At 33.4% G+C, this 72,089-nt stretch overlaps 1 protein-coding gene and 2 long non-coding RNA genes across 3 annotated transcripts; all 3 read left to right on the top strand.

Annotated features, from left to right (window-relative positions):
* The first annotated feature begins 45,283 nt into the window (after positions 1-45,283).
* On the top strand, positions 45,284-60,860 carry LOC134245914 (titin-like). Its single transcript, XM_062728150.1, has 6 exons — positions 45,284-45,476; positions 51,061-51,294; positions 54,176-54,445; positions 57,297-57,566; positions 60,414-60,661; positions 60,852-60,860. Exons 1-6 carry the CDS (start codon positions 45,284-45,286, stop codon positions 60,858-60,860), a joined length of 1,224 nt encoding a protein of 407 aa, XP_062584134.1.
* Positions 60,861-63,730: 2,870 nt separating this feature from the next.
* Positions 63,731-66,774, top strand: LOC134245913 (uncharacterized). Its single transcript, XR_009987544.1, has 2 exons — positions 63,731-63,801; positions 66,645-66,774. It is a non-coding gene; the product is annotated as an uncharacterized LOC134245913 (long non-coding RNA).
* A 69-nt stretch (positions 66,775-66,843) lies between these two features.
* On the top strand, positions 66,844-69,890 carry LOC134245912 (uncharacterized). The gene is made up of 2 exons (XR_009987543.1): positions 66,844-66,914; positions 69,761-69,890. It is a non-coding gene; the product is annotated as an uncharacterized LOC134245912 (long non-coding RNA).
* The last annotated feature ends 2,199 nt before the right edge of the window (positions 69,891-72,089 follow it).

Raw genomic sequence — 72,089 nt, 5'->3', positions numbered from 1 at the left:
TGACCACATAGGTAAAATAGCCATAGGCATTAATTGAATAAGTCAACTAATGATCAATGTATAGCACAATAAAAGAACCAAGGGAGAATAGGGCAATACAGGAATATGTATCCAATTGTGTTTCAACTCATATATATACAAAATGATGATGATGCTGCAAATGATGTAGATGATGATCAAGTGAAATAATAATAAAATCAAGAAACACAATATTCCTATGATATCATTTATTAATAACAAATATATAGAAAATATCACCCTATTACATATCTATTGATATTCAAGAAATCTTCAGGCACCATGCTTTCGATATTTATTTAGTTTACCTCGAAAAGAGTGTTTTAAATTTACATCCGTACCATGAATACACGGTTAAGATATCGGAAGTTTATATGATGGGAAAAAATAAACATTTTATGAAACTTTAATTTACGGCATTTTTTCTGGCCAGTTAAGTCCACCCATTCTTTATATATTTATCCTGCAAATACCCCTTGCATTGACCTAATAAAGGTAACCTAATAAACAAAAGCTTTATCCGGTCACTGCCCTATTGGCCTAATGAGGCCTCGTGCATGTATTCCGCCGTTTTTTGTTTTTTTTTGATAATAACAAAGTTGACGTTTAAATACCTTTAAATGCACATCTTTTAGAATAAAAAGATGTATCCGAGACTATAAAATTCAAGATGGCGGCGCCCATGAAAAGTCGGCCAGGTAATTTCATGGGCGCCGCCATCTTGAAAGTAAAAGTCACAGTAAAGTTGTAAATTGGAAGTGTAGGGAGTTCAAGCACTAAACATGAGCCAAACTTCCACAGCAACATCGATAAGTATACCATCGGAAATTGTTCTTTATCAAGATGATGAATGTTTAGAAGATATAGAGCGTGTGGATGAAATATATTTCTCTAATCTTGTTGCTCAGAAATCTAACGTGCGCGACAGACAGTTTTGTGATCTGTCAAGTGACAGCGAGACAGATATGAGTGATTTAGGTGATGTAAATTATGATTCTGACTCTGAAAGTGACAATGACAACTATGATGGGGATGTATATATACCGAATGAAGTTAATGACACCGACACGAAGGAATACATAATCCGTTGCAAATTTCAGAATGGCACTTGCGGGTGTAAGGAGTTTTATGGAATGCCATGTAGCACGAAAATTGACTTTGATGCAGCATGTGATTTCCGTGATCATTGTCTACAGTGTACTCGGGAGGAACTTGACGCTATACTTAAAGTTGAAATGTTTGCACAAAGGCGATCTGGTTCTGTCACACAGTCCAAGAAACACAGAGAAAACGAGAAAGACCATTTCAGGAGTACTACTTCAATGGATGCAGAGTGTGTCGTACAACATTTTGTTTTGTACATGCAGTTGAAAGAACTAAATAAAGTTGCCAGATCTCTTGAAACAGAAGGGTTTTTACGCAGAACACATGGAAACAGTGGTAAAGCTCCACATAATAGCTTATCAGTGACAGACAGGGACCGAATCAAAACATTTATTACGAAGTATGCTAGTGACCATGCCCTGCCTCTACCAGACCGACTGCCAAATTACAAATCTGAGAAAGTGCTTCTACTTCCGTCAAATACGACACAACTGCTGACATTCATGCTAAGTATGAGATTCTAGCTGAAGAAATGAACTTCAGAAGAATACACTTAAGGACATTTCAAAGAACTTGACATGAGTTGTGTCTATTCATTACAATCATGAAGCCATGCACTGACCTGTGTCAGCTTTGTCAGAATTTCTCTCATCAACTGTCGACAGTTTCTAATATGAATGATGAGGAAAAGGAAGAAATCTTTTCTACTTACACGCAGCATGTTTCCTAAGCTAAACAGCAAAGAGACTACTACAGACACCAGTGTACCACCAGCAAGGAAGTGTTCATTTCCTTACCAGATGAATGTAAACAAACTGGTAAGTTAAAATTTTATTGCAAAATTAAATTTTTCCTTAAGTGTATAGTTACAAATATGGTATACTTTCCTTCATTAGCATTAAATGAACATTCTTGTACTATTATATGTGCTTGGATTTGGACTATATTACCAGCCTGGGTAGCTCTATGGGTAGAACACCTGACCAGGGGTCAAGGGTTCAATTCCAGCCATGCATTTTCTCCTCTTTTCCTTGGTACTGATAATAGGAAAACAGACATACCAAAGTGTTTGCAAAAATTTCTGTAAAATTGAATTTCTTTGTTCATGAACTAGTTAATACAATGAATAACTTTCAATGTATACAAATGATCAAGAATGATTAATTTTATTTAAGGAAATGCTCCATGCTCAGTTGATATGGAAATGCATTATTCCTGGGACTATGCACAACAAGTGCATTTTCCTCATCATGCCCAATAAGTGGGACCAATATTTTTTAAGACGCCCCAGAAATCCAATGTGTTTGGTGTATGTTGCGAAGGTTCAGGTATGTCAATTCAAAAGTCATAATATGTTGCTCAGTTCTTCAATTCATTCAGAAATAACTGTACATGTAATTCTTATAAGAATTTTATGAATAACCTTTTATGTGGAAATCTAATATTTGATGAAACAGTAAAATCTAAAATACATGTAAAGTAGGATACTATTTCAAATATAGAATAATACATGTATGGGACTGAGTCTGAACAAAGCAATTTTGGATCTTATGAATTCTATTAAATATAGTTGCAGCAAAATATAAACACATTCTGTTTTTGTCATAATGCATACATATAAGGTAAATAAACAAGTCAATGGTTGAGTTAACGTATTAAGTTCTGATCAAAATTTTTGTTTTTACTTAAATGGCAGGAAAACAAGTGTTCTACTTGATTGATGAGGCTGAGAACACAGGAAAGGGTGCTAATTCTGTCATTATTATGGTTCACCACTTTTTTCAATACCATGGATATGGAGAAAAAACAGCAGCCATTCATTTCGACAACTGCAGTGGGCAAAACAAAAACAACTTTGTCTTATGGTATGCTCTATGGAGAGTTCTCGAAGGTAAGTGTACATCAAAAGAAAATTGAAAAATATTTGATTTAATTTGTAAAAGCATTGTTTGATATTCAGTATGTTCATGATGTTCAATGCCCAAAGTGTTACATACATGTATGATGTCAGTTTTGATAGTCAAGAAATGTGAACTCTTTCTAAATTTAGCATTTATATTTAAATTAAGGAGTGTATTTCTTTTCAATCAGGACTCCATGTTATTGTGGAATATTCTATGATGGTCGCAGGACACACTTAATTTGATCCTGACTGGCATTTTGGAGTCTGGAAAGTAAAATGGCGTTCATCTACAGCAGAAACCATGAATGAAATAGCAGACACAGTCCGTCATTCATCCCGCAGAGGCCATAACATTTCTCAGCTCGTGTCAGATCCACAAACACCTGTGCAGTTTATGGACTGGAAGTCATACCTTGAACAGTTCTTCAAACCGTTGAAAAACATTCGAGGCTATCATCATTTCCGAGTAAGTGCTAAGACTCCTGGTGTTGTTGAATGTAAGGAGCTCTGTGATTCTGTTCCTCTGTGTGTTAATCTCCTGAAGATCAGAATATCCATCCTTCCCTCTGTAAGGATATGGAAATAACGAACAGTATTCAATCTCAACGTCCATTAAACAAATATACAAAACAAGAGCAGAGCAAACACGGACCTCCGAAACATCAGAGGTGGGATCAGGTGCCATGGAGGAGTGAGCATCCCCTGCTGACCGGTCACACCCGCCGTGTGTTCATTGTCATGATCGTGAAATAACTGAAAAATCCGTCGTAAATTCAGAGTATAAATAATGGACTAACAATTGGTATGAAAAAAGTCAGTCAGCATTTGACTCACTGATAAACTGTATTTACTGACAAGGTCATTGTATCGACCATAGAATTTGCAAAATATTGACTTTAAACGAGACTGTTGATATTCTTGTTTCATCAACTTGCTTGTCAATGATTAACCTCGTTTAAGAAATTGTTCATACGTAGAGCATGCTCTTGCGTATCGAATCAACTGAGATATAAATACTCCGTATGCAGGTGATGAAGGTATATTGCTGCCATTTGTGTCTTTTTCAAGTAAAATATCCAAATATGAAGCAGATGTGTTGGATTCTGTGGTATCTTTTATCTCAAGCTCACCAGGATATATCGTGTCGACGTAAGAATGGAAATTATCATTATTAATTGACAATACGTCGTCGATATATCTAAATGTCGAGTTGAAGGCCACAGCAAGTGTTTTTTTCTTTTCACGCAAAAGATTTTGCATAAATTCTGCTTCATATGAATATAAAAATAAGTCTGCTAATAACGGAGCGCAATTTGTACCCATGGGAATTCCAATAGATTGTTGGAATACTTGGTCTCCAAAAACCACATAGATATTGTCAATCAGAAACTCAAGCATCTTCTTGATGTCAACTTCAGAGTACTTATGTGTACAATCAGAATCTGTTTTAACAAAATAATTTTTCAAATGACCAATGACGAGGTAGGTAAACTTACGAGTTCCATTTTTGTTGAAGAAGCAGCTGTCAATGATATCAAAAAGCCTGGATTTTAATTTGTCGTGCGGAATTGTTGTGTATAAAGTTGAAAAGTCGTACGTTTTTATGCTGTTGATTTTTGTAAAGACTTGTGATTTCAAATTGTCCAAAAGTTCTTTAGAATTTTTAAGTATCCACATCTGATTTACACCACTTCTTGAATATATAGTTGTACAGTACTCTTGAAGTTTTTCCTTCACTACTGTCAATATTTTAGTGAGAAGTAACGAAAGAGGCTTGGTTGAACATTTACTGGAACCTGCAATGTATCTTTGTTTGTAAGGATTCTTATGAAGTTTCGGAATCCAATATATATAAGGTAGTTCAAATTCATTTTGGCTCTGTGGAATATTAAAAGTATTCAAAACTGACAGGTGATTTTAAAGAATTTCTTCCTTTGAAAGAGTAGTATATGTATAAGTAGGATTACCACTCGTAGAACAGTACATTTTATCTATAATATGCATGTTTGCAATATTCAGAGTGCTTGTTTTAAAAATAGTTACCTGCTATTCATATTTTTGTTATTTTTCTTACAGCTGTCAAAGAACCTCTGTCATTCTGTAATCTATGTGATTCCTGGTGTATTTTGTCAAAACTACAAGTAATACCTTTTTTGTTATTTTGGAATGTAATTTCAATCTGCATAATTATCTTGATACATGCAATAATTATTGTGCATTTCTCATGTTTGTTGAGTTTATTTCATTGAAAATAAATGGTTGGATAATTTTGTTCGTTATGCACTTTTTCTTCCCTTTCTCTCTTTGTTCATCGATGCTGGTAGGATAATAAGTCAGACTTCTGAATCAAATTCAGTTGTTCCAATACTGGCAATAGCCATATGTAATAAGTAACAGTGATATGTAATAAGTGAGAATGACAGTATATTTGATGATTCAGTTTATTTTCATCATGTCTAAGCAAAATTTTAAGAAGAGTTTCAAGAAAAAGAAGAGAATGTTCTTAATATACCAATAGACTGAAATTGTTGAGATATGTTTTCTAACTACGACGTTATGGTAACGTCACTGACGTTATGATATGACTTGAAGATGCCTGCATTCCTGGACCTGTATCTTTTTTATTTTCAATGATATTTGCATGAAATTTTGAATTTGTGTTATTCAAAGTATCCTAATTTTAAAAAGACAATAAAATTAATTTCGATTTTTTACTCATCTGGACCCTTTTTCCCAGTCGCGGTCACATATATGCACAAGAAAATATGTTTGTGCCATAGAATCAATGTTTAGTTTGTTTCTAAAAGTATATGTAAAAGAGAGAAAATCGGATCTTCCAATGAATATGTTAAATGTGATATGCAGAATTAAAAGCGCGATTTGCCAATTTAATGGTATATTTTAATTCGAATAGCGCGAATTATTCTATGGGCAAGTTACCTAAGGTGCGAAGCATTCTCGCGCAAGCGTAGCCTGTCGTTTGCCCAGGGCATCCGGTTTAACTTCGCTAATATATTTACTGCGTGGACCTCAGGGTCCACGCAATAATGCATGCGTTCTATACATGAGTTATTCTTAGCAGCAAGTGTGCGGACATCCCTGCTTGTTGCTGCGCAAGATCAGGTGTGTGGAAATCCCTGCTGACATCTTGTGGTAGAGCATTGGTGTGCGGACACTACTAGTGTCTCTAGTCTTAGTCTAGAACCGTGTCTTAGTGTTAATTAAGTGTGCAGTCATCCCTGCTTGTGACGACGCAAGGGCAAGTGTGCGGTCATCCCTGCTTGTCTCTTGTGGAAGTGCGCTGGTGTGTGGACTTCCCTGCCAGTCTCACAGTACCAATAATATATTATTAATTATATACGCAGTGCCAAATGATTAAGACCGCGCATTTTACATATATGCAGCATCTCAAGGCTATCCGTTTTTATCACGGGTACGAGCCCGCTGGGGTTCACAGGCAGTGACCTGCCTTGCATGTTACAATACGTAGGATTGTTGTGACCTGGTTCAATTTGTTGTTATTTAGATAATAAGATGTCTTTCTTTTTTTGTTAATACGGAAATTAATGTCGCAGCTGTTGCAGAAAAAAATACATAACCCGCTTACGCAGGTTATGTGTAGGTTACATCATAGATGCCGAGTAGTATTGAATATACATGTATCGTTTTCATTTCTTCGACCCATGAAAACGATATACCCATTAAAACAAGGCACATTATGATGTAAGCAAGTTGCATGTCTGATGATGTTGATTTCATTGAGAGTTTCAAAGCTAAATTATTAAAAAAAATGACCTGATTTCTGTTTTCTGCAGTGATATATATATCATGGCACTGATCCCACCTCTGATTTTTCGGTCCGTGTTTGCTCTGCTCTTGTTTTTTATATTTGTTTAATGGACGTTGAGATTGAATACTGTTCGTTATTTCCATATCCTTATGAAGGGGCGTGGAAAGTATTATCGCATATGTCATATGGAATATATCAACACAGAAATTCCGCGGTTTATGTAATTTTTCCTGCAATAGCTGCGACGTTTATTCCAGTACTAACAACCAAAGACAGACATTTAATTGCACTGTAAACCAAGTATTATACGCGTGCGATAAATATCCGCGAGTTTCGCGAGTAACCTTTGATCGCGGATATTTATCGTCGCGAACCAGTTGTTCACTTTCCCATGTGGTATAATTAGAGTTATTTGCCCCTTTTTAATACCAATCCCGACGGTTCAATACGTAATCACGGAAGAACTTTAGTGTACTAGAAGCAGTTGAAATTAAAAAAACATATATATATGTATAAACAAATGGTAAATCTAAAACTATTTGTCTAAAAATGATTAAAATGTCAATAATTATTTCAGCTTGTGTAATTATTGTTCATTTATTGTCACAAACGAGTAAGAGATAGCCTGGTTAATTACGGCTAATTATGGTCCAGTCCTGCTCCGTCCCGACCATTTATAATAATTGCGCTATGACTATGTAGATCTTAGAAAGCGTCGATTACTTAATTAGTATGAGGCACTTTTATAATTGAGAGTTTTAAATCAACTTTAATCGCCTATATTTTTCCCGATTTCATTCGAACGTCGTGAATAATGTGTAAGAAGTATCATGGTAACATTTTACCCACTTTAGGGGCGGATATAAGATGGCCGCAATGCGCAGAATGTCTTGAATATTGCGTAAGCAGTATTCACGGTAGCATTTTACCTAGTTTATGGGCGGATATGAAATTTTAATTTGAAGCAAAAAATACTTTATGAAATAAAAAATTTGACCACTTGTTCGCGGAAATAAATCGTCGCAGATAAGTTCTCCAGCGGCCAGTCGCGAATAAAAAATGACGCGTATAATAATTGGTTTACAATATATATTTACATCATTTAATTTCTATTAATTTCTATAAAATACTTGATTCTGATTGGCTAAATATTAAATCATAACTGCATCAATAAAATCTAGAGTTCGCTTGCACTAAGCAGCCAGAACTACTTTGGCTGTCATTAGTCTTTAAACATGTACATTCCCGCATCCAGATTACTTTTTAAAGAAATAATCAAATAGTTTTACTTAAATAGTGAAAAATTTAAGAGTGATTCACATAAGCATCAGAACGGATAAAAGGAATTTATTCTAATACCGATTTCTATTCTATTTCTATTCGATTGCTAAAAATGATAATGGAATAATGGATCTGAGTGTAACTTCTAGTATTTTAAATTCATTTTTTGAATTCATTTAGTGGATTTTTACAATCTTTTAATGGAAATGATTATGACTTAACCCTATCGGCGAATGTACCAGACTTTATTCAGGTTAAGCTAAACACAGACAGTGTCACCGTTAACTACGATGACCAGAAGAATTAATTTATTTTATCCGTGCTTCAGAAACTGCTTTCTTTTCATGGGAACAATCAGAGGAATGGAATGCATTTACAAATCTGTGTGTAATACAGTTACTGTAACTATCTACAGTAGCAGAGATACCCTTCTCATTCAAGGGACTAGAGCGTTTGAATGGTACAGGAACGATTTTCTGAAAGAAATAAATTGTCAACCAGATATAAACCACAATGACTCTGAAACAGAGTGCAAAAATATTGTTGACCAGCCGAACTGTACCTCGATCCCACGGCCCTCTAAGAAAGGTTAGGGTTAGGGTTAACCCTAACCTTGAATGAATCAAATATTGCGACTGGATGCGGTGGCCATTGTAAGAGTGCAGAAGGCATAAAACATCTTTCCGAGACAGTGAAAATGCTCACCAAAGAAGTTGAAATCCTGAAGAAGCAGCTAATGGAAGCAGAACAAGCCAAGCCGCGTTCTAATGCTTCTACACAAACTCCCTGGAAAAAAGTAAAGCGGACGGAAACTTCGACTGAAGGACTCTCTGTTACAAATGGGATTTCAAGGCATAACCAGTGTACAATTACTGTTGAAAAAAAAAACCTCCAGTACCTAAATAGATGCAGATGTCAGTCCTAGTCCTGTGTTGAAAAACATCCAGTCCATAGAGAAAGTGACCAATAAAAAGACAGATGCACACATCTCCAAAGAGAGTCAAAATATGTCGACCTCTAACATACAAAACATCATCACAAGAAATTCTCAGCCCCCTCAGCCCCCTGCAAGAGAATATAACCAAATGCCAGTATCAACGGGAGTTCAATTCTTCAAAGAATAAAAACCCGTGGCTTAGATCAAAGAGTGAGAGTTAGTTCAAATAGAGGTGCCAGTATTGCACACATTCGTTCAAAAGTACAAAAGTTTGATGTGTCCTCCATCCAAAATGTTATTATTCATGCTAGAGGAAATGATGTTGCTAATTTCCGTAACATTGATGCGATTGAGAACGACTTTGTAGAAATATTTGTTGATTTAAAAAAAGAAATCTTAGCATTACAGTGTATCTATAGGAAGTGATTCAAAGACGGGATGCAAATGTAACCGAATTGAATAAGTGCATTAGATATGTTTGTGAGGAGTACGGTGCTGTGTTAATCGAATCGAATAAGTCATTCAATCACTGGAATTTCTCAAGCTCTACAGTACTCATGTGAAAATTCTAAAACATCAAAATTCCTCAACTGTGCAGAACTGCTAATACTTTGGAGAGCAAGGTGTTCTTCGCGCAACTGCCGACACGGTAACAAAGTAACTTGCTGGTACTGTGGTGAACATGGCCACAAGCAGAAATTTTGCACAAAGTAGGATCGCGGCAATGAAAGCTGTGTCGATTATACGAATTACTGTCCGATTATTAACAATGTCAAAGATTATTTTCACCCTTAGATTAATCTCTGTTTTGATTGTAATGAATCAATTTGCACCTGTCTTTTGTTCAATGATAATTCAAGTAATTATAGCTTAAAATCTGTAAATTCAGATCTATGTACGGGGGCTGTTCGATAAATAATGTCTTCGGTGCTCAGAAAGAAGCAAAGGACGCTTTTCAATGATTTAGTCTTCATCATTTAATTTATTAATCTCTTTTAATTCAAACACATGTCTGTAACATTTTTTATCCAATTTCTGATTGTTTTTAGAACTCATTTTTGGGTATGACCCTTATTATACTGGAAAATGGCAGATCCAGTGATATCCTGGACTTGTTTTTTCCTTCTGAAAGTTGTTTTTTTTTCTAGTTTGAAAAAAAAACAAGTCAAAAGGTCACAGATCTGGCAAATATTGTTTATGTGAAAAAACATTAACTTTCTGTTTATCCCGAAAACCCCTTTACTCTTCAGGGCATGCGGGTTTGGACGTTGTCGTAAAGAAATACAATGTAGTAGATTCCTGATTCTGGGTCCCGTCTCTAATAAACCTTCGATTTTTTGGCAAGAAAAATTGCTTTCTAGACTCCTCCAGATATTAAACTGTCTTCCTGAATACGAATTTGAACAACAATACCAATTATATTTAAGAAAATTGCAAATAAATCTGTCTTTTTGCTCTTGCATACCTCTGCTCTTGTCAGACCTTCGCCTTTTTTATCAATTACAGTTGATGGTGAATTTTGTTTTGATGGTTTTAAGCAATATATTCATGTTCCAATATCGGTGGATAACTACAATTACTGATATTTTAAAATAATTGTTAAGACTTACACGCGTCTATGCTGTCGTTTTTACTCATTTTTCAAAACATGGGGTGACCTTTAAGTACTAAGCTTTTTTACTGTCAAACTTTTCTTAAAAACAATGTAATCTACCCCCGATATGATGTCTATTAAATTTGCCATGTGTCTTAAAGTCAATCTTACATCATCAAATACAATTTGTTGAAATTTGGCAAACAGTACATACGTTGTTATAATTTTTGTTGGCAAGGATAATTTTTATTATTGAAATCCGTCCCTTATTTGTCTATAAAACAGCCATTGGTTGCTGTAAATGTCATATATTTCAGTGAATATTTCTTTGAGATTTTTAAGTTTTACAGCAGCCTTAATGTAGTTTTTATTTTCACTCTAGTTTACTGATTCTTTACCATACATTTATAATGCAGTGTCTCGAAAAGCCCTTGTTTCCCAGCTTCTCACGATGAAACTATGTGATGAATAGTGGTCACATAAACTGTTATAAATTTAATAAAGATTCAATAATGGTATCTGTATTGTATGTCATACAGTTCAGGACATTATATATTGAACAGCCCTCGTAAATCTAAACAGAAAATCCTTTTGAACCAAAATCAAAGAAAATAATTTATCTCCAACAACAGACACCCCAAAAAATCATAACAAACAAAATGTGTGCGATTCAAAAGTTGGCCTTTAAAAAAAAAAAAAGGTCTGTATTTTGTAAATTTTAATGTTTGCCACAGTTTACCGAAGTTAGATTAATTAATTTTATATTTACAGGATCAACAAAATGTTGACATTTTTTCTGTATGTGAAACTTTTCTTGACGAAAATATTAGTGATTGTATTATGAATGTAAATGGATATACCTTTCAAAGAAAAGACAGAAAAAGAAAGGCGGGTGGTGGATTAGTTACATATATTTCAAATGATTTGAAATATAGACGACGAACTGATTTAAAAATTAGTAATTTAGAAACAATGCGGCTTATATTAATCTTAAGAATTCTAAACCTATACTTTATTGTTCAGTTTACCGTCCACCATCTGCCCCCTCCTGCTGGGTTGACGATTTTGTTAACCCATGTTCAGTGCGCTGCCTGCTGAGACGATTAGGAAGTGATTATTGCAGGTGATTTCAATATAGATATGCTCAAAGATCCCCGCAGAGTTGGTCATATGCAATTGTAGATTTGGGATTAACACAATTAATTAACACACCAACAAGAAATACCAATTGCTCTGAAACTCTCATTGACCATGTCTACACTACGCACCCTGCTAACATATGTCAAATATCAGTACCCCCTGTAGCAATGTCTGACCATTATCCAATATGTGCCAACCGAAGATCGAACAGCATGCAACACAAAGGCAGACTAATATGTACTCTAATTTTAGGGTGAAAAATATTTACGTACAGGTTATAACTATGTACCAAAAAACTTAGGACATCTTTTACTATGCCAAATAAGTTATTTAACGGTCCTGTACCGGAATTTGTTTTTTTTAGCCCTCTTAACAGAAATCAAAATTTTGCATTTTTAATAAGATTTTTTAAAAATATTTTGGGTTTTCAAAGTTTTGTAGCTGTTTATAATAAGTATTGTACGAGGGTCATTCAACAAGCTTTTTGTAGCTTAGGCTTTTGAACTAAATTTTTTTATTTAACGTCATATTATATCCAAAGAAGTGAAGCCACGAAGGTGCAAAATCAGCCTACATTTTTTGGGAAATTTTAACTGAAGTAAAAGAGAAAAATAATGATGAATATATTATCTACTTGTGTTGAGCTCAAAAGGTTCACGTCATATTTTTATTTGATGACGTCATAATTGAACAGTAAACGTCTAAACACGTGCACTTTGCTGATTTTTAGAAAAATCAACCATTTTTACATCTTTAACTCAAAATTTGACCTTGGCCACACCCTACGAACAAAATAAAATTAATTTCATTTAAAAGAAAATAAAAAAGTAAATACATAGGACATATTTTTATTTTGTTCGTCATGTGTGGCCACATCGAAAATTTAACTTTTCTTTCCATATAATTCCTCTGAAAACCGACCACCACAACGGATTTTCGTCAATATCTCATGATATTACCAAAAATGAAACTTGCTGTGCTTTTTACCTTAAATATTTATCAAAATGAATTGTCTAGTGTGAAATATATAATCGATGTTGTGGTAGGAAAACGAAAACCATGTGCTTTACAAAATTTTACAGAATGTACCGGTAGTATTGTCGACTTGAAGTTCTTTTTACCCCTACCATGGTTGGGAACTAAGACTTTTTCTTGACATAGCTGATTCAGATTAAATTTATTATACTCATAATTTACGGAAAAATAGTGTATACTCTTTTTTGCATTTCTTTGTGTGAAATCCTATTTACAACTTGATCCCAACGCCTCGCCGCCATGGTCACTATGTAATCAAACTTATCAAAGGGAGATTACTCGTGAATCATTTCAAGAACCAAGACCTCATGATGTATGTGACGAATTATTGAATTTTGGACATTGATCTAAAGTCAGGGAATTCATATATATTTATTTATGGAAAAAAGTGCTGTCAACAAATTAATATTAATAAATCTTTCAATTGAATTATATGTAATTCTTGAAATACATATATTTCAACACTGCACGTTAGCAGTTTATATTGACGTGGTTTTGACGTAACAAAGTTGAGCAGATTATATACATGTATATGTATTTTCCAATTTAAGATCAAAAGAATAATATATGTTTCAAAATTTATATCACAAACCATATCAACCCCCGAACAATATTAGGCCTGGGGCCTCCCTTCCTCGGACTGGTACATGTATGGTATTGGGTCTGTTCACCCTATCAATCTGTTCACACAGAGTCCGCTCTCTTTCGATCATTGTAAATAATTTTTGTAAAACAGTTACATTATCTATGAAATTATGTATTAATTGGGGGTATTGGCTATAGATATATGTACAAGATTGATACATATGAGACCATTTATTAATTTAAAAAAATCGTATTCGTTAATAAGTTGCGCAAAATGTAATTTTACTTTTTCCCCTTTTAGTTTTCATTAATTTCATATACTAGTATTCTGTTTGAGTTCAAAGTCGGATGTGTAAAGGTCAGCTCAAATATAGCTCATCTGTAAAAAGGTTTTATAAGTCTACTGCAGTAAAATAGGGAATCCCCAGTTTTCACGTATTTCTTAGTCATGTGATTGTTATATCAGGGGCAGTGGTTTAACTACAATACTTGTCAAGTTAAACTTATATGGAACAAGAGGCCCACGGGCCTTATAGGTCACCTGAGCATTATGCAACATTTTTCCAGTTACAGTGTATTGAATTTGATTCATGTTCAAGCCAGATGCTATATGGCATTCACAATTTTGAAAGAGGCACCATTGTTCATTATAACAATACAATTAACAGTTGCATAGCTTGGTAACTGAATACCCATACACTGGGTAGGGGAAAAAAATGCACTCCAACTAATCAGTAATATTCAGCAATAATCAGTAGTGCCCCTAACACTTTGACATAAACCCCTGACCCTAGGTCCAAACATTGCACAAATTTTTAAAAGGCACACTTAAAAATTGCCTATCAAAAAAATAAATAAATGTTTTGTAAATACAAAAGACCAGATTTCAAACAATAAATTCATTTTCATTATATAAGTAGAGCCCCCCCCCCCCACCCCTGACCCTGGTGCCTTAAAATACCCAATTCTGCAAGATTAGGGCCCTTGCTAATCATAACTATATAAGTAGTTCATCTACTTCATACCCTGAGACAGAGAAGAAATTTTTCAAAGATTTAATGAATTTTCACTATATAATCAAAGGAGCCCCCCCCCCCCAGCACCAGAACCCTTGACCCTGAGACCATAAAATTCACAATTTTGGTAGAGGCACTCTTGCTCATCATTACTATGCACTTAGTTAGTTTTTTTAATACCTAGGAGCAGAGAAGAAGATTTTCAAAGAATTCATGTATTTTCACTATATAATCAATAGAGCCCCCCCCCAACACCAGAACCCTTGACCCTGGGTCCATAAAATTCACAATTTTGGTAGAGGCACTCTTGCTTATCATAACTATGCACTTAGTTAATTTATTTAATACCTAGGAGCAGAGAAGAAGATTTTCAAATAATTCATGTATTTTCACTAGAGCCCCCCCCCAACACCAGAACCCTTGACCCTGGGGCCATAAAATTCACAATTTTGGTAGAGACACTCTTACTTATCATAACTATGCACTCAGTTAGTTTATTCAATACCTAAGAGCAGAGAAGAAGATTTTCAAAGAATTCATGTTTTTCAACATTAAATAATCAATAGAGCCCCCCCCCCCAACACCAGAACCCCTGAACTCAGGGCCATGAATTTTACAGTTTTGGTAGAGGCACTCTTTCTCACCATAACTATGCACTTAGTTAGTTTATTTAATACCTAGGAACAGAGAAGAAGGTTTTCAAAGAGTTCATGTATTTTCACTATATAATCAATAGAACCTCCCCCCCCCCCCCATCACCAGAACCCTTGACCCTGGGGTCATAAAATTCACAATTTTGGTAGAGGCACTCTTGCTCATCATAACTATGTACTTAATTGGTTTATTTAATACCCAGAAGCAGAGAAGAAGATCTTAAAAGAAATAATGCATTTTCACTGTATACTTATTTAGCCCCACCCTAGCACTAGAACCCCTGACCCCAGGGCCATGAATTTCACAATTTTGGTAGAGGACTCAATGCTGATTACAATCATGCAAATAGTTTGACTGCTTGATGTCCAGGAGTAAAGAAGAAGATTTTTGAAGATTGCATTAATTTTAGTGGTTTTGGCCCCACCCCTCAGGCCCCAGGGGGGCAGGGATCATGAAATTCACAATTCTTGTTCCCCTTTACCCATAGATGCTTTGTGCAAAATTTGGCTGAAATTGGTTCAGTGGTTTCTGAGAAGAAGCTGAAAATGTTCAAATGTTAACACACGACGGACGACGCACGACGCACGACGACGGACGAAAACGGATAGCAATAGGTCACCTGAGTTTACTCAGGTGACCTAAAAATTGAATGCTAACAATTTGAAACTGATGACATAAATCCACAAATTCAGAAATTATTTCTAGGGGAGTAATTTCTTACCAACCTTTAAAAAAAAAACCCGCCCAAACGTCAAAAACCTATTACGTATTGGTGGTAATTCTTGAAATCTTTCACTTTTCATACCCATTTCACACGGATTCCCGTTTACCGGAAGGGAGGGGGTGGTAAAAATTTCCCAAGGGAGGTCCAAGGTAACTTTTCTTGCTCCAGTATATACATTTAATAATCTTGCAAAATCCGGGGAGGGGGGTCCCCAGACGCCCACTCTAGACCCGCGCATGAATCCGGGTCAGAAGTATCATGTACAAATCTTAAGAGGGAATACATCATATTATTTAAAACTAATACAGGTACCGATCCATGAAAATTTTCGGGGGGGGGGGGGGGACCCTGATCAAAGATAATTTTCCAACCAGAAAATTTCTTGACAAGTTAAAAACGTGGGTGTGTATGGGGGGGGGGGTTGACTTTTAAAGCTTCATATCTTTGACTTTTACTACCAATTTCACATATTTTCAATGAGGGATCTGTATTTTTACGTAGGGGTTTAAGGTCACTTTTTATTGACTGTACAGATGTATATACATTTTCAACTTCGCTAATTCCAAGGGAGTGAGAGGATCTAGACAGAATTTCACTGATACACGTACATTGAGTTGCCCTTGGTATTTGGTTAGACGGCAATAAATCTGGTACACATATATGTACACATTTATGGGGCCTTTTACAAACAAACTCTTACATTATTCAACTGCATAAAAATACATTTTAACTATGAAATCATTTCAATGGTCTGTATTAATTGATAGCATCAATCAATACTACCAGGATATGTTTATTCATATGTTTTGTCTATCAGTAGACAGGATCCAAGACAGGATTCTTCTTAGTTCCCGCCTGCAGGTAGCAATTACAATTACAATTGGATGGGGGAGGGCTACAGCTGGGGTCACTATCAAATACCAAAATTTCCTCAAAAAGCAAAAAAAAAAAAAAAAAATCATCAGACGTATTATCAATGGACACAAACATATATACTACATATCTTTTCTAAAGTATTTTATTTGTCGGCAAGATTAAAGGGGGGGGGGGGGGGGGGGGTTAAAGATTTATTGCTCGCTTTGCTCTTTGGTGCACCAAAATGTAATTATTTCCGTCTATTTTGTTGCACTATTTCGTTGGAGACGTCTGGAAAACTGCTTAAAACTTTTGAAAAGTGCATTCAAATTGACGACCTGATAAATGACGTCTTCAAACTGCTTTTTATTTGATTTTATAATATACATATACATGTATGTTATTTTTCTATACATATTCTTCTTGATTCATTTTTCCCTTTATAAATATTAATTATTTTTGTGAATTTGGATTCTCACAATAGGAAAATACTAAGTGAAATAAAGTATTTAAAATCATTTATTGAAGAAAAAAAAGATTTTTAATTAAAATTGACATCATCTAAAAAGTGCTAAAAATTCCAGCTTTTTTCACAACAAAAACAACACCACGCCCACCTCACCATCCCCTAAAACACTTGATAAAACATTCAATATTATTCTAATTCTGCTATTGTGGTTTATTTTCCATTTGTGTAAATTTGTTACCTCTTATAAATAATTTCAACGTCATGTATTTAACGTGTTTAACGTCAACGTCATGACGTCATAGTATATCATTTCGAAAAAACAATGCTTATTTCAAACACCTGTAAAAAGAAAACTATAAAAGATATAGTTAAAAAATAAACTGTTTTACAACGTGCACATACTAGACTATCATTCCACAAAAATTCATAAACGTTGAATACGGTGCGGATTTTGATGCTTCGTGGCTCTTGTTCTTTGATACAAATACTTTAACAACAGATTCAAATAATATGAGTAAAAGAATTGGAATGTTTATTCATATTTATTTAAATTACCAAGGATTTAGAACAACAAAAATGGGGTAACGGAGCACCGTCAAAATTGAGTAATTTACTAATTTTCACTTTAAAGTTTTTACAGCCATACCTCTAATAAATGGAGCTGAAACAAATAAAATTTTTCATGTTTAAATAAAATATTGCTGTATTAATTAAAATGAAATCAGGTGATGTAGTATGTCGCTCCATTTAAAAGATATCAGTTTCTGAATACATATGGACTTGATTTAAAAAAACAAAAAAAACCACGATTCGTTGGAGGACGTCACGGATCAGCAAGTAGCAAGAAAATCATACTTTACATTCGGGAAACTTCTTCTACAAGCTTAAAAATTCGTATAAACCAGGATCTGTATGAAAAATAATATGTGTATTTGTATTAAATGGAAAATACAATTTTTGAGTGGTAGCGAGCTTGAATCGGACAATGGATTGTCTGCAAAGAAACAGGTTAAAGAAAAAAATGTCGAAAAAGTTAGGAAAGTCATTAAGTTGTTAAGTGTTATGGATATGTTTTTTGAATGGAGAAGACGCTACAAACCGTGTTTTAGATTAAGAAAATTAGTATAATTTTGACAAACTTTCTCAACGTTGTCTTTGACGTTACAATGTTGGTAAACCGTGCCCCGTGGTAACAAAACATGTTGGTATTAATTTTGGCTAACATGAGTTCTATTTATCCAAATGGAATGAAACTTCACACTTTGACAGAATAAATGTTTATGTTAAGGAAAATGTGTTGATCTATAATCTTGTAATACGTATATGACAATGAGAAGTATTGTCTACGTATTTTTTTGAATGACCCTCGTACTAAACTCCCGGGGAAAAAAATCCTTCTTTCTTTACCGGATGTGATGCCTATATTTCCTCAAAGTGACTAATTTTCATTGCTAATGCTGGAGATTCTCAAAATAAAGACAAAAAGAGAAGCAGATGCAAATGTACACTATTTAACGCTCATGTGTTTCAATAGCATAAATAACAGTTTCTTCACCGGACGTCCAAGAGTTATTACATTACGCCAAGGTAGAGAAAATTCAACCGCAGTATCTGAACAACAATTAAAAATGCTTAAGATTATTTATTTCGTTCAGATAAAGACATTGATAAACCTAATGCATGGTAGAAATCGGACTGCGTACATGTATGTTGTACATGGCGGACTAGCATGTTTTGATTAAATGGTCGGAAGGGGATGTTTTATTTAAATGTTATCTGTTAAGAGGGCTAAAAAACCAACTTTCGGTAATGGAATGAAAACCATCAAACCATTAAATAACTGATTTGGCAAAGTAAAAGATGTCCTAACTTTTTCGGTACATAGTTATATCCCGTATATACTTTTCACCCTAAAATTAGAGTGTTGCGTTTTCATTGACGGGGAGTATATTTAAATGATCGAACGCAGAGTGTTAGAATTGGTGCGTACACATCTGAATCACTGCCTGTCACAGCAGGTGTGCCACAGGGATCTATTTTAGGTCCTTTGTTATTCCTGTTATATATCAATGATTTACCATTATCTGTTGAACATTGTAATATTGATATGTTTGCTGATGACACTACAACGCATTTTCATGAAAACAGTATATTGAAGCAACTCTGGATCAAGACCTTTTTCAAATGAAAGATACCACAGAGTCTGACGCTTCTGTTTCATACTTGGACATTTTACTTGAAAAAGACGCTAATAGTAATCTTACAACCAAACTATATGATAAACGTGATGACTTTAACTTTTCTATCGTCAACTTCCCTTACTTATGCAGCAATATACCTTCATCACCTGTATACGGAGTAAATATATCTTAGTTGATTCGATACGCAAGAGAATGCTCTACGTATGAACAATTTCTGAAACGAGGTAAATTATTGACAAGTAAGTTGATGAATAAAGAATATCAGCAGTCTCGTTTAAAGTAATCATTTCGTAAGTTCTATGGTCGATAAAATGACCTTGTCAGCAAAAACAATTTATCATTGAGTCAAATGCTGACTGGCGTTTTTCATATCAATTGGTATTCCATTATTTATTCACTGAATTGACAACGGATTTTTTTTCCATTATTTCCTGATCATGACAACGAGCACACGGCGGGTGTGACCGCTCGGCAGGGGATGTTCACTCCTCCATGGCACCTGATGCCACCTCTGTTGTTTCGGGGGTCCGTGTTTGTTCTGCTCTTATTTTGTATTGTTTTATAGACTTTGAGATTGAATACTGTTTCTATCTCCATATCCTTCTTGAAGCAACTCTAAATCAAGACCTTTTTCAAATACAAAACTTGTGTCAACAAAATCAGATGATTTTGAATACGGACAAAACTAAGAGTATCTTACTGGGAACACATTAAAAGAAATCAAAATTAGAAAACGCTAATCTTCATTTACAACTTTCTGGCTAACCCCTTGAAAATGTTACAACAGAAAATTATTAGGTGTTCACATTGACCATAATCTTCAATTTACTAGTCATGTAGATGCAGTTTGCAAAACTCTTGCTTATAAATTATTTACATTACGAAAAATTAAAAAGTTCCTTCCATTGAATGCTAGAAAGCTATTTTATAACGCATTTATTTTACCATCAATTCTATATTGTCTATCTATTTGGGTAAACTCTCCTCAAACTCACATCATTAGAATATACAAACTTCAAAAACGAGCACCTAGGATTATTTTAAATGAAAAACACGATGCAACTTCAATGCCCTTGTTTATCATGTTAGGCTGGTTAACAGTTCATAAACGCAAATATGTTAATGTTACAACCAAAAATTATATTTGCCTTTTTGATATGACGTCATAGTTAGCTATATGACGTACGTGAAGTTTTAGAGATAACAATTTCTTAAAATCGATATCTAAGATTTATTTGAGATCGTAAATTGGATCAAAATATGCAAAGGCATAATTTTAACGGATTTTTGTCCTTTCTGGATTTCGTTACTTAACACAGGGGTTAAATACCTAACCCGTGACGTCATTAAGTGTTGATCAAGCATTAGCAGAGTAAAAGTGAAAGGTAACGAGAATCCATGTAAACAAACACAAGAAATCGGAGTTTAAAAGCATTTAGAATGAATATCATGTGTGATTCATGTGGGAATAAAGCTTATGAATAGGGTATGCTAATATAAATCTACAGTTTCTTTGTAACATAAAAACAGAAAGGGTGTTTACTTCACGATCAGCATTTTCTCTGTCGTTCGTAGCAAAAAAGATGCAAAAGTTCAACACTACGCCGTATACTTTGAAACTTAATTTATGTTTCTTTTTGAAGATTTGTTCTATTGTTTTTGGAAAGTGCTGCTAAAATCGTATGGAACGAGGTAAATCATTGACAAGCAAGTTGATGAAACAAGAATATCAACAGTCTCGTTTAAAGTCATCATTTCGTAAATTCTATGGTCGATACAATGACCTTGTCAGCAAATACAATTTATCATTGAATGAAATGCTGACTGACGTTTTTCATACCAATTGTTAGTCCATTATTTATACACTGAATTGACTACGGATTTTTTTCCGTTATTTCCTGATTATGACAATGAGCACACGGCGGGTGTGACCGGTCAGCAGGGGACGCTCACTCCTCCATGGCACCTGATCCCACCTCTGATGTTTCGGAGGTCCGTGTTTGCTCTGCTCTTGTTTTGTATATTTGTTTAATGGACGTTGAGATTGAATACTGTTCGTTATTTCCATATCCTTATGGTTTATGGGAATTGATGCAATTTTTTCGATGTTACGAACAAAATGTAAAATTTTGGGGAAGGTTTCCTCCGAAAGTGTTGAATAATTATTTCTGAGATAGGACAGTTGGATTCTAGCAGCACTTTCTATGGTACAGAGATGTTTTTACATACCTATGGCTACAAATTGAAATTAATTATCCCCGGGGTAGTGTTGAACTTTTCACTTTTTCATTAAGGCATTTTTCTAATTATAGACGTCACGTGGTGACGTCGTGGTGTAGTGCCTCTTGTAGTATATGTCTCATTGACGTCAATAGAATGCATAATGAAAGCAAATGATTTATCCATGACTTTTCCGATTTATTATTGTTACATGTTTTGAAAAAATGTAAATTCGCCGAATTCAGATCCATGTGCTGCCTTAAAAAACCCGCGAACTTCTATATTTACAAAAAAGCATTCTGATGTTTAAAACATTTCATGGTATGTCTCCTGATTATATGCATGATTTTTTTTTTGAATTTCAAAGTTGTGGATCATACACGCTACGCTCAGAGACAAATTAAGAACTTCGTTTACCAAAATATAAAACTAATTTATTTAAAAATTCTTTACAATATTCAGGTGTTATTATATTGAATAAGTTGCCTATTAGTAAAAGGAATTCCTAACCCCTTACAATATTTAAAAGTAGGGTAGAAAATTTTTTTAACTTATGAAACGTTCTTCATAAAAAAAAAGAATTTCATTCCTCTGAACGTATAATAAAACGAAAGTGTTTAATTTATTCTATTGTAACATAATGTGTGTTTATATCTTATTGTTCCATGCTTGTGATTATTGTCTTTATCATTGTATAAAACATTATATATGTTTTAAAGAAGGCCCCGAGGAAGACTAGTGCTCGCACTAATCGGGTTACCTTCTATAAATAAATTATTATTATAATTATTGTTATTTTTATTATTATTATTATTAAATAGATATTTTCCCAATTTTCGAAACATGTCCGTGAATAGGAAATCGAAAATTTCTGTGAATTAGAGGTAGAACTGTTAGGATATTTGAGTAGCTTCCCTTTGCATTTACGAACTTAGGGGGGGGTATACCCATTGGGATTTAGCAAAATATAAAAACACAAAAGGTAAGTTTATGTGTTAAATAACTCTTAATTATTGTTTGAGAAGGTTGATATTGACATGACAATATTTAAGAAATTGTTTTTTTTTTCATTAGACGCAGGAAGGCGAAGCCATTTTGAATAGTTCAGCAACGTTAATGTTGTTGTGATATATTCATACGCACTGATTTTGATGCGTTCATTTCATAGTAAAGTGAAAGAAAGTTTTATTTTATTTATTTAAAATTTAAATACGATAAGAAAATGCAATGTTTTTTCTTTGATCGAAGTATCAAAGAAAAAATTTGAACGGAAAACGTCTTCATCAATGCGCTATGACGTTTTCCGTCCAAATGTTTTCTTTGATACTTCGATCAAAGAAAAAAATTGTTACATTCATATCTTAAATCTGTTTTTAAAAAATTCAAATTGAAACTAAATGTGTTAAATAGTGTATTGTTGATAAAAAATATGTCATTGCATGCTTACATGATGGAACAGCCATTGTTCAAGAAATCTCTGCACGTGGAATGCTTAGTGTCGTTCTTGCACGGATTAATGGCAATGGTCATCAAAAGGAATAAATTCAGTGGATGATTTCGTTCTTCATTTCTTCAGTTGACTTCATGGCCTGTAGACATCTGTCCCGGAAATCAATCTGAAGTCGAGGCTGCCACAATCAGACTTAACTGTTCTGATGTGAAGGAGTCAATCAATGTGTACCACTGTCTCCCTCTCTCCAATCTCTCTGGGCTGGTGGAATTCTGTTACGATGCAACAAGTGGTTTGATTGAAGCAGGTAAAAATTAGAAAAATGTTTCTAATGAAATGACTATTGATGATATAAAATCTGAAGCGTTCCTAACAAATCACTTAATAAAATAATTAAATTCATGCAATTTCCACAGGAAATTGTATGGTACTTTACAGGGATACTTTGAACAACCACCCATGTGGTCATTTCAACAGTGGCTGTCCAAATACGTATTACTTTCCAAAAAATATGTACAAATGTAAGTATCAATATTCTAGAATGTTTATTCGTAATGTAACGTGAATGTATAGGTACTCAATTAACATTTAAAGAATCATTTCTTCAATATTATTATTAGAATATTTGAAATAGAGAATACTTTCTACTTGTCATAAAGATTAGATTCCCAAATACAATACAAAATTTAATTGGTTTCACAATGTAGAGGTACATGTCAATCGCATTTTATTTCTCAGAATTTTAATTAGCTTTTAGAAGGTATCTCTGTTGAGAATTTTCTTTGAAAAAGTATCTCTTACTTGGAACATGAAAAATCACATTAGAAATTTGAAAACGTAGGTTATATAAAAAATTGCAGACCCTCGCATTTAACTAAAAAAGTCTTGCATTATTAAATGATAAGCGAGAAAAAATTATTAAATTATAATTAAGAAAAAGATAGAATAAAAACATTGACTGGATATTAAATGTATGACATTCGATTATTATGACAGTGTGCAATAGGGATAACATGACGATCCATCCATGATATGCACTTGCACCACATCATACGTTTGCTCTGAAGAAAGTTGCTTATAAAAACTTATTTCGACTGTAATGAAACATATGTAGACAATGAACAGTATTCAAAGTAATTGCTAGTCTTCTCAATTTGACCACAGAATGTTCTTTCTTCCTCGTAAATACATGGAGCTTACGCCTGGGTTTAGATAAGGTCGGATGTAAACAGGGTATGCTTACTCCTCTTTAACACGTGATCCGATTTGTTCATTTTCACGGATCAGTTTTTTACGCCTTGTTCACAGTATCACCTTTTTAAGCGGTTAGCGTGTCTGCTACCCTCTTTATTTCATGTATCCGACGAGATTAAGCAATGTCAAGAGCAACCGGAAACCTCCATAAGTCGCTACCTATGAGCAAAAATTGATCTTTGACGGAAATACCTGAAAGCCTGCGCTGAATAATCTTGGGTTACATGCAATATTGCAGGGGCAAATTTGGCAGTGAAGAGGAGAAAAAAAGAGTTCTACGTATACATAATAATATATTATTTAGGTTCATTTAGCGTAGTGTTTGGGTCCTTAGCTTTTAATCCAAGTACATAAGTAATATCGTAGGACTGAACATATATTATTGTACATATTCTTATCAAATCAGTGATAACGGTGTTATATTTTGTTTATTATTTATTTTTTGCATTAATTGATGCAAAAACGGGCTATGTTTTATTGGGTCCTTCTCTCTGAAAAGTTCACATTTAATTCCCGACCCCGCAATAACTGTCTCGCGTTTTGCTGATTATGTATAATTTATCGGAGAATTTAGTTAGGCCTATTCCTTGAGAAATTTTGAAAGAATTTAAGTGACAAGGAACAAGGCCTATTGAAAAAAAATCCCTATAGCTTGCTGCACAAAAACAAAATTGTGTAAAATTCGTAAGCTGAAATATCATGTAATTAAATTTTGTTTATCTTTATTAAATCTGAATTGCTAACCTTTATCATTGGTCCAATATCTATAAATAATACTTTGATTCAGGGTCATCAGTTCCAATTTTACAGCAAACAAATGGATTTTTTTTTAATCTGAATGGATACTGCTGACAATATTTAAAAGAATTATCCAGAAAACTTATGAGAACAGCCGAGAATATTGATGAACAACTGAAAATATTTACAAGAACTACTGAGAATATTTATGAGAAAAACTGAGAATATTTATGAGAACTACTGAGAATATTAATGAGAAAAACTGAAAATATTTATGAGAACCACTGAGAATATGTATGAGAACTACTGAGACTATATTTAGAATTTCTGATAATAATTATAAAATTCATGAGAATATTTATAAGAGCTATCGAGCTTATTTTGAAAAACATTAGTTGGTATGAACTTCAAAAAAGATTAGCTAAAAATTTATGAAATCCGTAAAATTTCATGAGAATATTTACATGAACATAATGAAGTTGTGAATTTTCACAATACATGCACTGAGATTTCTTAAAGCATATTTTGAGGCATCTTTGAGTATGGAATTATTCAATGTTATGAAGAATAAAAACCCACGCTCAGACCAATATAATAAATACCTTTGTTTCTCATAACGCGACCGACCCAATAAAATCGTGCCGACTGAAAAGATTTTTTAAATAAGATGATTCAAATTTTTTTTTTGTCAACCAAGTTTTATAAAATACAATTTCATCAAAATAAGTTTTTATCAGAACGGCCGACATTGTTCTACTGTTATTTACAAGCATTTGATGGAAACAAAATAGCACTTAGATGTGATTACAGGGAAGTAGTTCTTCATAAAACAACGGCGATGTCTCAATCTTTTGCCTTTTGCTAATAAAAATTATTCACTCTTGAAACAATTTGATAATAGAATTCACTATGACTAATTAAGAGTGTTTCGGAGGTGTCTTGGCGTCTCCATGTGAGTGAATAAATCTTAGAAAGAGACTGTAAGCAACGAACAAACAAACCTGTCCGTTGAATTTCAGGTACGTAATACATGGAAAGGCCAGCTTCATGAGCAGATGAGGAGCCCACATAGTGAACATATCATTCAATTTCACTGCATTTTATTTAATTTGAGTTTTGCTCTAATAAAAAATTCATCTTTGTTCCTATGTTTACTATATGCCATTATGGAATCTTAGGAGTTGTAAATATGTATGCATATTTATCCTGATTAATATTATTCAGTTGTATTTTTTCATGCCTTTGTTAACGTGTTAAACTTCGTGACTATGACATTGTTTTATGTAGCATTTTTATCATTTGTAGATACGGTTTGGTTCATTTAAATACGTTTAAATACTCTTTCCAAATAGTTTTGAAATCATAATTCAGCTTCCTGAGACGTTCAGTGTATTTTTCTTTAATTAAAACCTTGAAGGTTGATTATTTCCTTGCTTTTAATCCCTTCAAGATTTCTTGGGACGACATTTAAATATTTACCTATTGCTCCAAATTTAGACGCACTACGCACTTTTTTGCCATTAAGCCGTGGGAACCTTTTTTCTGCCATCATCTTCTGCGACGCTGGACATAAGTTTATATGGTCCCTTTGAAGGACCGTTTTCAATGTTCCTTTTTGCAACTTGAACCTGTAACTTAAATTAGCCACTTAATGTCTTAACTCCTAAGCAAAATGTTCTAGAACCAATGTAGATCTCATGGCCCTCAAAAAAGATCATTGATTGTCTATAAGCACTGGAGTTTGAAAAAATATACTCGGATGTCCATTTTTTGCGTATTTGAGAATCTTGTCTTTTTTATTCGATTTGAATAAATGTACTCTGGCGTGAGATATTCATCTAAATTACAGTTGTGAATTAATTAATCATGAATTTGTTTAAACAGCATGTATATACTTAGCATTCTGTTAACAAAATCACTTTCTTTTGTATTTTCTTTTTTATAAATGTAATTTTCCATTAAATTTTAAAATGTACTTTCAAAGATGCTGTCAGAAAATAAAATTGTTTACCTACCTACCGACCCAACTTGAGAATTAAGGGTCGGGTTAGGGGAAACAAAGATATTTGTAATTCCGGCCTCATCAACTGAATAATTGAACATTTGCAGAAAATAGTACTCATTTTTCGCAGTGTTCTTGGTCACCATCCCAAGACTAGTAATGAAGCCATTATTGTAATTATATATTCGAAATTGAATATAATTTTACATTTTGTAATACACATTAAGTAAAGAAACATAAAAAAGGTAATAATAAATACCAATGACGCCATTTTTAATATATAAATATGCACGTGTCCAAGAACTTTACGGACAACTTTCGTATATGCAAGTGTTCAAAACAAAACTGTGATCATTAAGTAATTACTTGTAGCTACAGCAATGAATAAATTTGTATGTGCAGATTTTTGACAATAGGTGATGATAGGCTTTCTTTTAGTTCAAGAGGGAAGTAGTGTGTTACGAATTGCATAACATTCATGATGAAATCCTTGCTAAAGAGTATTGATGATATAAGTACACATGACATGAATACAATATTGATGAGGGGTGACACACTGTACAGAAAAGTGCACACAGAAGGTCTATTGCATGAAGAATTGCCTGATTTTTTTATTTATGAGGGTAATTGTTTTACATTCAGGAAACCAGGTTTTGATGCATGCCAACTGAAGGTGGCATAGATGGACTTTGATCCCCACTGAAATCCAGTTTTTGCAATGTCCAGGCGTAAAAATGCATGCATCATCATTTTCCATTCTGCAACAGTTGCTACATTCTCAATCTGGTCATTACTTTGTTTTTGTTTCACATAGAAGAGAAGATGGACTTTGTACTCCTGATGGAACAGCATTATTTTCAGTCTTTCAATCACTGCAGAATCTTTGTTCATTTCTTATTTTCTTCGTCGTGTGAACATGGAATTAATTTCAAGGAATTTATCAAATTCAAATTACACTAACAATTGACACCAATACTTTTTAAAAAAGTAATCTTTATCATTGAAATTTATCCACACCTGCACATTTTCTGCCTATTATTTTCCCATGCCAATTTCAAAGCAAGCATGCTTACCGCTTCCCAGTACTTTCAGTACCTTGATTTAATTTTCAGTTTCTACACTGGTCGTTCTTGAGTTCAAAGAAAAACATAATTGGCATTTTTCTTTTCCACAGACCCAGCCTGCTTAAACATAAATACAAAAAACAGTTGTTATATTGCGGATCCCAAATGTCCTTATGTAAGGTAATGGCATACACTTTTACCATTATATGATATTTTGATATAAATAATCTACAAATTTTAGAAAAATAAGGATCATTTTAACAGCAGATTATAGAATTAAAATTTTTACATCAATAATTGCTTAAGGTTCAAGAGAATGTTTTATCTCTAGGTAAATGTAAGTTATCATTTTTGTTGTCTTCAACAAAAATAATATTTAATTTCTACTTCAAATATAATCAATGACTTCGTGCATTGATACAATTTGATTAAAATTTAAATGTTTTCATAGGTTTCTCGAGACAACAAGTCTGTTTTCGGTTACTGCAATGGAAAATAAAACTCAAACAATAGAGGCGACGACTGCAATTAATAATAAAAGTCTTCGAGTTGAAACATCACTGAATGGAAACAATAACGATCTGCTGGAATATTTCATACCAATTTCATTAGGTTTTTTATTTCTCCTAATCACGATCGCATTAGTTATTTTTTTGAATCTGAGGAGGAATAAACTAAATAGAAAAGGTAATGACAATTAAAATAATTATGAATTTTGTTTTCCATTTAAGTTTGTTCTTCGTTCATTATCTGTATTCTTGAACAATTTTTTTATTCTCTATCTTTCAGTGTATTACGAATTTGTAGATCTCTTTGTATTTTAAACATGTTTTTATCATTTATTATCTACAAAATGTATTATCATCATACATTTTTGTATGCATAGACACACACGAAGAGCAGGAGTTGTTGGATAAAGGTGAGCATTATTAGATATATACATATGTGGCATCTCTCTGTATTGGACGTAGATAACCTCATGAAAATCCATTAACATTTTATAAAGAATGAATACATGTATAACAATAATGGGAAGTTTCCTATTTATAGGATAATTAGATACTTTCCGCTGAACTTATAAACATGCTTATGTCTATCGATCTGGAGCAGCATCGTTACGTCACTATTACGCCAGATCGACAGGAGATGATGATCATTATTTTCTTTTTATCATTAGGGGTGTTCTTATTGATTCAACAAAGGACAGTGAAAAACCTTATCACTAGCAAGAATTGATTCCGTAAACATGAAATATCAGAAATTGTAAATGTTTTCTATTTAATAAAATGTGGAATATTAAAAGAATCAGGTAACAAATTCCGGGGTAGCAAAAGTTTAATCAAATTATAATTTGGCAGACCTTTCTCAATTGATCCTACGATGTGCAGTGCTAGTGAGTTTATAAAATCCAATAACCCTTCGACCTTATTTATTCGCGGTTTCAGGTTTACATGTACTTATGTAAATGCTTTGATCACACAAAAAATAATATTTTGAAATCTGTAAGCGCACAATAAATTTTAGCGTTCAGGGGCTCTTGCACCAAAGGCGCTAAAATTAGTAGTGCGCCAAATAATCTCTTTTTACAGTATACATGAACTCGTCTAGTTTTTTGTTCACAAAAAAGTTGCTTACATTATATTATACATTAAGTCTTAAAACAGCAATATTATTTACGTTTTACTTTCCTTATTTTTTGAAACTTAATGTTTTCTGCCATAGATCAACCTTCATTGAAAATATATTTAGAAACCAATATATCTATATCTATGTATATAGTGTGAGACTGGTCTGTAAAGTCACTGTCTCCAAAAGATCTCCGCCATTGACAAATATATTCCTGACTACTGATTAATTGATTGTATACTGTTTAACGCCCCTCTCCAGAATATTTCACTGATATGGAGACGTCACCATTGCCGGTGAAGGGCTGCAAATTTAAGATTATGCTCGGCACTCAGGGCCTTTGAGCAGGGAGGGATCTTTATCGTGCCACACCTGCTGTGACACGGGGCCTCGGTTTATACGGTCTCATTCGAAGGACCGCCCCATTTAGTCGCCTTTTACGACATGCAAAGGGGTACTGAGGAACTATTCTAATCCGGGTCCCCACGGGGCTATTCTGAACTAAAGACAAGGTGAAAATTGAAACTTTTCAAAATGTTAGAAAGTACATGGCTGACAAACTACTGATCCTTTCATGGTTATGTTGAATATGAGGCTGCTTCTTCCAAAATTGTGAATTTTATGGCCCCGGGGTCAGGGGTTCCGTTGTTATGGTCGGAGCTCTATTGATTATGCAGTGAAAATGCATAAGCTCTTTACAAATCTTCTCCTCTGCTTTTTAGTATTAAAGCAATGAACTATGTTCATAGTTATAATGAAGAATGATGCTTCTTCCAAATTTGTGAATTTCATGGCCCTTGAGTCAGGGGTTTTCGTGTTAGGACTTGGCTCTTAATGATTATCTTGTGAAAATACATGAATTCTTTGGAAATCCTTTCCTTTACTCCTGGGTATTATGCCAATGATCTAGGTACATTCTTTATGTTGAAGAAAGATGCCTCTTTCTTAATAGTTATTTGGAAGGCCCCTGGTTTATGGGTACTGCTGGGGGGGGGGGGGGGGTACATGGTACATAGTCTGAAAATAAAGGAATGCTTAGAAATTGTTCTTTGGTAAATGTATCCCCAAATTATAATGAAATAAAATTTAAAATTTCCAAAATTTTGAAACATGTGGCCACCGATAGTGGTTCCTTTAGTTAGGGTGTACAGCTGGTGGTTATAAAGTGGAAATGCATTTTCTCCTTGTTACTGTGATCTATCTCTGGGTATCAAGGAACCAAAGTAAGTGTATAGTTATGATAAAAAATCGTGCTTCTTTTAAAATTGTGAATTTCATGGCTTTTGGCTAAAAACACAAATGAAATTCAATTATTGGAAAGTTGGAACATAATACTCAGGTGACCTATAAGTCGTGAACCTTTTTTAATAATTGTTAGTCTATTATTAATACACTGAAATGACAACAGATTTTCCGTTGTTTCCCCATCATGAAAAGGCGTACAGGGCGAATGTGACCAGTTATCAGGGGATGTATATTCCTTCAAGGCATCTGATCCCACCTCCAACGTTTCTGAGGTCCGTGTTTGCTCTGCTTATATATGTATTCTTTTTTTTTTAGACTTCTGACCTTTAATACTACAATTGTTATATCCTTTTGTACTATGCTACTACTATCAGATGATACTTATTCTGAACCTCCTGAAAAGGAAAAATACGGCTTTTGCTACCTTTGAATGTTCAGTAAGCCAAATATTCTTTTCCCATTCAAATTTGATTGAAGATTATCCTTGGGCATACTTATATTAATCAAGTGAATTGGGTTCTTTTAAGTCCTGTATTTTTTTCCTTGAAGTTATATTGTTGATGTGTTTCTTCAAACATATATTGTTCAGTAATCTTGAATATTCAACATGTCACCACACGGACAGCGTCGTCAAGTATGACAATGTGTCTCCACATTCGCTTTTATTAAGGATAAATGACCGTCAACGCTTAAGCTTTGATTTTTTTTCATATCTATTCATTTTGAAAAAAAACCTTTCATTTGTTTATTTTCTTTCTTTAAATTATTAAAGTTGTCCTTGTATAGCTTGGATACCTGTAATTAAACAACCACTAAATTTATGTTGAAATATTTGCTTGTGAATTTACTCCATGCAGGCCGTCTGATGTGTATATAATCAATTTTATGCTTTACTGTAAAGTCATAGGACTCGTAACCAGGAGGGGGGGGGAGGGGGGCTAGTAAGGCTGCATAGTCCCTAATTTTTCTTTGCCAAAGATAGCCCTTATATACGCTTGCTTCATGAAAATTAGGGTTTACTTTTTTGTTGATTTATTCCGCCCACAACGTTTAATTAGCCATCAGTTTTCTATTTGCTTCCAACGCCAATAGAATTTATTGCTCGAAAAATTTAAAGATAATCATAATGAATGTAAATGTATATGATTGTAATATGCTGCGATTACGAACAGTATTCTCGATCATAGTAGTTAAACATAACAAAATAGAAAGGAAGCAAACACGGACCTCCAAAGCATCAGAGGTCGGATATTTTTTTATGCAGGGATACGTGTTATGTCTATAGATTTCCAGTTTATTCAAGCTTTAAAGATTATTTCTAGTTTCCAATCGTTGCTTTTGAATGATTTGCAACACAAAAATTATTATATATAGGGATATAATGTCACATGCAATAATTATTGAACAATATTTCAGAGATGCCAGACTTACGATTGCAAGGAGCCTCTTCAAAAAAGAGACGGGGAGCAAACACGGACCTCCAAAGCATCAGAGGTCGGATAACGTTTTTTTAATGTAGGGATACATGTCATGTCTATAGATTGCTAGGTTATTCAAGCTTTAAAGATTATTTCTACTTTCCAAGAGTTGATCGTGAATGATTTGCAACAAAATTTTAGCAATTATATAGGCTTTGATCAAGAAAATCAGCGTTTACCTTTTTTCTTGATCTACTCCGCTCACAACGTTTAATTAGCTACCCATTGTCAAGATGCTTCCAAAGCCTATGAAATTTATAGCTAAAAACTGTACAGATAATAATATATATGTCCAGATTTTGTTCAACAAGTAGAATACATGAGAAATGTAAATATATGTTTGGAATATGCTGCGGTAACGAACAGTGTTCTCGGTCAAAGTCCTTAAACGTTTCAAAAGAGACGAGGAGCAAACACGGACCTCCAAAGAATCAGAGGTCGGATATTTTTTTACGCAGGGATACATGTAATTTCTAAAGATTGCCCGTTTATTCAAGCTTTAAAATTATTTCTAGTTTCCAATCGTTTCTTTTGAATGATTTGCAACACAAAAATTATTATATATAAGGATTTTATGTCACATGCAATAATTATTGAACAATATTTCAGAGATGCCAGACTTACGATTACATGGAGCCTCTTCTGAAAATGACGAAGTCACCATTTCCTACAGTGTTGTACATAAAGGCTACCCAAAGGTACACAGTATCAAATGGACAAAAGATGGGAATCCTTTGGACTTAAATACACCAAAATATAGAGGTGGAGATTTGGAAAGCACATGTTTGAAAATCCTCTCACCACAAGAAGACGACATTGGGGAATATGGTTGTGAAGTAACGAGTATTTTGGGATCTGTGAAGAAATCCTTAACACTAAGTACATATTCTACGTAAATTAACTCTTATTCTCTCGATCTCTTCTCTGTATGATATTGAGATGTGTTTTCAAACATATATTAGTCTTGAACATTCAACATGTCACAAGACGGACAGCGTAGTCATTTATGACAATTTGTCTCCACATTCGCTTTTGTTAAGGATACATGACCGTCAACACTTAAGCTTTGTTTTTTTTCATATTTATTGATTTTGATAAAAACCCTTTCATTTAACTAGGAGACTTATTGTTCACAGAACAATAAGAGGTCTTTCCACCTTCTTTGAACTCTGTTTTATATCTGACTCCTAAAAATTAAATTCCATGAAAAAGAAACCAAAACTCTCTAAAAGCATAAAAAAAAATGAAAATAAAAAAAAAAGAATGACCTTTACCTTTGACCTTGAAAAAATATTCAAGATCAAAGATCACAATGCAATTGACCCCATGCTTGTATCACTTATAGTTTTCATGTTATAAGGTTTAATAGTAAGTACAAAGAAGTTAAAGGGCAATAACTCATTAAAGGGGTCATCAGATTCTTTTGCACTTATACAATGAAGTTAGGTCTAAAGACCCTTAAGACATTAATGAAGGTTTGGTGTCTGTAGGGTCTACAGTTTCGGAGGAGTAGCGATAACAAGGTTTTTTGCACAAGGGGCAATAACTTTTAAAAGGTTTACTTTTAGGGGACAAGAGTGAAATCTTTGAAACAGGTTTAAGAGTACATATTGATGATGCATAGACATTAAGTATATGTTGAAAGACAAAAGAGATACAAAAAAAGCTAATTTTCTCATTTTTGGAATGACCTTGACCTTTGACCTTTACAAGAATTAAAAGGTCAAAGATCAATGAATCTTATGCAGTTGGTCCCATGTCTCTACGACTTCTCGTTTTTTAAATTTTTAATTATTTGTAAAATTTTTAAAGTTTCAGGGGCAATAACTCATTGAAGGGGTCAGCGAATGCTTTCGCAATGAATAGATTGAAGAGTCCCCTTAATTAGTTGAAGACATTGGTGAAGGTTTCATAGCTCTGCGGTTTACGGTTTCTGAGGAGTAGCGATAACAAGCTTTTCTTGCGAAAGGGGTCGTAACTCCGAAAGGGGTCAAGGTTCATTTACGCAGGGTGAACTGCAATAATCTTTTACGGAGTACATTCTTATGGACTATAAATCTTTTCGATAAATCTTCAAACAAAAAAACATGCGGCGGAAAAATAATAAAAAAAACTAGTAGACTTATTGTTCAAAGAACAATAAGAGGTCTTTCCACCTTCTGAGAATTTTAAATTGTTTTATATCTGACTGCTTGAAATTAAATTCCATGAAAAAGAAACCAAAATTATATTACAGCATTTAAAAAATTAAATTAATAAATGGAATGACCTTTGACCTTGATAAAATGTTCAAAGTCAGACGTCAAGGGTCACAATGCAATTGACCCCATGTTTTTACTACTAATACTTTTCAAGTTATAAGGCTTAAAAGTATTTACAAAAAAAGTTAAAGGGCAATAACTCATATACGTGGTCATCAGTTCTTTTCGCACTTATACAGCTTACTTAGGCCTAAAGACCCTCAAGACATTAGTGAAGGTCTGGTGTCTCTACGGACTACAGTTTTGGAGGAGTAGTGATAACAAGGTTTTTCCAAAAAGAGCGATAACTTTTAATGGGATTATTGTTTGGGGACAAGAATGAAATCTTTGAAATAGTTTCAAGAGTACATATCAATAATGCATAGATATTAAGTATATATTAAAAGACAAAGGAGATAAAGCATAGAAAAAATAAAATTAAAAAAAAAGTATGACCTTGACCTTTGACCTTGAAAAAATTCAAGGTCAAAAGTCAAGGGTCACAATGCACTTGATCGCATGCTTCTATGATTTATAGTTTTCGAGTTATAATGTTTAATAGTAAGTACAAAGAAGTTAAAGGGCAATAACTCATATAAGGGGTCATCAGATCCATTTGCACTTATACAGTGAAGTTAAGCCTAAAGTTCTTTAATTAAGACATTAGTGAAAGTTTGGTGTCTCTACAGTCTACGGTTTCAGAGGAGTAGCGATAACAAGGTTTTTTGCACAAGGGGCAATAACTTTTAAAGGGATTATTGTTAGGGGACAAGAATGAAATCTTTGAAATAGTTTTAAGAGTACATATCAATGATGCATAGACATTAAGTATATCTTAAAAGATAAAGGAGATATAAAAGAGCTTAATTTCTCAGTTTTTGAATGACTTTGACCTTTGACCTTTACATGAATTCGAAGGTCAATGGTCAATGAATCTTATGCAGTTGGTCCCATGTCTCTACGACTTGTCGTTTTGAAAATTTTCAATTAAAAGTAAAATTCAAAAAGTTTCAGGGGCAATAACTCATTGAAGGGGTCACCAAATACTTTCACAATGAATAGATTGAAAAGTCCCCTTAAATAGTCGAAGACATTGGTGAAGGTTTCATACCTCTACGGTTTACAGTTTCAGAGGAGTAGCGATAACAAGGTTTTTCGCACAAGGGGCAATAACTTTTAAAGGGATTATTGTTAGGGGACAAGAATGAAATCTTTGAAATAGTTTTAAGAGTACATATCAATGATGCATAGACATTAAGTATATGTTAAAAGACAAAGGAGATATAAAAAGAGCTTAATTTCTCAGTTTTGGAATGACCTTGACCTTTGACCTTTACATGAATTTGAAGGATAAATGTCAATGAATCTTACGCAGTTAGTCCCATGTCTCTACGACTTGTCGTTTTGAAATTTTTTAATTAAAAATAAAATTCAAAAAGTTTCAGGGGCAATAACTCATTGAAGGGGTCACCAAATACTTTCACAATGAATAGATTGAAAAGTCCCCTTAAATAGTCGAAGACATTGGTGAAGGTTTCATACCTCTACGGTTTACGGTTTCAGAGGAGTAGCGATAACAAGCATTTCTTGCGAAAGGGGCAATAACTCCGAAAGGGGTCATTGTTCACATTTGCAGGGTCAACTGCAAAAATCTTTTATGGAGTACATCCTTATGGACTATAAATCTCTTTGATATATCTTGAAACTCAAAATCACACGGCGGAAAAATAAGAAGAATAAGAAACAGAAGAATACCAATAGGTCTTTCCACGGAAAGGTGGAAAGACCTAAAAAGAATAATAAACAGAAGAATATCAATAGGTCTTTCCACAGAAAGGTGGAAAGACCTAATTAATATGTTTCTTTAAATAATTATAATCGCCCTTATACAGCCTAAATATTTGAACAACAACGCAATTTGTGTTGAAATCTTTGCTTTTGATTTTACTTTATGTACGTCGTCCGATGTTTATATAATCAATTTAATGCTTAATTTAAAAGTCATAGGCCTCGAAACCGGTAAGGGGGGGTTCTAGAAAGGGTTGCATAGTCCCTAGTTTTTCTTTTGCTAATTTAGCCTTTATATACGCTTGATCATGAAAATTAGGGTTTACCTTTTTCGTTGATTTAGTCCTCCAAGAAGTTATAATTAACTACCCATTTTCTATTTGCTTCCAACGCCTATGAAATCTATAGCTAGAAGAATATAAAGATAATAAAATATATGTCCAAGTTTTGTTTAACAAGTAAAATACATGAGGAATGTAAATATATGTTTGCAATATGCTGCTATAACGAAAAGTATTCTCGGTCATAGTCCTTAAACGTTACAAAAGAGACGGGGGAGCACACACGGACCTCCAAAGCATCAGAGGTCGGATAACGTTTTTTTAATGTAGGGATACATGTCATGTCTATAGATTGCTAGGTTATTCAAGCTTTAAAGATTATTTCTACTTTCCAAGAGTTGATCGTGAATGATTTGCAACATGATTTTAGCAATTATATAGGCTTTGATCAAGAAAATCAGGGTTTACCTTTTTTTCTTGATCTACTTCGCCCATTGTCAAGATGCTTCCAACGCCTATGAAATTTTGAGCTAAAATGTATAGATAATAAAATATATGTCCAAGTTTTGGTTCAACAAGTAAAATACAGAGGTCGGATAACGTTTTTTTAGGTCACCTGAGTAAACTCAGGTGACCTATTGCTATCCGTTTTCGTCCGTCGTCGTGCGTCGTGCGTCGTGCGTTGTGCGTTGTGCGTCGTGCGTTAACATTTGAACATTTTCAGCTTCTTCTCTGCAACCACTGAACCAATTTCAACCAAATTTGGCCCAAAGCATCTATGGGTGAAGGGGAACAAAAATTGTGAATTTCATGATCCCTGCCCCCCAGGGGCCTGAGGGGTGGGGCCAAAACCACTAAAATCAATGCAATTTTTAAAAATCTTCTTCTTTACTCCTGGGCATCAAGCAGTCAAACTGTTTGCATGAATGTAATCAGCAATGAGTCTTCTACCAAAATTGTGAAATTCGTGGCCCTGGGGTCAGGGGTTCTAGTGCTAGGGCGGGGCTAAATAAGTATATAGTGAAAATGCATTATTTCTTTGAAAATCTTCTTCTCTGCTCCTGGGTATTAAATACACTAACTAAGTACATAGTTATGATGAGCAAGAGTGCCTCTACCAAAATTGTGAATTTCATGGCCCCAGGGTCAGGGGTTCTGGTGTTAGGGTGGGGCTCTATTGATTATATAGTGAAAATACAGGAATTCTTTGAAAATCTTCTTCTCTGCTCCTGGGTATTAAATAAACTAACTAAGTACCGGTATATAATTATGATGAGCAAGAGTGCCTCTACCAAAATTGTGAACTTTATGGCCCCAGGGTCAGGGGTTCTGGTGTTAGGGTGGGGCTCTATTGATTATATAGTGAAAATACATGAATTCTTTGAAAATCTTCTTCTCTGCTCCTGGGTATTAAATAAACTAACTAAGTATATAATTATGATGAGCAAGAGTGCCTTTACCAATATTGTGAATTTTATGGCCCCAGGATTAGGAGTTCTGGTATTAGGGGGGGGGGCTCTATTGATTATATAGTGAAAATACACGAATTCTTTGAAAATCTTCTCTGCTCCTGGGTATTTAATAAACTAAGTGCATAGTTATGATGAGCAAGAGTGCCTCTACCAAAATTGTGAATTTTATGGCCCCAGGGTCAGGGGTTCTAGTGCTAGGGGGGGGGGGGCTCGATAGATTATGTAGTTAAAATACATGAGTTCTTTCAAAATCTTCTTCTGTGCTCCTGGGTATTAAATAAACTAACTAAGTGCATAGTTATGATGAACAAGAGTGCCTCAACCAAAATTGTGAATTTTATGGCCCAAGGGTCAGGGGTTCTGGTGTTAGGGTGAGGCTCTATTGATTATATAGTGAAAATACAGGAATTCTTTGAAAATCTTTTTCATTGCTCCTGGGTATTAAATAAACTAACTAAGTGCATAGTTATGATGAGCAAGAGTGCCTCTACCAAAATTGTGAATTTTATGGCCCCAGGGTCAGGGGATTTGGTGTTAGTGCGGGGCTCTATAGATTATATAGTGAAAATTCATTAAATCTTTAAAAATTTTCTTCTCTGCTCTAGGGTATTAAGCAGATGAACTACCTATATAGTTATTATCTACAAGGGCCCTAATATTCCAGAATTGTGAATTTCAAGGCCCCAGGGTCAGGGGTTATATGGGGGGGGGGTGTACTTATATACTGAAAATGAATGAATGGTTTGAAATCTGCTCCTTAATATTAATCAAATATCAAGGCCTAAGGGTCAGGGGTTCATGTGTAGTAGGGGCACTACTGATTATTGCTGAATATAACTGATTAGTTGAAATGCATTTTTTGTTCCCCTACCTTGTGTATGGGTATTGAGTAAACAAACTAAGCAACTGCTAAGTGTATTGTTATGATGAATTAAATTTAATCACTAGAAAGTTGTTGCATAATGCTCAGGTGACCTATAAGGCCCATGGGCCTCTTGTTTAATGTAGGGATACATGTCATGTCTATAGATTGCTAGGTTATTCAAGCTTTAAAGATTATTTCTACTTTCCAAGAGTTGATCGTGAATGATTTGCAACATGATTTTAGCAATTATATAGGCTTTGATCAAGAAAATCAGGGTTTACCTTTTTTTCTTGATCTACTCCGCCCATTGTCAAGATGCTTCCAACGCATATGAAATTTTGAGCTAAAATGTATAGATAATAAAATATATGTCCAAGTTTTTGTTCAACAAGTAAAATACATGAGGAATGTAAATATATGTTTGGAATATGCTGAGGTAACGAACAGTGTTCTCGGTCAAAGTCCTTAAACGTTACAAAAGAGACGGGAAGCAAACACGGACCTTCAAAGCATCTGAGGTGGGATATTTTTTTTATGTAGGAATACATGTCATGTCTATAGATTGCCAGTGTATACAAGCTTGAAATATTATTTCTAGTGTCCAATCGTTGCTTTTGAATGATTTGCAACACAAAAATTATTATATATAAGGATTTTATGTCACATGCAATAATTATTGAACAATATTTCAGAGATGCCAGACTTACGATTACATGGAGCCTCTTCTGAAAATGACGAAGTCACCATTTCCTACAGTGTTGTACATGAAGACTACCCAAAGGTACACAGTATCAAATGGACCAAAGATGGGAATCCTTTGGACTTAAATACACCAAAATATAGTGGTGGAGATATGGAAAGCACATGTTTGAAAATCCTCTCACCACAAGAAGACGACATTGGGGAATATGGTTGTGAAGTAACGAGTATTTTGGGATCTGTAAAGGAATCCTTAACACTAAGTACATATTCTACGTAAATTAACTCTTATTCTCTCGCTCCCTTCTCTGTATGTTATTGAGATGTGTTTTCAAACATATATTGTTAATTAATCTTGAACATTCAACATGTCACCACACGGATAGCGTTTTCATTTATGAATATTTGTCTCCACATTCGCTTTTGTTTAGGATGAATGACCGTCAACACTTAAGCTTTTCTTTTTTCTTCATATTTATTGATTTTAATAGAAACCCTTTCATTTAATTAATATGTTTCTTTAAATAATTATAATACGTAATATCGCGACTACCAATGAGTACCTCGCAGTTATCTAACTTATTACCGCTCTTTTGCGGGGAAGTCGAGAAAAGTCTACATTTCTGGGGGCATATGACATTCTTTACAGTAGTGACAATCGAATGATTCGAACAATTTTATGCCGAAATCACTACGTTTTGCCAGATATTGAACTTCAAATAGTAGATCGTCAAATAAGGAAAGTTTAGAATATTTTATCTGCTTAAAAATATGACGATTTTCAATGAAAATTAAACGAGAAGAGTCCGCTTTATTAAAAATATCGTTAAAAAATGTGACAATTTAGAACTGGTTCCTCTCAAAAATATATTAGGCTGGTTCAGCGATTGTTCAGTGATGTATTCTACCAGGATTTCTTACTTGTCTGTCCTTTTAAATGCTAAAATGATCGATCTTGCATTGTGTTGAATAGCACATTGCCCCCACCCAACAGACGATTCCTACCTCCTTCGCGAAAGAGTTCCGCTAAGTTAAGTAATCGCGATATCAAGTATTGTCATTGCATAGCTTAAATATTTGAACAACAACTCAATCTGTGTTGAAATCTTTGCTTCTTATTTTACTCTCTGTACGTCGTCCGATAATTATATTATCAATGTTATGCATAATTTAAAAGTCATAGGCCTCGAAACCGGGATGGGGGGGGGGGGGCTCTAGGAAGGTTTGCATAGCCCCTAATTTTTCTTTTGCTAATGTAGCCCTTATAAACACTTTGATCATGAAAATTAGGGTTTATCTGTTTTGTTGATTTACACTACTGAATTAAATATCCCCTTAGATTCCAAAAAAATCCCCTGTTGTCCCCCTGTCAGTCCCTGACATTTTCCTGTCTCTCCCTGACTTTCTCCTATGATCCCCTGTCGTTGTCCCTGCTCTCCCTGTCCAGTCCCTGTCGTCCCCTGTCGTTGTCCCTGCCCTCCCTGTCTACTCCCTGTCGTCCCCTGACATTCTCTGATCTCCCTGTCCAGTCCCTGTCGTCCCCTGTCGTTGTCCCTGCCCTCCCTGTCTACTCCCTGTCGTCCCCTAACATTCTCTGATCTCCCTGTTCAGTCCCTGTCGTCCCCTGTCGTTGTCCCTGCTCTCCCTGTCAATTCCCTGTTGTCCCTTGACATTCTCTGATCTCCCTGTCCAGTCCCTGTCGTCCCCTGTCGTTGTCCCTGTCCAGTCCCTGTCTACTCCCTGTCGTCCCCTGACATTTATTTTGGCCAAGGAAAGGAGTTTAAAAATATTTTTGTTGCATTTAAGAGTGAAAAATGATATAGTCTTGAAAACTTTAGGAATTTTTTTTGAAAATGTAGACTTAAATAGTAAAAAGATAACACATTTTCAAATGCCTTAACTAAATCCCCTGTAATGTAGTTTCTATTACTTGTATCGATGTGATTTTGTTTTAGTTTTTGAAGCATTTCGGGGAAGAACGGCAGAGAATAGCATCAATTCTAAAGAAAAAATAAATTACCCATTTTTTTTCATCTTGTGATGCTAGATGGCATATACATTGAACTTTTGGAATCTTTTATATATATTTATAAACTTTTTAATTTTTTATTTGATCTATTTTGAAATATCTTTAAGCGTAATGACTGTCCTTGTAAAAGAACTAAATTTAAACATTTGGAATAAATTATCAAATCCATGCATGGTATATTTTTTTTTCAAAGATTTAAATGAATAAAAATTAATTGAAAGGAATTATATATAAACGCATTAATAAAATAAATGTCTATTCAATAAATAAAAATTATTAAATAAACTTAAAATATATTTTATTCACTTATTCTCTTATGTGAATAAATCTACAAATCGACTGAATAAATAAATAAATAAATAAATAAATAAATAAATAAATAAATAAATAAATAAATAAATAAATAAATAAATAAATAAATGAATGAATGATCGAATGAATGAATGAATGAATGAATGAATGAATGATTAAATAAATAAATAAATAAATAAATAAATAAATAAATAAATAAAGAATTACATAAATTTATTTGTTTATTTTTTAATTTATCACTCATTTATATCCCCAAAATTTGATTTATTAGTTTTATGTTATTTATTTGTTTAAATATGCTACAGAGTATTTTATAAGCATATTTAAACGACTTTTTATTACTTAAAGTCCATGATGGATAACAAAATAGTCGTCTCATTATGCACAATATTAATCTGTCAATTAGATTTTCGATACTTTGTGTTGATTATAAAATCGGTTTTCAAAACCCTAACACGGTTCTGAAACAACATCAAAGCCATTGATTTGTACCAGTAATTAACTCGGGGTACACAGTCATGACACCTATTATCTTTTTCACTGACCGCTATACATTGTTTATGTTGTGGCGGGTCGACCGTTTGTACTTTGCAACTGTTTGAAATAACATTTTCTCTTTGAATGAGAACTTATGTTTTATTAATCAAAACAAAATAAAAGTATCAAGGAATCTCTTCACGGGTATAGATTGTGCATAATGAGATGAATAATTTGATATCCATCATGGAAGTAAAATAATTAAAAGCCGATTTAATATGCTTAAAAAATACTTTGACACAGATTTTTTCGTAAATAGTTTTAAATAAAATAAACCCAAAAAAAATCCCCATGTTCGGGTATTTGATTATTTCATTTGCTTGTATCGTCAGTTTAACTCGGGGTAAAAAGATTGTTTTTATATTACATAAAATGCAGAAATTTTTTTTTGTTTACTAACTATTTAAAATCAATTATTATATTGATTTAAAAAACTTAATTATTTCAAAATGCACCAATACCCCCTGCTGTCTCTCTCTATTATGAAAAAAAAAATAAATGAATTATGAAAAAAAAATTATAATAAAATAAATCTTTTTTTTTTTTTGAAATTGAAAATACAACAAATTAATGAATCATTTATCTGCAAGAAATTGTGTTCCTTTAGTTTTATTTTATATAAACACTTGCATCCGTAGATGTGCTACAAAGTATTTTAATAGCGTATTAAAACGACTTTTCATTATTTTAAGTACATGATGGATATAAAATTAATCGTCTCATTATGCACATTATTAATCTGTCAATTAGATTTTTGATACTTTGTTTTGATTTAAAAAATCAGTTTTCAAAACCCTTACACGGTTCTGAAACAACATCAAAGCCATTGATGTGTACCAGTAATTAACTCGAGGTTCACAATCATGACACCTATTATCTTTTTCACTGACCGCTATACATTGTTTATGTTGTGGCAGGACGACCGTGTATAGTTTGCAGCTGTTTGAGATTACATTTTCTCTTTGTATGAGAACGTTTTTTTTAAATCAAAACAAAAGAAAAGTATCAGAGAAGCTACTGAAAGCTTCAGATTGTGCATAATGAGACAATTATTTTGATATCCATCATGGAAGTAAAATAATTAAAAGCCGATTTAATATTCTTAAAAAATACTTTGACACAGATTTTTTCGTACATTGTTTTACATAAAAAAAAAAAAAAACAAAAAAAAAACTCCTATGTTCAGGTATTTGATTATTTTATTTGTTTGTATCGTCAATTTTACAAATAAAAAAGATTGTTTGTATATTACATAAAATGCAGTTAGTTTTTTTTTTTGTTTACTAACTATTTAAAATCAATTATTAAACTGATTTTAAAAACTTAATTATTTCAAAATTCACTAATACCCCCTGCTGTCTCTCTCTTTTTTCTTTCTTTTTCTTACAACAAAGTCAAATCAGTATTTAACGAATAAAACAGATTGAATTTTAAGCGAAATAAATTCATAGTAAATAATTAAAATAAAATAAGTGAATAATGAAAAAAAAATATTAATAAAAAATGAAAATACAACAAATTAATGAATCATTTATAGCTGCAAAAAATTGTTTTCCTTTAGTTTTATTTTATATAAACACTTGCATCCGTAGATGTGCTACAAAGTATTTTAAGTAAAGTGAAATTTTGTGTGTTTTCTAGCATTACTATTCATTGCTATTCATAGTTTGTTATTTCCGTGATGAATTAAATGTCCGAGTCAGAAAAGCGTCGTCGTCAGTCATCCGATGGGCAGACACCAAAACCTCAGGCAAAGAAAATGGCAAGTTCGACTGGGAATCCAGAAAACTCAAATTTAGATTGGACGGACCGGATGATTATCATTGGGCAGGCTATCGAGAATTTACAGAAAGGTCAGTTACAGTTACAAAAGTCTTTGGATAGTAAATTGGATAAATTCCGAAATGAATTTCTATCAAGTATTGACGAGAAACTCAAAGCTATAAAAAGCGATATTGACCTTGAACTTGGCAGTCAACAAAAACAAATCGATGTCCTGTCACAGTCCATCGATTCCATTCTGGGGCGACTTGATAAAGTTGAGAAAATAGAACGACCGGTATTAGAAAATAGTTCAGTCCCAATAGCCTGTGCAGGTTTTGCGTCAAGCCACGATCCGCTAAATGACCCGGAAGTTACAATAATTGCGACCAATGTTGAACAAGAGGCAAATGAAAATATTTTAGAAATCGCCAATGATCTGGTAAGATGTCTTCATGATTCGGTAAATGTAGTAGCAGCGGCTCGTTTAAAAAGTAGAAAATCTGGAAGGCCAGGGATAATAAAGATAAGTTTTTCAAATCTGGAAGAGAAAAAACAAATTCTGCGGGAAAAACAGACACTCAGATTAATAGAAAAATACAAAAATGTTTATCTTCGAGGTAGCAAATCACATACCGAGAGAATCTTGGAATTAAATGCTCGCACGTTGTTAAACGAACTCCCAGATGGAAAACAGTACCGAATTACTGCTAGTGGTCGCATTGTCAAGAAAACACAGACGGAAAAGAACGCACCGCATCATGTGCAGCACAACCTGGGGGATGAGGACACTGGATAGGAAGTGGCCCGGTCTATTGAACATACCATTAAATTTAGTCACATCAATGTAGGTGGGTGGACGGTTAACAACCATGATTTAAGGGTGTCCCTTATTGAACATATAAATGCGGATATAATGAGCATTAATGAAACCCATCTTAAAGATAATGAGAAATTAGAATTGAACGATCTTGGATATGAATGGTTTGGATACAACAGAAATTCTAAGCATATTCGTGCACCAAAAACATTTGGCGGAGTAGGAATTTTGGTTAGGAAAACAATATTACAGCATTTTATGGTTCGTGTTAATGACAAGTCATATGAAGGTATCTTGGGGTTGGAATTTAAACACAAAGAATCGGACATTCGGTTTGCTGTCTACTCTTGTTACCTTCCCCCAGAAAATTCTAATTGGGGACGTGATGCAGAAAAGTTTTTTTCGCATATTTTGGCGCAGATTTATTTGAATTATGACATGGATGCCATATTTGTTCTCGGAGATTTAAACTCACGAATTGGACATTCCAAAGATTTTAGTTGTGAATTCGACAATATCAGGGATAGATGCGTAATTGATAATGTTTGCAACAAACATGGGGACTCATTCGTAGAATTCCTAAATGATAGTAAATTTTGTGTTTTAAATGGACGATTTGGAGAAAAATCGAACCGATTCACTTCCATCTCGACCAGAGGGAAAGCTGTTGTCGATTATGCATGTATACCTCATGATGTTTTACCACATTGTACGGAATTCCAAATAGTGTCATGCGGGAGTATTAAAGAAGACAAAGGCATACAATCCGCTCTAGGAACTAAATGTAAATGTCCAGATCATGCATTTTTGGTGTTTGACTATCAGTACAGGTTTGAAGCAAAGGATATACTTAAACAAATGCATCCTACGGATAAACTTATTGAGAACAATTTGTGTGATAAGTCACGGAAACATTTTAAATTAAAAAGTATCCCCCCTGATTTTATGTGTTCAGACCTTGTGAAAACTTCCTTATTAGAATTGATTAGAAATATTGAACTGTGTAGAGAAACACAGAAGGAAATTGATGATATCTATTCAAAATTTTGTGAAATAACAGTCAAAGAAATGGAGAGAAAAATACCGCACAAAGACTGCTCAAAACGAACTCGGAAAAAATTGCGACAAACTAAACCTTACTGGAATGATGAACTTACTAGTCTATGGAAAGATATGCGTAATAAAGAAAAGATTTTTCTAAAGGAAAAAGATCATAAACGGAAACGAAATGCTAGATTGGACTTTTCTTCTTCACAAAAAGAATTTGACAAAAGGTTAAGTTTTTATGAAAGGAAATATAGATCGGACCTTGCACTTGAAATAGAGAAAATTTCAACTGAAAATCCTAGAAAATTTTGGGATCAGCTTGACAAACTTGGCCCTAGAAAGAAAAATATGATACCAATGGAAATTTATAAAGAAAACGGTGAAACAACGTCGGGCATAGATGAAGTACTTCGTAAATGGGAGAATGATTTTTCAAATCTATACGCTCAAAGTGTTTCAAATTTTGATAATTCATTTTATAACACTGCATTACAACATAGGCAAATGCTAGAAGATATTATGATTGACCCTCTTTATGTACCAAACACGTATTTAAACGAAAATATTTCACGTGAGGAAGTCGCACAGGTTGTTTTGCATTCCAAGGACGGGAAAGCTGCGGGAATAGATCTACTCTATAATGAAGTCATGAAAAACAATGATATCATTTCAGTGTTACACAAATTATTTCAATTGTGCTTTGAAATCGGTAAAGTGCCTTCTATATGGAGAATGGCAATTATACACCCTATTCCAAAAAGTTCACAACTAGATCAACGAATCCCTTTAAACTTCCGTGGAAGTTTGCTTTCAGTAGTAGCCAAATTCTATAGTTCTATTTTAAAGAACAGACTACAAACATATCTGGAAGATAATTCTATTTTAGTTGACGAGCAAAATGGTTTCCGTAGAGAAAGATCTTGCGTAGATCATGTGTTTGTATTAAATAGTATAATTCAGAACCGAAAGTCAACATTCGCAACGTTTATAGATTTCCAAAAAGCATTTGATCTGGTGGACAGGCAACTGTTACAATATAAGCTTAGGCTCAATGGAATTGATGGTGATATGTATAATGCCATTTCTAGCCTTTATCTATTGACTGAATCCTGTGTGCCTTTGAATAATTTTCATACAAGTTGGTTCACTAGTCAAAACGGAGTTCGCCAGGGAGATAATTTATCACCTACACTATTCTCAATTTTTATCAACGACCTAGCAGTGAATATTAAAGTCGATATAAAAATGAACCCTTAAGTGAAAGAACGTGTGTTTTCTGTTCTAGTTCCGTTGTTGAAGACGAAAAACATTTCTTATTAGACTGTCAATTGTATAATAATGTTAGGAAAAAATATTTTGATAGCGTGTACAAAGAGCACCCAAATAGTAATGATAATAATTATTTGTTCAAAGTTCTAAATCAAAATTACCAAACAAAGTTAGCCAAATTTGTACATACAGCATATAACTATAGAAAAAATCTTCTGCATGTGTAAATTTATATAAATGTTATTAATGGAAAAAGTGACTTACAGGTCCAGTGGGCCGGGTGCAGATTCAGTATGACGTATTTTGTTTACACTGTATATTGAAATGTCTAAAATGCACAATGTCACTATAATAAATGATTACTTACTTACTTACTTACTTACTTACTTATTTTATCAGTGTATTAAAATGACTTTTCATTACTTTAAGTACATGATTGATATCAAAATAATCGTCTCATTATGCACAATATTAATCTGTCATTTACATTTTTGATACTTTGTTTTGATTTAAAAAATCGGTTTTCAAAACCCTTACACGGTTCTGAAACAACATCAAAGCCATTGATGTGTACCAGTAATTAACTCGAGGTTCACAATCATGACACCTATTATCTTTTTCACTGACCGCTATACATTGTTTATGTTGTGACAGGACGACCGTGTATAGTTTGCAGCTGTTTGAGATTACATTTTCTCTTTGTATGAGAACGTTTTTTTAAATCAAAACAAAAGAAAAGTATCAGAGAAGCTACTGACGGCTTCAGATTGTGCATAATGAGACAATTATTTTGATATCCATCATGGAAGTAAAATAATTAAAAGCCGATTTAATATTCTTAAAAAATACTTTGATACATATTTATCGTAAATCATTTTACATTGAATATGCCAAACAAACCCCATTTTCGGGTATATGATTATTTAGTTTACTTGTATCGTCAATTTTAAAAATAATAAACATTGTTTTTATAATGATTAAATACATGCAGTTAATAAGTTTATCATTTTATTTATTTACTAAGTTCCTAAACAAATAAATGTATTGGTTTTAAACAATAAAATATTCTAAAATGCACCAATACCCCATCTGATTTTTTTTCTCTAACAAATGGTACAAAGTCAATCCAGTACTTAATGAATAAAACAGATTACAGCGAAATAAATACATAGTAAATAAATGAAATAAAATAATAAAAAAATAATAAAAGAATTGTAATTGTCAAATTATTTTTTTAAAATGAAAATACAACAAATAAGTCAATCAGTTATATCCGCGAGAAATTGTTTTTCTTTATTTTTTATTTAATTCATGATTAAGTCATTAAATAATGGTGTGACTTTCTACCTTTTGTAAGAAAACAAAAAAGAAGAAAAGAAAGAAGGGATCTTGACGCATTTCGGAATATTTTAGTTTTTAAAATCAATGCAATAATTGATTTAAGATAGTTAGTAAATAAACAAATAAATAAACTAATTAACTTCATGTATTTAATCATTATATAAACAATGTTTTTATTTTTAAAAATGACAATGAGATTTTTTTGGCTTATTTTATGTAAAACTATTTACGAAAAAAAATGTTTCAAAGTATTTTTGAAGCATATTAAATCTGCTTTTAATTATTTTACTCCCATGATGGATATCAAAATAATCGTTTCATTGTGCACAATCTTAACCCGTCAATAGTTTTTTTGATACTTTTATTTTGTTTTGAATGAAAAAATCAGTTCTCGGACGAAGAGAAAATGTAATTTAAAAGAGCTGCAAACTACACACGGTCATCCTGCCACAACATAAACAAGGTATAGCGGTCAGTGAAAACGATAATAGGTGTCATGACCGTGTACCCCGAGTTAATTACTGGTAAACATCAATTTCTTTGATGTTGTTTCAGAACCGTGTTAAGGTTTTGAAAACCGATTTTTTAATCAAATTAATCTATCAAAAATGTAAATGACAGATTAATATTGTGCATAATGAGACGATTATTTTGCTATCCATCATGGACTTAAAGTAATAAAAATTCGTTTAAATATGCTTATAAATACTTTGTAGCATATTTCAGCAAATAAACAAAATAAAACCTATAAAACAAATTATTTATTTATTTATTTATTTATTTATTTATTTATTTATTTATTTATTTATTTATTTATTTATTTATTTATTTAATTATTTAATTATTCGGTCGATTTTTAGATTTATTCACATAAGAAAATAAATGAATAAAGTAGATTTTTAGTTTCTTTAACAATTTTTTTTTTACTGAATAAACGTTTATTTTATTAATGCATCGATATAGCATTGCTTTCAATTATTTTTTATCCATTTAATTCTTTGTAAAAACAAAATATCCAACGCATGGATTTGATAATGTATTCCCAAATGTTTAAGTTTAGTTCTTTTACAAAGACAGTTATAACGCTGAAGGATGTTTCAAAGTAGATGAAAGATGTTTCAAAGTAGATGAAATAAAAAATGAAAAAGTTTGAAAATATGTATATAAGGTTCATAAACCACAATTTATATGCCGTCTGCCATCACCACATGAAATAAATTGGTAATTTATTTCTTCTTTAGAATGATGCAGTTTTCTGCCGTTCTCTCCCCGAAATGCTACCAAACTAAAACAAAATCACATTAATACAAGTGATAGAAACTAAATTACAGGGGTTTAAGTTAAGGCATTTAAAATTGTTTTAACTTTTTTCTAAGTCTGTATTTTCAAAAAAATACTTAAAGTTTTCAAGACTATATCATTTTCCACTCTTAAATGCCAATAAAATTTTTTAGATTTCTTTTCTTGGCCAAAATAAATGTCAGGGGACGACAGGGAGTAGACAGGGACTGGACAGGGACAACGACAGGGGACGACAGGGACTGGACAGGGAGATCAGAGAATGTCAGGGGACGACAGGGAGTAGACAGGGAAGGCAGGGACAACGACAGGGGACGACAGGGACTGGACAGGGAGGGCAGGGACAACGACAGGGGACGACAGGGACTGGACAGGGAGAGCAGGGAGAACGACAGGGGATCATAGGAGAAAGTCAGGGAGAGACAGGAAAATGTCAGGGACTGACAGGGGGACAACGGGGGATTCTTTGGAATCTAAGGGGATATTTAATTCAGTAGTGTTAGTCCTCCCAGAAGTTTTAATTAGCCACCAATTTTCTAGTTGCTTCCAACGCCTATAAAATTTATAGCTAAAATGTATAGTCAATAAAATATATGTCCAAGTTTTGGTTCAACAAGTAAAATACATGAGGAATGTAAATATATGTTTGGAATATGCTGAGATAACGAACAGTATTCTCGGTCAAAGTCCTTAAACGTTACAAAAGAGACGGGAAGCAAACACAGACCTCCAAAGCATCTGAGGTGGGATATTTTTTTTATGTAGGAATACATGTCATGTCTATAGATTGCCAGTTTATTCAAGCTTTACAGATTATTTCTAGTTTCCAATCGTTCCTTTTGAATGATTTGCAACACAAAAATTTTTATATACAGGGATATAATGTCACATGCAATAATTATTGAACAATATTTCAGAGTTGCCAGTCTTAAGATTACAAGGAGCCTCTTCTGAAAATGACGAAGTCACCATTACCTACAGTGTTGTACATGAAGGCTACCAAAAGGTACACAGTATCAAATGGACAAAAGATGGCAATCTTTTGGACTTAAATAAACCAAAATATAGTGGTGGAGATTTGGAAAGCACATGTTTGAAAATCCTCTCACCAGAAGAAAACGACATTGGGGAATATAGTTGTGAAGTACCGAGTATGTTGGGATCTGTAAAGGAATCCTTAACACTAAGTACATATTCTACGTAAATTAACTCTTATTCTCTCGCTCCCTTCTCTGTATGTTATTGAGATGTGTTTTCAAACATATATTGTTAATTAATCTTGAACATTCAACATGTCACCACACGGATAGCGTTTTCATTTATGAATATTTGTCTCCACATTCGCTTTTGTTTAGGATGAATGACCGTCAACACTTAAGCTTTTCTTTTTTCTTCATATTTATTGATTTTAATAGAAACCCTTTCATTTAATTAAGATGTTTCTTTAAATAATTATAATTGTCATTGCATAGCTTAAATATTTGAACAACAACTCAATCTGTGTTGAAATCTTTGCTTCTAATTTTACTCTCTGTACGTCGTCCGATAATTATATTATCAATGTTATGCATAATTTAAAAGTCATAGGCCTCGAAACCGGGATGGGGGGGGGCTCTAGGAAGGTTTGCATAGCCCCTAATTTTTCTTTTGCTAATGTAGCCCTTATATACGCTTTGATCATGAAAATTAGGGTTTATCTGTTTTGTTGATTTAGTCCTCCCAGAAGTTTTAATTAGCCACCCATTTTCTAGTTGCTTCCAAAGCCTATGAAATTTATAGCTAGAAAAATATAAAGATAATGAAATATATGTCCAAGTTCTTGTACAAGCAAGTACGAATCATAAGGAATGTTAATATATGATTAAAATATTCTGCTATAACGAACAGTATTCTCGATCATAGTCCTTAAGCGTCATAAAATAAAAATAGGAACAAACACGGACCTCCAAAGCATCAGAGGGGGGATAACGTTTTTTATGTAGGGATACATGTCTTGTCTATAGATTGCTAGGTTATTCAAGCTTTGAAGATTTTTTCTACTTTCCAAGTGTTGATCGTGAATGATTTGCAACAAAATTTTACACATTATATAGGCTTTGATGAAGAAAATCAGGGTTTACCTTTTTTGTTGATCTACGCCGCCCACATCTTTTAATTGGCCACGCACTTTCAATTTAATTCTAACGCCTATGAAATTTTGAGCTAAAATTTATAGATAATATACACCTATTTACTGGCTATGAGGACAATAGCAAGTTTATCGTCCCCCAAGACAGCAAACCATTTTCCGAGGCGCAGCCGAGGGAAATAGTTTGCTGTCGAGGGGGACGATGAACTTGCTATTGTCCGAATAGTCAGTATAAATAGGTGTTTTATTATACCGATGCTGACTTTACTTTTGTTACGTCATAATTTATACGTCACAATCCATGTAAAATCAGAAGTTTTCAGATGAAAAGCGAGGGAAATCGATTGTTGCCGTTGAATAGTTTGAGGACTATTCACCATGGGCAAATAGCACAAAAACTATTTCACGGTAGAGACTGTTTAGAAAAAATAGCATGTTTATTCGTCTTATTTTTATATAGAAAAAAATAAACAGAGGTATAATAATTAGATATATGTCCAAGTTTTGGTTCAACAAGTAAAATACATGAGGAATGTAAATATACGAGGGTTGTCCCAAAAAGTCGTAGACAGGGAATACAGTTTTGTTTCTCTTTGCTTTTTAAGTTTCTTTCCTTGTCATAGCAAAAAGTAACATTTTATGATCATGCAATTCAAGTTTCTTAATGATATCACATCTTATAAGAAAGTTTTGAAAAAATAAAGAAAGAATATAAGTGTACACCGGCGCACGAAAGCAAGCAAAAATTACGTATTTTATAACGCCGTGATCTCATTGTCTGCTTCACTTGGGTATTAACATTCAATAATTTTTTTAAGTGATAGACCACTCTTGATTACCGGATATATTTAAGTTCACTACTGTCCATTTGATTTTTACTTGTTTTCTTTTTAAAGCAGATCCAAATTTCAGTCAAAATTTAGTCAAAAGATCGCCTCACATTGTAGACAGCAGAGAATACTAATTGTTGGACGTCGTGCGCGGTCCAGATTGTTTCCAATCGTCTGCGTTTATCAAACAGTACTCTACTTCTTACATGCCGTAATTAACTATTTTTGAAACAGAAGAAAAACTCTCATTGAATAGCGTGCAATTTAAAAATAACTTCTTTATTGAAATCTGGTGTGAAATGTCACTTCTGTACTCTTTTTTCCCGTCTCTGATGTATATTAACCATACCCAACACAATTTATCACATCTCCGTGCGCCGACAAAGCGTTTGACGACGTCATTTTCATCATACTCAATTTCAACGATACTATGAAAATCATGACACCAATCGTCTGTTTCTAATGATATTTATATGAAATTTTGACATAATATTAATTTTTTTATTATGGTTTCAGTGATTTCAATTTGAGTTCAATGCATTACATAGTACTAAAGAAATAAAAGCAAATGTAATAGTTATATGCGTAAATTATTCCGAATTTTGTCCGTGCGCCGACAGGCCTTATCGGCCTTCATATAAATCGTTCTTATATTATTTATATGAAATATATGTATTTAAAAATTTACAATTTTAAAGAACATTGACTATATTATGTCTCTGCAAAATTTGGTAAGTATTGGTTGCATGTTTAAAAAATTATAAACATTGTCTACGACTTTTTGGGACAACCCTCGTATGTTTGGAATATGCTGAGATAACGAACAGTATTCTCGGTCAAAGTCCTTAAACGTTACAAAAGAGACGGGAAGCAATCACGGACCTCCAAAGCATCTGAGGTGGGATATTTTTTTTTTATGTAGGAATACATGTCATGTCTATAGATTGCCAGTTTATTCAAGCTTTACAGATTATTTCTTGTTTCCAATCGGTGCTTTTGAATGATTTGCAACACAAAAATTATTACATACAGGGATATAATGTCACATGCAATAATTATTGAACAATATTTCAGAGTTGCCAGTCTTAAGATTACAAGGAGCCTCTTCTGAAAATGACGAAGTCACCATTTCCTACAGTGTTGTACATGAAGGCTACCAAAAGGTACACAGTATCAAATGGACAAAAGATGGCAATCTTTTGGACTTAAATAAACCAAAATATAGTGGTGGAGATTTGGAAAGCACATGTTTGAAAATCCTCTCACCAGAAGAAGACGACATTGGGGAATATGGTTGTGAAGTACCGAGTATTTTGGGATCTGTAAAGGAATCCTTAACACTAAGTACATATTCTACGTAAATTAACTCTTATTCTCTCGATCTCTTCTCTGTATGTTATTGAGATGTGTTTTCAAACATAAATTGTTAATTAATCTTGAACATTCAACATGTCACCACACGGATAGCGTTTTCATTTATGAATATTTGTGTCCATATTCGCTTTTGTTTAGGATGAATGACCGTCAACACTTAAGCTTTTCTTTTTTCTTCATATTTATTGATTTTGATAGAAACCCTTTCATTTAATTAATATGTTTCTTTAAATAATTATAATTGTCATTGCATAGCTTAAATATTTGAACAACAACTCAATCTGTGTTGAAATCTTTGCTTCTAATTTTACTCTCTGTACGTCGTCCGATAATTATATTATCAATGTTATGCATAATTTAAAAGTCATAGGCCTCGAAACCGGGATGGGGGGGGGGGGGGGGGGGCTCTAGGAAGGTTTGCATAGCCCCTAATTTTTCTTTTGCTAATGTAGCCCTTATATACACTTTGATCATGAAAATTAGGGTTTATCTGTTTTGTTGATTTAGTCCTCCCAGAAGTTTTAATTAGCCACCCATTTTCTAGTTGCTTCCAAAGCCTATGAAATTTATAGCTAGAAAAATATAAAGATAATGAAATATATGTCCAAGTTCTTGTACAAGCAAGTACGAATCATAAGGAATGTTAATATATGATTAAAATATTCTGCTATAACGAACAGTATTCTCGATCATAGTCCTTAAGCGTCATAAAATAAAAATAGGAACAAACACGGACCTCCAAAGCATCAGAGGGGGGATAACGTTTTTTATGTAGGGATACATGTCTTGTCTATAGATTGCTAGGTTATTCAAGCTTTGAAGATTTTTTCTACTTTCCAAGTGTTGATCGTGAATGATTTGCAACAAAATTTTACACATTATATAGGCTTTGATGAAGAAAATCAGGGTTTACCTTTTTTGTTGATCTACGCCGCCCACATCTTTTAATTGGCCACGCACTTTCAATTTAATTCTAACGCCTATGAAATTTTGAGCTAAAATTTATAGATAATATACACCTATTTACTGGCTATCAGGACAATAGCAAGTTTATCGTCCCCCAAGACAGCAAACTATTTTCCGAGGCGCAGCCGAGGGAAATAGTTTGCTGTCGAGGGGGACGATGAACTTGCTATTGTCCGAATAGTCAGTATAAATAGGTGTTTTATTATACCGATGCTGACTTTACTTTTGTTACGTCATAATTTATACGTCACAATCCATGTAAAATCAGAAGTTTTCAGATGAAAAGCGAGGGAAATCGATTGTTGCCGTTGAATAGTTTGAGGACTATTCACCATGGGCAAATAGCACAAAAACTATTTCACGGTAGAGACTGTTTAGAAAAAATAGCATGTTTATTCGTCTTATTTTTATATAGAAAAAAATAAACAGAGGTATAATAATTAGATATATGTCCAAGTTTTGGTTCAACAAGTAAAATACATGAGGAATGTAAATATACGAGGGTTGTCCCAAAAAGTCGTAGACAGGGAATACAGTTTTGTTTCTCTTTGCTTTTTAAGTTTCTTTCCTTGTCATAGCAAAAAGTAACATTTTATGATCATGCAATTCAAGTTTCTTAATGATATCACATCTTATAAGAAAGTTTTGAAAAAATAGAAAAAGAATATAAGTGTACACCGGCGCACGAAAGCAAGCAAAAATTACGTATTTTATAACGCCGTGATCTCATTGTCTGCTTCACTTGGGTATTAACATTCAATAATTTTTTTAAGTGATAGACCACTCTTGATTACCGGATATATTTAAGTTCACTACTGTCCATTTGATTTTTACTTGTTTTCTTTAAGCAGATCCAAATTTCAGTCAAAATTTAGTCAAAAGATCGCCTCACATTGTAGACAGCAGAGAATACTAATTGTTGGACGTCGTGCGCGGTCCAGATTGTTTCCAATCGTCTGCGTTTATCAAACAGTACTCTACTTCTTACATGCCGTAATTAACTATTTTTGAAACAGAAGAAAAACTCTCATTGAATAGCGTGCAATTTAAAAATAACTTCTTTATTGAAATCTGGTGTGAAATGTCACTTCTGTACTCTTTTTTCCCGTCTCTGATGTATATTAACCATACCCAACACAATTTATCACATCTCCGTGCGCCGACAAAGCGTTTGACGACGTCATTTTCATCATACTCAATTTCAACGATACTATGAAAATCATGACACCAATCGTCTGTTTCTAATGATATTTATATGAAATTTTGACATAATATTAATTTTTTTATTATGGTTTCAGTGATTTCAATTTGAGTTCAATGCATTACATAGTACTAAAGAAATAAAAGCAAATGTAATAGTTATATGCGTAAATTATTCCGAATTTTGTCCGTGCGCCGACAGGCCTTATCGGCCTTCATATAAATCGTTCTTATATTATTTATATGAAATATATGTATTTAAAAATTTACAATTTTAAAGAACATTGACTATATTATGTCTCTGCAAAATTTGGTAAGTATTGGTTGCATGTTTAAAAAATTATAAACATTGTCTACGACTTTTTGGGACAACCCTCGTATGTTTGGAATATGCTGAGATAACGAACAGTATTCTCGGTCAAAGTCCTTAAACGTTACAAAAGAGACGGGAAGCAATCACGGACCTCCAAAGCATCTGAGGTGGGATATTTTTTTTTATGTAGGAATACATGTCATGTCTATAGATTGCCAGTTTATTCAAGCTTTACAGATTATTTCTTGTTTCCAATCGGTGCTTTTGAATGATTTGCAACACAAAAATTATTACATACAGGGATATAATGTCACATGCAATAATTATTGAACAATATTTCAGAGTTGCCAGTCTTAAGATTACAAGGAGCCTCTTCTGAAAATGACGAAGTCACCATTTCCTACAGTGTTGTACATGAAGGCTACCAAAAGGTACACAGTATCAAATGGACAAAAGATGGCAATCTTTTGGACTTAAATAAACCAAAATATAGTGGTGGAGATTTGGAAAGCACATGTTTGAAAATCCTCTCACCAGAAGAAGACGACATTGGGGAATATGGTTGTGAAGTACCGAGTATTTTGGGATCTGTAAAGGAATCCTTAACACTAAGTACATATTCTACGTAAATTAACTCTTATTCTCTCGATCTCTTCTCTGTATGTTATTGAGATGTGTTTTCAAACATAAATTGTTAATTAATCTTGAACATTCAACATGTCACCACACGGATAGCGTTTTCATTTATGAATATTTGTGTCCATATTCGCTTTTGTTTAGGATGAATGACCGTCAACACTTAAGCTTTTCTTTTTTCTTCATATTTATTGATTTTGATAGAAACCCTTTCATTTAATTAATATGTTTCTTTAAATAATTATAATTGTCATTGCATAGCTTAAATATTTGAACAACAACTCAATCTGTGTTGAAATCTTTGCTTCTAATTTTACTCTCTGTACGTCGTCCGATAATTATATTATCAATGTTATGCATAATTTAAAAGTCATAGGCCTCGAAACCGGGATGGGGGGGGGGGCTCTAGGAAGGTTTGCATAGCCCCTAATTTTTCTTTTGCTAATGTAGCCCTTATATACACTTTGATCATGAAAATTAGGGTTTATCTGTTTTGTTGATTTAGTCCTCCCAGAAGTTTTAATTAGCCACCCATTTTCTAGTTGCTTCCAAAGCCTATGAAATTTATAGCTAGAAAAATATAAAGATAATGAAATATATGTCCAAGTTCTTGTACAAGCAAGTACGAATCATAAGGAATGTTAATATATGATTAAAATATTCTGCTATAACGAACAGTATTCTCGATCATAGTCCTTAAGCGTCATAAAATAAAAATAGGAACAAACACGGACCTCCAAAGCATCAGAGGGGGGATAACGTTTTTTATGTAGGGATACATGTCTTGTCTATAGATTGCTAGGTTATTCAAGCTTTGAAGATTTTTTCTACTTTCCAAGTGTTGATCGTGAATGATTTGCAACAAAATTTTACACATTATATAGGCTTTGATGAAGAAAATCAGGGTTTACCTTTTTTGTTGATCTACGCCGCCCACATCTTTTAATTGGCCACGCACTTTCAATTTAATTCTAACGCCTATGAAATTTTGAGCTAAAATTTATAGATAATATACACCTATTTACTGGCTATCAGGACAATAGCAAGTTTATCGTCCCCCAAGACAGCAAACTATTTTCCGAGGCGCAGCCGAGGGAAATAGTTTGCTGTCGAGGGGGACGATGAACTTGCTATTGTCCGAATAGTCAGTATAAATAGGTGTTTTATTATACCGATGCTGACTTTACTTTTGTTACGTCATAATTTATACGTCACAATCCATGTAAAATCAGAAGTTTTCAGATGAAAAGCGAGGGAAATCGATTGTTGCCGTTGAATAGTTTGAGGACTATTCACCATGGGCAAATAGCACAAAAACTATTTCACGGTAGAGACTGTTTAGAAAAAATAGCATGTTTATTCGTCTTATTTTTATATAGAAAAAAATAAACAGAGGTATAATAATTAGATATATGTCCAAGTTTTGGTTCAACAAGTAAAATACATGAGGAATGTAAATATACGAGGGTTGTCCCAAAAAGTCGTAGACAGGGAATACAGTTTTGTTTCTCTTTGCTTTTTAAGTTTCTTTCCTTGTCATAGCAAAAAGTAACATTTTATGATCATGCAATTCAAGTTTCTTAATGATATCACATCTTATAAGAAAGTTTTGAAAAAATAAAGAAAGAATATAAGTGTACACCGGCGCACGAAAGCAAGCAAAAATTACGTATTTTATAACGCCGTGATCTCATTGTCTGCTTCACTTGGGTATTAACATTCAATAATTTTTTTAAGTGATAGACCACTCTTGATTACCGGACATATTTAAGTTCACTACTGTCCATTTGATTTTTACTTGTTTTTTTTTTTAAAGCAGATCCAAATTTCAGTCAAAATTTAGTCGAAAGATCGCCTCACATTGTAGACAGCAGAGAATACTAATTGTTGGACGTCGTGCGCGGTCCAGATTGTTTCCAATCGTCTGCGTTTATCAAACAGTACTCTACTTCTTACATGCCGTAATTAACTATTTTTGAAACAGAAGAAAAACTCTCATTGAATAGCGTGCAATTTAAAAATAACTTCTTTATTGAAATCTGGTGTGTAACGTCACTTCTGTACTCTTTTTTCCCGTCTCTGATGTATATTAACCATACCCAACACAATTTATCACATCTCCGTGCGCCGACAAAGCGTTTGACGACGTCATTTTCATCATACTCAATTTCAACGATACTATGAAAATCATGACACCAATCGTCTGTTTCTAATGATATTTATATGAAATTTTGACATAATATTAATTTTTTTATTATGGTTTCAGTGATTTCAATTTGAGTTCAATGCATTACATAGTACTAAAGAAATAAAAGCAAATGTAATAGTTATATGCGTAAATTATTCCGAATTTTGTCCGTGCGCCGACAGGCCTTATCGGCCTTCATATAAATCGTTCTTATATTATTTATATGAAATATATGTATTTAAAAATTTACAATTTTAAAGAACATTGACTATATTATATCTCTGCAAAATTTGGTAAGTATTGGTTGCATGTTTAAAAAATTATAAACATTGTCTACGACTTTTTGGGACAACCCTCGTATGTTTGGAATATGCTGAGATAACGAACAGTATTCTCGGTCAAAGTCCTTAAACGTTACAAAAGAGACGGGAAGCAATCACGGACCTCCAAAGCATCTGAGGTGGGATATTTTTTTTTATGTAGGAATACATGTCATGTCTATAGATTGCCAGTTTATTCAAGCTTTACAGATTATTTCTTGTTTCCAATCGGTGCTTTTGAATGATTTGCAACACAAAAATTATTACATACAGGGATATAATGTCACATGCAATAATTTTTGAACAATATTTCAGAGTTGCCAGTCTTAAGATTACAAGGAGCCTCTTCTGAAAATGACGAAGTCACCATTTCCTACAGTGTTGTACATGAAGGCTACCAAAAGGTACACAGTATCAAATGGACAAAAGATGGCAATCTTTTGGACTTAAATAAACCAAAATATAGTGGTGGAGATTTGGAAAACACATGTTTGAAAATCCTCTCACCAGAAAAAGACGACATTGGGGAATATGGTTGTGAAGTACCGAGTATTTTGGGATCTGTAAAGGAATCCTTAACACTAAGTACATATTCTACGTAAATTAACTCTTATTCTCTCGATCTCTTCTCTGTATGTTATTGAGATGTGTTTTCAAACATATATTGTTAATTAATCTTGAACATTCAACATGTCACCACACGGATAGCGTTTTTATTTATGAATATTTGTGTCCATATTCGCTTTTGTTTAGGATGAATGACCGTCAACACTTAAGCTTTTCTTTTTTCTTCATATTTATTGATTTTGATAGAAACCCTTTCATTTAATTAATATGTTTCTTTAAATAATTATAATTGTCATTGCATAGCTTAAATATTTGAACAACAACTCAATCTGTGTTGAAATCTTTGCTTCTAATTTTACTCTCTGTACGTCGTCCGATAATTATATTATCAATGTTATGCATAATTTAAAAGTCATAGGCCTCGAAACCGGGATGGGGGGGGGGTTCTCTAGGAAGGTTTGCATAGCCCCTAATTTTTCTTTTGCTAATGTAGCCCTTATATACACTTTGATCATGAAAATTAGGGTTTATCTGTTTTGTTGATTTAGTCCTCCCAGAAGTTTTAATTAGCCACCCATTTTCTAGTTGCTTCCAAAGCCTATGAAATTTATAGCTAGAAAAATATAAAGATAATGAAATATATGTCCAAGTTCTTGTACAAGCAAGTACGAATCATAAGGAATGTTAATATATGATTAAAATATTCTGCTATAACGAACAGTATTCTCGATCATAGTCCTTAAGCGTCATAAAATAAAAATAGGAACAAACACGGACCTCCAAAGCATCAGAGGGGGGATAACGTTTTTTATGTAGGGATACATGTCTTGTCTATAGATTGCTAGGTTATTCAAGCTTTGAAGATTTTTTCTACTTTCCAAGTGTTGATCGTGAATGATTTGCAACAAAATTTTACACATTATATAGGCTTTGATGAAGAAAATCAGGGTTTACCTTTTTTGTTGATCTACGCCGCCCACATCTTTTAATTGGCCACGCACTTTCAATTTAATTCTAACGCCTATGAAATTTTGAGCTAAAATTTATAGATAATATACACCTATTTACTGGCTATGAGGACAATAGCAAGTTTATCGTCCCCCAAGACAGCAAACTATTTTCCGAGGCGCAGCCGAGGGAAATAGTTTGCTGTCGAGGGGGACGATGAACTTGCTATTGTCCGAATAGTCAGTATAAATAGGTGTTTTATTATACCGATGCTGACTTTACTTTTGTTACGTCATAATTTATACGTCACAATCCATGTAAAATCAGAAGTTTTCAGATGAAAAGCGAGGGAAATCGATTGTTGCCGTTGAATAGTTTGAGGACTATTCACCATTGGGCAAATAGCACAAAAACTATTTCACGGTAGAGACTGTTTAGAAAAAATAGCATGTTTATTCGTCTTATTTTTATATAGAAAAAAATAAACAGAGGTATAATAATTAGATATATGTCCAAGTTTTGGTTCAACAAGTAAAATACATGAGGAATGTAAATATACGAGGGTTGTCCCAAAAAGTCGTAGACAGGGAATACAGTTTTGTTTCTCTTTGCTTTTTAAGTTTCTTTCCTTGTCATAGCAAAAAGTAACATTTTATGATCATGCAATTCAAGTTTCTTAATGATATCACATCTTATAAGAAAGTTTTGAAAAAATAAAGAAAGAATATAAGTGTACACCGGCGCACGAAAGCAAGCAAAAATTACGTATTTTATAACGCCGTGATCTCATTGTCTGCTTCACTTGGGTATTAACATTCAATAATTTTTTTAAGTGATAGACCACTCTTGATTACCGGACATATTTAAGTTCACTACTGTCCATTTGATTTTTACTTGTTTTTTTTTTAAAGCAGATCCAAATTTCAGTCAAAATTTAGTCGAAAGATCGCCTCACATTGTAGACAGCAGAGAATACTAATTGTTGGACGTTGTGCGCGGTCCAGATTGTTTCCAATCGTCTGCGTTTATCAAACAGTACTCTACTTCTTACATGCCGTAATTAACTATTTTTGAAACAGAAGAAAAACTCTCATTGAATAGCGTGCAATTTAAAAATAACTTCTTTATTGAAATCTGGTGTGTAACGTCACTTCTGTACTCTTTTTTCCCGTCTCTGATGTATATTAACCATACCCAACACAATTTATCACATCTCCGTGCGCCGACAAAGCGTTTGACGACGTCATTTTCATCATACTCAATTTCAACGATACTATGAAAATCATGACACCAATCGTCTGTTTCTAATGATATTTATATGAAATTTTGACATAATATTAATTTTTTTATTATGGTTTCAGTGATTTCAATTTGAGTTCAATGCATTACATAGTACTAAAGAAATAAAAGCAAATGTAATAGTTATATGCGTAAATTATTCCGAATTTTGTCCGTGCGCCGACAGGCCTTATCGGCCTTCATATAAATCGTTCTTATATTATTTATATGAAATATATGTATTTAAAAATTTACAATTTTAAAGAACATTGACTATATTATGTCTCTGCAAAATTTGGTAAGTATTGGTTGCATGTTTAAAAAATTATAAACATTGTCTACGACTTTTTGGGACAACCCTCGTATGTTTGGAATATGCTGAGATAACGAACAGTATTCTCGGTCAAAGTCCTTAAACGTTACAAAAGAGACGGGAAGCAATCACGGACCTCCAAAGCATCTGAGGTGGGATATTTTTTTTTATGTAGGAATACATGTCATGTCTATAGATTGCCAGTTTATTCAAGCTTTACAGATTATTTCTTGTTTCCAATCAGTGCTTTTGAATGATTTGCAACACAAAAATTATTACATACAGGGATATAATGTCACATGCAATAATTATTGAACAATATTTCAGAGTTGCCAGTCTTAAGATTACAAGGAGCCTTTTCTGAAAATGACGAAGTCACCATTTCCTACAGTGTTGTACATGAAGGCTACCAAAAGGTACACAGTATCAAATGGACAAAAGATGGCAATCTTTTGGACTTAAATAAACCAAAATATAGTGGTGGAGATTTGGAAAGCACATGTTTGAAAATCCTCTCACCAGAAAAAGACGACATTGGGGAATATGGTTGTGAAGTACCGAGTATTTTGGGATCTGTAAAGGAATCCTTAACACTAAGTACATATTCTACGTAAATTAACTCTTATTCTCTCGATCTCTTCTCTGTATGTTATTGAGATGTGTTTTCAAACATATATTGTTAATTAATCTTGAACATTCAACATGTCACCACACGGATAGCGTTTTTATTTATGAATATTTGTGTCCATATTCGCTTTTGTTTAGGATGAATGACCGTCAACACTTAAGCTTTTCTTTTTTCTTCATATTTATTGATTTTGATAGAAACCCTTTCATTTAATTAATATGTTTCTTTAAATAATTATAATTGTCATTGCATAGCTTAAATATTTGAACAACAACTCAATCTGTGTTGAAATCTTTGCTTCTAATTTTACTCTCTGTACGTCGTCCGATAATTATATTATCAATGTTATGCATAATTTAAAAGTCATAGGCCTCGAAACCGGGATGGGGGGGGGGGCTCTAGGAAGGTTTGCATAGCCCCTAATTTTTCTTTTGCTAATGTAGCCCTTATATACGCTTTGATCATGAAAATTAGGGTTTATCTGTTTTGTTGATTTAGTCCTCCCAGAAGTTTTAATTAGCCACCCATTTTCTAGTTGCTTCCAAAGCCTATGAAATTTATAGCTAGAAAAATATAAAGATAATGAAATATATGTCCAAGTTCTTGTACAAGCAAGTACGAATCATAAGGAATGTTAATATATGATTAAAATATTCTGCTATAACGAACAGTATTCTCGATCATAGTCCTTAAGCGTCATAAAATAAAAATAGGAACAAACACGGACCTCCAAAGCATCAGAGGGGGGATAACGTTTTTTATGTAGGGATACATGTCTTGTCTATAGATTGCTAGGTTATTCAAGCTTTGAAGATTTTTTCTACTTTCCAAGTGTTGATCGTGAATGATTTGCAACAAAATTTTACACATTATATAGGCTTTGATGAAGAAAATCAGGGTTTACCTTTTTTGTTGATCTACGCCGCCCACATCTTTTAATTGGCCACGCACTTTCAATTTAATTCTAACGCCTATGAAATTTTGAGCTAAAATTTATAGATAATATACACCTATTTACTGGCTATGAGGACAATAGCAAGTTTATCGTCCCCCAAGACAGCAAACCATTTTCCGAGGCGCAGCCGAGGGAAATAGTTTGCTGTCGAGGGGGACGATGAACTTGCTATTGTCCGAATAGTCAGTATAAATAGGTGTTTTATTATACCGATGCTGACTTTACTTTTGTTACGTCATAATTTATACGTCACAATCCATGTAAAATCAGAAGTTTTCAGATGAAAAGCGAGGGAAATCGATTGTTGCCGTTGAATAGTTTGAGGACTATTCACCATGGGCAAATAGCACAAAAACTATTTCACGGTAGAGACTGTTTAGAAAAAATAGCATGTTTATTCGTCTTATTTTTATATAGAAAAAAATAAACAGAGGTATAATAATTAGATATATGTCCAAGTTTTGGTTCAACAAGTAAAATACATGAGGAATGTAAATATACGAGGGTTGTCCCAAAAAGTCGTAGACAGGGAATACAGTTTTGTTTCTCTTTGCTTTTTAAGTTTCTTTCCTTGTCATAGCAAAAAGTAACATTTTATGATCATGCAATTCAAGTTTCTTAATGATATCACATCTTATAAGAAAGTTTTGAAAAAATAAAGAAAGAATATAAGTGTACACCGGCGCACGAAAGCAAGCAAAAATTACGTATTTTATAACGCCGTGATCTCATTGTCTGCTTCACTTGGGTATTAACATTCAATAATTTTTTTAAGTGATAGACCACTCTTGATTACCGGATATATTTAAGTTCACTACTGTCCATTTGATTTTTACTTGTTTTCTTTAAGCAGATCCAAATTTCAGTCAAAATTTAGTCAAAAGATCGTCTCACATTGTAGACAGCAGAGAATACTAATTGTTGGACGTCGTGCGCGGTCCAGATTGTTTCCAATCGTCTGCGTTTATCAAACAGTACTCTACTTCTTACATGCCGTAATTAACTATTTTTGAAACAGAAGAAAAACTCTCATTGAATAGCGTGCAATTTAAAAATAACTTTTTTATTGAAATCTGGTTTGTAATGTCACTTATGTACTCTTTTTTCCCGTCTCTGATGTATATTAACCATACCCAACACAATTTATCACATCTCCGTGCGCCGACAAAGCGTTTGACGACGTCATTTTCATCATACTCAATTTCAACGATACTATGAAAATCATGACACCAATCGTCTGTTTCTAATGATATTTATATGAAATTTTGACATAATATTAATTTTTTTATTATGGTTTCAGTGATTTCAATTTGAGTTCAATGCATTACATAGTACTAAAGAAATAAAAGCAAATGTAATAGTTATATGCGTAAATTATTCCGAATTTTGTCCGTGCGCCGACAGGCCTTATCGGCCTTCATATAAATCGTTCTTATATTATTTATATGAAATATATGTATTTAAAAATTTACAATTTTAAAGAACATTGACTATATTATGTCTCTGCAAAATTTGGTAAGTATTGGTTGCATGTTTAAAAAATTATAAACATTGTCTACGACTTTTTGGGACAACCCTCGTATGTTTGGAATATGCTGAGATAACGAACAGTATTCTCGGTCAAAGTCCTTAAACGTTACAAAAGAGACGGGAAGCAATCACGGACCTCCAAAGCATCTGAGGTGGGATATTTTTTTTTATGTAGGAATACATGTCATGTCTATAGATTGCCAGTTTATTCAAGCTTTACAGATTATTTCTTGTTTCCAATCGGTGCTTTTGAATGATTTGCAACACAAAAATTATTACATACAGGGATATAATGTCACATGCAATAATTATTGAACAATATTTCAGAGTTGCCAGTCTTAAGATTACAAGGAGCCTCTTCTGAAAATGACGAAGTCACCATTTCCTACAGTGTTGTACATGAAGGCTACCAAAAGGTACACAGTATCAAATGGACAAAAGATGGCAATCTTTTGGACTTAAATAAACCAAAATATAGTGGTGGAGATTTGGAAAGCACATGTTTGAAAATCCTCTCACCAGAAAAAGACGACATTGGGGAATATGGTTGTGAAGTACCGAGTATTTTGGGATCTGTAAAGGAATCCTTAACACTAAGTACATATTCTACGTAAATTAACTCTTATTCTCTCGATCTCTTCTCTGTATGTTATTGAGATGTGTTTTCAAACATATATTGTTAATTAATCTTGAACATTCAACATGTCACCACACGGATAGCGTTTTCATTTATGAATATTTGTGTCCATATTCGCTTTTGTTTAGGATGAATGACCGTCAACACTTAAGCTTTTCTTTTTTCTTCATATTTATTGATTTTGATAGAAACCCTTTCATTTAATTAATATGTTTCTTTAAATAATTATAATTGTCATTGCATAGCTTAAATATTTGAACAACAACTCAATCTGTGTTGAAATCTTTGCTTCTAATTTTACTCTCTGTACGTCGTCCGATAATTATATTATCAATGTTATGCATAATTTAAAAGTCATAGGCCTCGAAACCGGGATGGGGGGGGGGGCTCTAGGAAGGTTTGCATAGCCCCTAATTTTTCTTTTGCTAATGTAGCCCTTATATACACTTTGATCATGAAAATTAGGGTTTATCTGTTTTGTTGATTTAGTCCTCCCAGAAGTTTTAATTAGCCACCCATTTTCTAGTTGCTTCCAAAGCCTATGAAATTTATAGCTAGAAAAATATAAAGATAATGAAATATATGTCCAAGTTCTTGTACAAGCAAGTACGAATCATAAGGAATGTTAATATATGATTAAAATATTCTGCTATAACGAACAGTATTCTCGATCATAGTCCTTAAGCGTCATAAAATAAAAATAGGAACAAACACGGACCTCCAAAGCATCAGAGGGGGGATAACGTTTTTTATGTAGGGATACATGTCTTGTCTATAGATTGCTAGGTTATTCAAGCTTTGAAGATTTTTTCTACTTTCCAAGTGTTGATCGTGAATGATTTGCAACAAAATTTTACACATTATATAGGCTTTGATGAAGAAAATCAGGGTTTACCTTTTTTGTTGATCTACGCCGCCCACATCTTTTAATTGGCCACGCACTTTCAATTTAATTCTAACGCCTATGAAATTTTGAGCTAAAATTTATAGATAATATACACCTATTTACTGGCTATCAGGACAATAGCAAGTTTATCGTCCCCCAAGACAGCAAACTATTTTCCGAGGCGCAGCCGAGGGAAATAGTTTGCTGTCGAGGGGGACGATGAACTTGCTATTGTCCGAATAGTCAGTATAAATAGGTGTTTTATTATACCGATGCTGACTTTACTTTTGTTACGTCATAATTTATACGTCACAATCCATGTAAAATCAGAAGTTTTCAGATGAAAAGCGAGGGAAATCGATTGTTGCCGTTGAATAGTTTGAGGACTATTCACCATGGGCAAATAGCACAAAAACTATTTCACGGTAGAGACTGTTTAGAAAAAATAGCATGTTTATTCGTCTTATTTTTATATAGAAAAAAATAAACAGAGGTATAATAATTAGATATATGTCCAAGTTTTGGTTCAACAAGTAAAATACATGAGGAATGTAAATATACGAGGGTTGTCCCAAAAAGTCGTAGACAGGGAATACAGTTTTGTTTCTCTTTGCTTTTTAAGTTTCTTTCCTTGTCATAGCAAAAAGTAACATTTTATGATCATGCAATTCAAGTTTCTTAATGATATCACATCTTATAAGAAAGTTTTGAAAAAATAAAGAAAGAATATAAGTGTACACCGGCGCACGAAAGCAAGCAAAAATTACGTATTTTATAACGCCGTGATCTCATTGTCTGCTTCACTTGGGTATTAACATTCAATAATTTTTTTAAGTGATAGACCACTCTTGATTACCGGATATATTTAAGTTCACTACTGTCCATTTGATTTTTACTTGTTTTTTTTTTAAAGCAGATCCAAATTTCAGTCAAAATTTAGTCGAAAGATCGCCTCACATTGTAGACAGCAGAGAATACTAATTGTTGGACGTCGTGCGCGGTCCAGATTGTTTCCAATCGTCTGCGTTTATCAAACAGTACTCTACTTCTTACATGCCGTAATTAACTATTTTTGAAACAGAAGAAAAACTCTCATTGAATAGCGTGCAATTTAAAAATAACTTCTTTATTGAAATCTGGTGTGTAACGTCACTTCTGTACTCTTTTTTCCCGTCTCTGATGTATATTAACCATACCCAACACAATTTATCACATCTCCGTGCGCCGACAAAGCGTTTGACGACGTCATTTTCATCATACTCAATTTCAACGATACTATGAAAATCATGACACCAATCGTCTGTTTCTAATGATATTTATATGAAATTTTGACATAATATTAATTTTTTTATTATGGTTTCAGTGATTTCAATTTGAGTTCAATGCATTACATAGTACTAAAGAAATAAAAGCAAATGTAATAGTTATATGCGTAAATTATTCCGAATTTTGTCCGTGCGCCGACAGGCCTTATCGGCCTTCATATAAATCGTTCTTATATTATTTATATGAAATATATGTATTTAAAAATTTACAATTTTAAAGAACATTGACTATATTATGTCTCTGCAAAATTTGGTAAGTATTGGTTGCATGTTTAAAAAATTATAAACATTGTCTACGACTTTTTGGGACAACCCTCGTATGTTTGGAATATGCTGAGATAACGAACAGTATTCTCGGTCAAAGTCCTTAAACGTTACAAAAGAGACGGGAAGCAATCACGGACCTCCAAAGCATCTGAGGTGGGATATTTTTTTTTATGTAGGAATACATGTCATGTCTATAGATTGCCAGTTTATTCAAGCTTTACAGATTATTTCTTGTTTCCAATCGGTGCTTTTGAATGATTTGCAACACAAAAATTATTACATACAGGGATATAATGTCACATGCAATAATTTTTGAACAATATTTCAGAGTTGCCAGTCTTAAGATTACAAGGAGCCTCTTCTGAAAATGACGAAGTCACCATTTCCTACAGTGTTGTACATGAAGGCTACCAAAAGGTACACAGTATCAAATGGACAAAAGATGGCAATCTTTTGGACTTAAATAAACCAAAATATAGTGGTGGAGATTTGGAAAACACATGTTTGAAAATCCTCTCACCAGAAGAAGACGACATTGGGGAATATGGTTGTGAAGTACCGAGTATTTTGGGATCTGTAAAGGAATCCTTAACACTAAGTACATATTCTACGTAAATTAACTCTTATTCTCTCGATCTCTTCTCTGTATGTTATTGAGATGTGTTTTCAAACATATATTGTTAATTAATCTTGAACATTCAACATGTCACCACACGGATAGCGTTTTTATTTATGAATATTTGTGTCCATATTCGCTTTTGTTTAGGATGAATGACCGTCAACACTTAAGCTTTTCTTTTTTCTTCATATTTATTGATTTTGATAGAAACCCTTTCATTTAATTAATATGTTTCTTTAAATAATTATAATTGTCATTGCATAGCTTAAATATTTGAACAACAACTCAATCTGTGTTGAAATCTTTGCTTCTAATTTTACTCTCTGTACGTCGTCCGATAATTATATTATCAATGTTATGCATAATTTAAAAGTCATAGGCCTCGAAACCGGGATGGGGGGGGGGCTCTAGGAAGGTTTGCATAGCCCCTAATTTTTCTTTTGCTAATGTAGCCCTTATATACACTTTGATCATGAAAATTAGGGTTTATCTGTTTTGTTGATTTAGTCCTCCCAGAAGTTTTAATTAGCCACCCATTTTCTAGTTGCTTCCAAAGCCTATGAAATTTATAGCTAGAAAAATATAAAGATAATGAAATATATGTCCAAGTTCTTGTACAAGCAAGTACGAATCATAAGGAATGTTAATATATGATTAAAATATTCTGCTATAACGAACAGTATTCTCGATCATAGTCCTTAAGCGTCATAAAATAAAAATAGGAACAAACACGGACCTCCAAAGCATCAGAGGGGGGATAACGTTTTTTATGTAGGGATACATGTCTTGTCTATAGATTGCTAGGTTATTCAAGCTTTGAAGATTTTTTCTACTTTCCAAGTGTTGATCGTGAATGATTTGCAACAAAATTTTACACATTATATAGGCTTTGATGAAGAAAATCAGGGTTTACCTTTTTTGTTGATCTACGCCGCCCACATCTTTTAATTGGCCACGCACTTTCAATTTAATTCTAACGCCTATGAAATTTTGAGCTAAAATTTATAGATAATATACACCTATTTACTGGCTATGAGGACAATAGCAAGTTTATCGTCCCCCAAGACAGCAAACTATTTTCCGAGGCGCAGCCGAGGGAAATAGTTTGCTGTCGAGGGGGACGATGAACTTGCTATTGTCCGAATAGTCAGTATAAATAGGTGTTTTATTATACCGATGCTGACTTTACTTTTGTTACGTCATAATTTATACGTCACAATCCATGTAAAATCAGAAGTTTTCAGATGAAAAGCGAGGGAAATCGATTGTTGCCGTTGAATAGTTTGAGGACTATTCACCATTGGGCAAATAGCACAAAAACTATTTCACGGTAGAGACTGTTTAGAAAAAATAGCATGTTTATTCGTCTTATTTTTATATAGAAAAAAATAAACAGAGGTATAATAATTAGATATATGTCCAAGTTTTGGTTCAACAAGTAAAATACATGAGGAATGTAAATATACGAGGGTTGTCCCAAAAAGTCGTAGACAGGGAATACAGTTTTGTTTCTCTTTGCTTTTTAAGTTTCTTTCCTTGTCATAGCAAAAAGTAACATTTTATGATCATGCAATTCAAGTTTCTTAATGATATCACATCTTATAAGAAAGTTTTGAAAAAATAAAGAAAGAATATAAGTGTACACCGGCGCACGAAAGCAAGCAAAAATTACGTATTTTATAACGCCGTGATCTCATTGTCTGCTTCACTTGGGTATTAACATTCAATAATTTTTTTAAGTGATAGACCACTCTTGATTACCGGACATATTTAAGTTCACTACTGTCCATTTGATTTTTACTTGTTTTTTTTTTAAAGCAGATCCAAATTTCAGTCAAAATTTAGTCAAAAGATCGCCTCACATTGTAGACAGCAGAGAATACTAATTGTTGGACGTCGTGCGCGGTCCAGATTGTTTCCAATCGTCTGCGTTTATCAAACAGTACTCTACTTCTTACATGCCGTAATTAACTATTTTTGAAACAGAAGAAAAACTCTCATTGAATAGCGTGCAATTTAAAAATAACTTCTTTATTGA

Source organism: Saccostrea cucullata, unplaced genomic scaffold (genome assembly GCF_032062105.1).
Source record: "Saccostrea cucullata isolate Sc308-1 unplaced genomic scaffold, CSIRO_AGI_Scuc_v1 ctg3840, whole genome shotgun sequence".
NCBI lineage: Eukaryota > Metazoa > Mollusca > Bivalvia > Ostreida > Ostreidae > Saccostrea > Saccostrea cuccullata.
This window is presented reverse-complemented; position numbering and strand designations above follow the sequence as displayed.

Coding starts and splice junctions, on each gene's coding strand:
- LOC134245914 (XM_062728150.1), top strand. CDS start 45,284: ATGAGCATTAATGAAACCCATCTTAAAGATAATGAGAAATTAGAATTG. Junction 45,477..51,060: donor TAATGACAAGTCATATGAAG/GTATCTTGGGGT, acceptor ACAATATTTCAG/AGTTGCCAGTCTTAAGATTA. Junction 57,567..60,413: donor AAAGGAATCCTTAACACTAA/GTACATATTCTA, acceptor ACAATATTTCAG/AGTTGCCAGTCTTAAGATTA.